The 72089-nt window shown below is 33.3% G+C and overlaps 2 protein-coding genes across 2 annotated transcripts; one reads left to right on the top strand and one right to left on the bottom strand.

Moving 5' to 3' along the window:
- Positions 1-28399: 28399 nt before the first annotated feature.
- LOC140446609 (uncharacterized) lies at positions 28400-31446 on the bottom strand. The gene is made up of 2 exons (XM_072539184.1): positions 31353-31446; positions 28400-29748 (listed from the first exon to the last, which is right to left on the bottom strand). The coding sequence occupies exons 1-2, from the start codon at positions 31444-31446 to the stop codon at positions 28400-28402; spliced, it is 1443 nt and encodes a 480-aa protein (XP_072395285.1).
- A 6579-nt stretch (positions 31447-38025) lies between these two features.
- LOC140446941 (uncharacterized) lies at positions 38026-45583 on the top strand. Its single transcript, XM_072539538.1, has 3 exons — positions 38026-38155; positions 39492-39693; positions 45291-45583. Exons 1-3 carry the CDS (start codon positions 38104-38106, stop codon positions 45526-45528), a joined length of 492 nt encoding a protein of 163 aa, XP_072395639.1. The 5' UTR covers positions 38026-38103; the 3' UTR covers positions 45529-45583.
- Positions 45584-72089: the final 26506 nt, after the last annotated feature.

Below are 72089 nucleotides of genomic sequence, written 5' to 3'. Positions count from 1 at the left end.
GTTTGGATTTTCTTAGAACAGATAAAAAAGATTTGATGAGATCAATTGTAATATAAGGTTATCAAACGGTAAAATATTGTAATAAATAAAAATATAGCGAACATAATAAATTCAACTAATACATCCTAAAGTAAATTTTAGGATGAGGTAATAAATTAGTTAGAAAGGATTTCCCAGTGAGTGCAAAGAACCTATGAACGATATATATATATATATATATATATATATATATATATATATATATATATATATATATATATATATATATATATATATATATATATATATATATAAATAATATATAATAATATATATATAAATAAATATATATATATATATATATATATATATATATATATATATATATATATATATATCTGGTCCTTCTGTTAATGTTGATACAAGTGTAAATGCAGCTTGTACGGCTCACAGCCTGAACGCAGCCAAAAGTTATGTTGACATTACTCACTTTTGTCATGTATACCATACCATGTACCAAAACATTTTAGTCTATAGTTCATCTAATTTACTTACCGTTGCACGTCATCCGCATCGTAGCACGTGAGGTCACATGATACCAATACGAAATATTTAGGCGGTAGGTGTGTTCTTTTTTAGAATCACTTTGCCGAGTACACCGGCATTACAGCCACTAGATATATTTTGTTATATACGCGTAGAAATAATATTTACAGATTTTAATAATATTAATGTTAACTTAAAGAAATACATAATAATATGTTTCATTTAATTTGCATAAATACATTATAAAGCGTTTTTATGAAGAACATTTGTTCGGAACAGACTGTAACTGTAATCGAACGAAGGTGATATTTTGGCATAAGTTGGTAACACTTATTTGACAGTTGCGGTGTTGACTAATGTTAATCAGTAGACTTCGGCAAATATGCATATTGCATATTTTGCATATTGTGCATATTTTATGCAAATATTTTATATTTTGGCATATTTGTATAAAAGTTTGCATAAAGTGCATAAAAGTTCAGATTTTTATACTGTATTTGAAAATTTTTAAACATACCAATTTATTTCAATTCTTGTATAAAATTTTGTAGTCATTTTAATCAAGAAATGATCTAAGTACGTAATCTCTACAGGTACAAAACATTTACAATTTCAAAGAAGATCAATTTAAGTAGCCCTCAACATTCTTAGAAAGTCTCGGTCACTGAGGCATTCAGTTATTGGATAATCGCTAAGGGTTCGCTCATTTGCATTTTATGATCTAATCCCCAAATCTATCTACAATTTATTGTATCTTAACAGCAGGTAAACGGCTAATAGTTTTGTTCCTAATTTAGGGATTTTCCAAAATCTCCCAGTTTATTGAATTAGGTACCTAAACATTTCTAATTTGATGCTCAGATTTGTAAATCATTTTTGTTTTGATATTCAAAGCGTAAACACTCGTTGTGCGTAACAAAAAGGAAGATTGTGATTTTATAATGCCTAAAACAACCAGTGCTTCAACTTGGATTAAACCTTATAAAGAGCTGTCTATGGATATGGGAAAAATCTACTGTTCAGTCTGTGGCAAAATTGTAAGTATCTAATATTTTCTATTAAATATCTAATATTTCATACATACAGGGTGTTTCCAAATGACACTTACAACGTTTGACTGTAGATACTTCTCGAAAAATTGAACAAAACGATATAGTTAATGAGGGGTCAAACTTATTTACTTTTCGAGATACAGGGTGTTAAAATTAAAAAAAATTAAATTCTTTTAGTTAATAACAACAATAACTTTAAAACCAATAAACGTATTTACTTGAAATTTAGTACTCGTAGGTTGTTTTTAAATGAAAAATAGCTTCCTTTAGTGAGAAAAAATTGTCCATGGTACAATACAATGGTGTGTATTTAGAAAAATTTTTCACCTTTACTTTTTTTTATGAAGTCAGCTATTCTAAAACACAATTATTTTTATTGTAATTGAATTAACAAAAAAAAACTTTTGTTGAATTTTAAAATAAGTTATATGATGTACTAATGGTTAGTAACAAAAACTAATTTGTGGATTAATACTGCATTTAAAACACTTAGCGAGTGTTTTTTTTCCAAACCAGTTATTTGATTAACCAAAAACACCTTGTATATTTTTATATTTTAAAGGTTGGGTTAAAATAAAGGTTTTTATTTTTATTTATAGATAGCATGTGAGAAGTAATTTCAGATAGACCAACATGTGAGAACCGCTTCACACATTGCAAAAAAAGGAAAAATAGGAGGAAAACATCAAACTTCAATGGCTAAATGTTTCCAATCTACTTCAAAAAAATTAGATGAGCAAGAAACTTTTAATGAAGACTTGTGTCGCGCATTAGTGTCTGTAAACATACCGCTTTCAAAATTAGCAAATGTAAATTTTAGTTCGTTTCTAAAAAAATATTGCAAACTTAATGTTCCAAGTGATCGGTCTCTAAGAAGAAATAATGTGAACGGGCTATACTCGTCGGTGTTAATTAATATTAAGGAAGAAATTGCAGATAATTATTTTTACATATCTGTAGACGGAACCACTGATTCCTCAGGAAAGTATATTGCTCATTTATTGATTGGTGTTCTTAAAGAAGATACCTTACCAAAATCTCATCTTATTTCATGCCAGCAACTTGAGAAAACAAATGCTTTAACAATTTCGCGTTTAATACAAGAAACATTAGCAACTTTTTTTCTTCCGACAACTATTCCTTCTAATAAATTACTGCTTATTTTATCGGATGCTGCTCCTTATATGGTGAAAGCAGGACAAAATTTAAAAATATTTTTCCCAGATTTAATACATGTTACTTGTGTAGCGCATGGATTAAACAGAGTTGCAGAGGAAATACGAAAAAAGTTTCCTCTTGTAAATACCATGATATCCAGTGTCAAAAAAGTATTTCTTAAATCTCCTATAAGAATTCAACTTTATAAAGAAATGCTACCTAACATTCCTCTTCCACCACAACCTATTTTAACGTGATGGGAACATGGTTAGAAGCAGCTAATTTTTATGCAGATCATTTTGTTAAAATAAAGAACATAATTGATACGTTAACAGATGAAAGTTCCCAATCTCCTTTGGATTCTAAACAAACTTTTCAGAGTAACTTGCTTCAACAAGAACTTTCATTTATAAAATCAAATTTTAGTTTTGTTCAAAAAACAATTACTCAGTTAGAATCACCAAAACTGTCATTGTTCGAAAGTACAGCATTAATAAAAGAATTTGCGTCATGTTGTCGGAACGTTAGAGGTAATATTGGAAAAGATATTTTAAAAAAATTTGAAGCTACTATGGAAAAAAATAAAGGTTATCATATTCTTTCTGAAGTAGTCAGTGTTCTATCTGGAAATATTTCGGAAACAATTAATTTAGAACCAAATGTTTTGGTTAGTTTGAAAAATGCTCCCGTTACATCAGTTGATGTTGAACGAAGTTTTTCCATATATAAATATATGTACTCAGACAGAAGCCACAAGTTTTTGTTAGAAAATTTTGAACACCACTTGGTCATTTATTGTTACCATAATTCTAAATAAGTTTATTCATACTTAAAAATGATGTAGTTACTTAAAATAAATGTAAATCTTAATGAATAGTAGGAAATATTTAGTTATGTACACTTTTTTTTTAAATAAAATTGTTACTATTTTACGATTTTTTTATTTATTTGTATGCATATTTTGTAAAATATTTGCATATTTTCGGGTAAACACGTGCATATTTATGCGCATATTTTCTACATTTTTATTTGCATATTTGCCGAAGTCTATTAATCAGTAATGAAAAAAGTGTTGTTTTTGTTTAAGTATTCCATTTTACATCTTTATACGACGCATACAAGCGGCTCAAATTGTTTTTAGCAAGATTATTATTTAACTCTTGTTTTGTTTCTATTTGTTTACATTAAATATTAATTTATTTTGTTGTATAATACACTTTTGCAATAATTATGTGACCTATTTGGTGTGACCTATAATTATGTGACATACTACTTTATTATAGATAAGAGAAATAGAAACTTCAATAATAGAGCTATCTAGGAGCCGTTTTAGTAAATTTAGTGGATGATATATGTTTATGTTTAATGTAGGACGTATTGAAATTACCTGGTTAATTAATTAAAATATTAAATGCTGGAATAGAATATGTGTAATTGTAAAATACGTAAAACACTTGGCATGACTCATAAAATGTAATCAACTCAACAAGAAAAAACTTATTTACTTTTTGAATACAGTATATGACAGAAAGATGAAAGGCCATGTCGAAACTGTCCATGCTACGTCGCGATGCTGTCTAAGGGGATGGTGGCGTTCAACGAAAAAAGCAGCTTATTAGACGCTAGAATGTAGGGCTACTCATCTCGAGGGCTATTCTTCGTTCACAAATTGTTGAGAGCACGAAGTGTGCCTCAAACTCATAAAACGGTCCTAAATCATAGGCGTTCCTAAGGTGTTTATTCATTAAATAATAATATAATGTTTTAATACTGTTATATATAATATTAATAATATTTTAATACTAATATATTTAGCAAAAAACCAATTAAAACTTTCACGGCTAATGTTGGTTATTATATTATATCAACAAAAATAAGAATTTAACCATTAACAATTTGTAAATAAGAATACCTTATCTCTTTGGATATTTCAATACTAATCTTCGCGTTTCACTAATCACTTTACTAGAAAACCTGGAATTCATATCCGAAGGTACTATTCGTTGCAAGATAATTAGGATGGAATTTCCCTGATTTTTAATAATATAATCATATTCGAAACTTAACTTGAAAGGGTGAAGTTATTACGAACGAAAACAATTTTTTTGTTTAGTACGTTTTTGATCGCAAGTAATTTACGGCTCGTCGGTGTTTCCGCGTCTACGGCAGTAATGTGCGTCTCGAATATTTCTTTTGAGAATTATATGCAGTGCGTAAGTGATTTTTTATTCTATATACCTACGAACATATACGTACCTTTCGCTTGTGCTCGTTTTGTTGAATTGTTCGTGATGGTTCATCATCAAGTTTTACACCGGTACTGTTTCGTACAGTCAGTAAGTCTGTCTATTCACCAAGAGAGAAGACTATTGTCCTGAATGTTCACGATGCCCTGGTTTCTCAGAATCCCACAAACACTGTTCGCAACATAGTTGAAAGTTGTGCCAACATGACTGGCGTAGGAGAGTCAACTATATATAGGTTCCTATCAGAAAGAAAAAAACACGGTATAGCTAACCCAAACACAAACGAACACTTAAAGAGAGGGAAAAAGCCTATTGAAATTGATGAATTTGCCAAAAATGGTATTCGAAGGAAAATTCATGGATTTTTTTTTTCAAAAAAGAAATACCAAACCTAAACAAAATTTTATAAGAAGTTAGAGACGACCCGGATTTGCCTCATATCGGACGAACTAAATTGTATCAAGTTTAAAAAGAATAAAGTTTCCGGTGGGAGAAATCAGACCGAAAATCACTTTTGATTGATCGGGAGGAGATAATATGTTGGAGAAGAAATTATCTAAGATCCATACGAAAATTCCGGGCTGAAGGAAGGCCCATCTTCTACCAGGATGTAACGTAGTTAAACTCAGGTCATACTCTAAAAAAAATTTGGTCAGATAAAAATATATTAAGCTCCAAGCAAGCCTTTATGGAAGGTTGGTCTACTGGTATCTCCGCACCTTCTGGTAAAGGCAGTAGATTAATAATTTCTCACATTGGCAGTGAAAAAGGATTTGTTAAGCATGGTTTGTTGGAATTTCAGTCCAAAAGCACAAAAGACTATCACGAGGAGATGACAGCTGATGTTTTCGAAGAGTATTTTGAGCAGATGATTGAACACATACCACCAAATTCAATTATAGTATTAGATAATGCAGTGAAAAAGGAATTAATGTCAATGGAGAAATGCTTAGTCATTTGAGGTTTGCTGACGATATTGGCCTTTTTGCTGACAGAATCGATGATGCAGTTTCGCAACTGGAGAAACTATACCTAGCCTCCCTACAAGTAGGATTATAAATCAACCACACAAAAACACAAATCATGACAAATCTGATATGCATAGGAAGAGATAATCAAACGTGCGAACTAAGCCGCCACATAGGACTCACTTGGGTGGCATTCGGCAAGCTAAGCTATGTTCTTAAATCAGAACTGCCTGTGTCTTAAAAGAAAAGTCTTTAATCAGTGCGTGTTGCCAGTACTTACATATGGTGCAGAGACATTAACACTAACCAAGAAAGTAAGAAATAAAATTTGTGTTACCCAAAGGTTGTGTTAGGTATTTCTCGTAGGGATCGGATCACGAACAAGGAAATAAGACGGAGAACAGGAGTGACAGATGCCATAGAAAGAATTATGACCCTTAAGTGGAAGTGGGCGGGGCACATAGCTAGAATGTCGGATAACAGATGGACACAGCCAATAATACAGTGGAGACCGAGACAAGAAGCACATCGAAGTAGAGGTCGTCCACCAACAAGATGGTCTGATGACATAAAATGGATCGACAAAAATTGGATGCAAACAGCACAAAACAGAAATACATGGAAAAGTCTATATCCAGCAGTGGATAGATCCGGGTTAAATGATGATGATGATGATGATTAGATAATGCACCTTATCATTCACGACTAGTAGAAAGACTTCCAACGAATGCGTGGAAGAAACAGGATATTCTTGATTGGCTACGGAATAAGTATCTGCCTTACGAAGATGGAATGGTAAAAGCCGAGCTTTTAAAAATCGCCTGGCAACACAAATCTAAGTTCAAGAAATACGTAGTTGACAAAATGGCGGAAAGGTGAAACATTACAGTCCTTATACTTCCACCCTACCACTGTGACATAAATCCAATTGAACTCATTTGGGCACAAATGAAAAGTTATGTGGCTAGAAAAAATACGTCATATAAAATACAAGCTGTACGTGAATTGTTATACGAGTCTTTACAACATATTACAAAACAAAACTGGAAAGATGCAGTAAGACATGTAATAGATGAAGAACAAACAATGTGGGATCTTGATAACATAATTGATGCGACCGTAGAGACACAACTGCTAATTATTAACCCTCAAGACGGCTCGGATTCCGAAGTTGATCCTATTTATTTTGAATTTGAATAGTTTTCTAATCGTAATTATATAAGGTAAGTAATAGTAGTTGTAATCGTAAGGTATTAAAGGGGAAAGGGGAAAGGGAACATGCGAAAAAACAAAATACTACTACAATAGAATATAAAACCGTTTGTATATGTAAATATTATAAAACTTGACCTTATTTTACGTGTTGTACAAACCTGCTATTTAGGGTGGTAGTGAATAAGAATAAGATAAAATAGCTATGATAGTAACTAATGTTTTAAACGGACATAGTACCTGAAGAATAAGAAACTTCTATTAAAAATTATAGATTAAAACCAACGACGTGTCCGAAACTTTTACAAAACAATAGACTTTTTATGCATTTTTAACGAAGTTATTATTAATTATTTAAAAAACCATTTTTTCTAATTTGTTAAGCAACAAATTAAGTAAATTACTTTAATGGCTCTAAAATTGAAGGTTTTTGTATACTTATTAATAATAAATAATAATAAATATTGCATTCTATTTAATGATAATATTAAATAAAATTTATGGGCTCTAATCTACAGTGTTTAATTCTAATCGGTCCTAATTTATTTATATATTATTAACAAGTAAAAAATGTCAGAAAATATGGTGCATATTTACTTATTCATTTAATTTACTAAGACAATAAACAGAGATATACATCCATCGAAAATAATAGACGTAAGATGCCTCAACTCAGCAGATATAGGTAGCGAGCATGGCCTAGTATTATGTAAAATATAAATCATTCTGAAATACTTCCCACCCAAGAGAGCGGTGCCAACACAAATAAAAATCAAAGTCGAAGGACTAAATACGGAATCCAAGGAATACGTATACAGGAAAAGAATATCAGAGAAGATCGCTGGGAATGAAATATTAGAAAACGATAACATTGATGAAAGCTGGAAAAAACTTAAAAATAACATAATTAACGCAGCAACAGAATCACTTGGAGAGAGGAAAGTATCGAACACTAACTTATCAAAAAAGAAAACACCATGGTTTAGAGAGGAAGTGAAGACAAAATGTGAAGAAAAGAAGAAAGCCTTTTTACAATACAGAACACAACAAACACAACAGGCATACAACCACTATAAACGAATCAGAAATGAAACGAATATTTTAGTTAGACAAATAAAAAGGAACACTGGCAGAGTTTCTCAAAACAGATGGAACACGATTTCTACGGAACATAAAAAGAAATATGGAGAATGATTAGAGGACAAAGAAAAAAGATGAACGAACTAATAAAAACGAACACATTCAGAAGGAAACATGAGTAGACTACTTTCGATCCCTATTTGCTAAAGCTGACGATAATGAACCGCCAACACCAGAGGTGACGACAAACGAAGAAATAAGTATTGAGGATGAAGAGATAAAGGAAGCATTAACGAAATTAAAAAATAGAAAATCACCAGGAGAGGACAGAATACCGAACGAACTCCTAAAGTACGGAGGACTAGATCTGACCAAACAACTATTAAAACAAATCCAAAAAATAATAGAACAAAACAGAATTCATCAAGAATGAAGATCAAGCATCCTAATACCTCTCTTCAAAAAGGGAGACAAATCGGACCGGGAAAATTACAGAAGAATTAATTTATTAAACACAACACTAAAATTATCAACCAAAGTGATAACAAATAAATTGAATAAAATTATAACACTAAGCACAAGAACAACAAGGTTTTAGGTCGGGAAGATCATTCACCGACGCCATATTTATAATGAGGCAAGTGCAAGAGAAATCACTAGAATACAACAAACCAGCATATCTATGTTTCGTGGACCTTACAAAGGCATTTGACCGAGTCAAATTAAAACACGTTATCCACTTACTGTACGCAAGAGAGATGAATAATCAAGAAGATCTAAAATATCTACCAAAACAACACAATAAAAGTAAAAGTAAAAGAAGAACTAACCGACCCTATTGAAGCTGGCAATGGGATAAGACAGGGAGATTCCCTGAGTCCTCTATTGTTTAACCTGATTAAGGACGAAATAATAAAAAAAGTAAGAATTAAAAAAGGATACCAAATGGGAGAAAAACAACTTAAAATAATCTACATGACGCAATACTACTCCCTCAAAGTGAAGATGATTTACAACGTATGCTGCACCAATTTAATATAACCGCCAGAAAATTTAACATGTTAATTTCCCCAAAAAATACAAAATGCATGGTTACAACAGTAAATTTACTAAGATGTAAATTGGAGCTGGAAGGTCAGATCATAGAACAAGTGATAAATTCTAAATATCTAGGCATTACATTATCTAGCTACGGAAAGCTCGAAACCGAACTGGAAGATCAAGTGAATAGAGCAAACAGAGCCGCAGGCTGCCTAAATGAAACAATAAGGAGAAATAAAAATATCGGGAAAGAATCGAAAGACAGAATTTACAAAACAGTCATCAGACTAATAATGACATACGCGGCAGAAACAAGACCTGACAGAGAGAGGACAAAAAGGATGTTAGAAACAGCAGAGATGAAAACACTTGATGTTAAGACACTATGGGACACAGTTAGAAGTACAGATATACGACGTAGATGCAAGGTAGAGAACATCAAGAACTGGTTAAGAAATAGAAGAGTAGAATGGAACGATCATATAAGCAGAACGACAACAAATAGAGTAGTAAAGAGGGCAAGAGACCCAATAGGAAGACGATCAGTAGGAAGACCACGAAAACGATGGAACGACAGCACATTGAAAAACAGACAGAGTTATGTCTATATAAAAAAAGAGAGACAAGAAGACTTAATTTACTAAGAATACCCTTAAAAATAATCTTAAATAGCTGGTTAATGTGTCTTGAAAAGGGTATTTTTTAACTAATTATCCTGGTATATTACGACTTTATTTTTGACATGGTCGATTCATCATTTTTCAACATGTGACAAAACATCCACATTCAAAGCTCTCTAAAGCTAATGATTGTTATGGTAATAACGAGATGACAATAATTCATTCATACCGTACATACAACTATCTACGTAACCTTTTACCATACGCTATCGTAAACTTATATCAATATTTTAGGAAGTAAGATATTGTTTCATATTTAAGACGGTGTTTCTAGTCTTTTCTACCATCTACAAAATATCCTAATACAGTCACTGGTATAAAAATAAGTACCCCTTGAATTGCTATGGATACAATGAGGTCATGACGAGACTGATCTCTTCGTACTTGAGCAACCGAAGCTTCAGGGTTCGGATAGGACAAGTACTATCCGAACACGGAGCTCTGGAGGCTGAAGTTCCACACGGAGCAGTCCTGTCAGCCCTACTGTAGACAATATACACAGCAGATGTTTCCAAGAATGCCAGGCACACTACTTAGTCTTTATGCAGATGACACAGCGATTGCGGCCAAACCCAGAAACTTAGACGTAGCGGTCAACAATCTACAGACAGTATTTAAAAACATTGAAGAATGGTGTATCCAATGAAAAATAGAAATTAATTTAGAGAAGACACAAGCAATCATGTTCAAAAAGAAAAGAGAAACCCCAGAGGAACAACGGTTACTGCAAGATAATCCCATCGAATAGAAAAGAGAAGGGAAATACCTAGGAGTCATTATGGATCACGGCAATTTACGCAACTCGTGGACACAACCATGCAGAAAACAGCAACCGCCAGGGCAGTAATAAAAGGAATTGCAGATGGAAAAAGCAAACTGCGCATAAAGATGAAAATGAAACTGACAAAGAGCATCATACTTCCAGTAATCATATGTACATCTCTCGCATGGGTACACATAAGCAATTCAAATGAAAAAAAAAATACAAGCCGCCTACAATAAAGTCCTCAGAGAAGCGGCAAATGTAGCCAGATACGTCGCTGATTACTTTCTGTTTAAAAAAATGCAACAAGTAAGGGCGATAGATAAAATGGCAGAAAAAGCCAAAATTTTCTTTGCAGAATTAGAGAATCACCCTTCGTGCGCGAGACTCCCGATCCTGAGAGAGATAATAAGATATGATACGTTCCACCTAATCTAGATAATTCGTAGCTCTACAATCAGAAAAAGCCCCAGAACGCAGCACTGTAAATTTTAATAATTGATGTTTATTTTCAGGACAACCTTAAAAAAAATAATAAATAAATAAAGGTTTCTGCCACCAAAAAAAATTTAAAAATAATAACAAAAAGGTATACGTTAAAAAAAATTAACAAAACCACAAAATCTGGGCATGAAGGACCCAAACCCTCGGGCGCCGAGTGGCCGAACTGGGCACAGCCCACAGCGGAGAATCGAGGCCCGAGCAAGCAATTTCAGTTCAATGATTCCTCACTAGAGAAAGCAAGAACACAGCACTTCACGCTAGCCTTCATTGATCGGGTTAAGATATCGTGTTGGAGTTCTTGTGCCCAGGACTTCCACACGAAAAGCATTTGGCTGAAATGAGCCCCTGAGATGAATTGTAACACGCAAAAGTCATATTAAGGGGTGTGCAAGTCTCTTAGACTGGATTTAATTAAATTGCTTGCTTGCTTGCCCCTTGAATTTTTGACAAAATTATCAATACACATTTTATTTTTTATGGTACCTTTTTTCGACAATTGGTATGGTCTGGTACATGGTTTTAAGGTATTTTGGTTTTATACATAAAATGCATACGAAAAACTTCAATTTAAAAAAAAAACTGTACAAATTTACCAATAAATGCAAAAAAAATTAAATAAAACAAGTTAGTACCTATTTAATTATCGTCAAAAACAAAACAAAAAAACAAGGAAACGTATACAAATTACTTCTCGATTAAATTAATAGTTGATGTTACTTTTACGTGCCTGTAGAACGGCATTCATTCTTTTGAGCATACGGTGAATTAAGTTTAAAACTTCATTCTGTGGAACTTCTTCCCATTTATTAAAAATAGCCACTTTGAGATGATCTATGCTAAGAGAAGCAGGTACACGGCTTCGAATGCTTCTATCATATATATCTCAAACATGCTCGATAGCATGTTTGGGATAGTGCAGCGTTTATAGCAGAAAAACGTGAAGTATGTATCATAATTAAAAATAAGCGGAAAAAAGTACATTGTTACTTTAGCAGTTTATTGGAAGTGTTTTATAAGACTAGCCAGAGATGATAACATATTTCCTTGCCCCATAACCTATGAACTTGGTTCGTAATTACAACCGCAGGCCGATTTCGAGCAACTGCAAAGTCAATATTACCATGATGACCACCAACGTGCGGAACATATATAGGTACTACAAAAAGAAGAGCATCTAAAAGTGCAGCAATACTAGAGAAAATATAAAAAAAACACTTTGAACACATTAGCGATCAATTAGATTATCTGGATTAACGTGATAACCAACATCCATTGCGGACAGGCTCTAAAAATCTTTCATTATTTAAAGAAAATTTTTCCACTTAGTTTTATAGACTATATTTTTATAGTAAAATTCTACTAAAATATATTTACCACTCTCCAAAGAAGAAAGTTCATACCATCAAAAACCAATATTTTATCTTCAGATATGATCATAATCATTACCCACCGATATAATAACGACATTGAAATATTATGCTAATGAATATCAGTATGGGTGTTTCTTAGGTCATTAAATAGATTATAAACCTTCTTCTAATAGTGTTTGTTATGTACCAGTTAAATATAATATACCAGAGAGATACGATATGTTTATTGATATTAAACGATATTAAGATGAATATTACTAAATTCATTTAGGGACAATTTACAACGTTATAGTCAAATAATACATTCTTTCTTATTAATTAATATAAAATATGAATGCAGTATGTATCGTGTGTAGAAAACATAGTTTAAAAATAAATAAACAAAATATCAACAAATGCTTATTGATTAAAATTGAAATAACCAACTAAAACTGAGAAACCGATAAATATAACAGAACCCACCAAAACTCTGGGATACATGGATATTACAGAAACACTATGCTTTTCCTGGGCAATAATTTTTTTCATTCTCCTTAAGTTCTCGCTCTAGAGTCCTGACCCCCCGGAGGGAGTTTATTGATCATTGTGATGTCGTGCATTGTACGTCTCCAAAGATCTCTGTCTCTGGTCATTTCTTTTAACTCATGCATAGGTCTTTTGCATATTCCTGTAAATTGGTCGATTCATCTTGTTGGGGAACTTCCTCGTGATCTTTCACCTTCGATCATTTCTTAAATATTAAGTCTTTCCATATTTTCTGTATCTGCTTTCATAACATTTCCAAAATATGTTAATTGTTGGGGATGCTTTGCTGTAAAGCCGTTTGCTGAACTTAAGCTCATTTAAAATTGAAATATTTGTCCTGTGGTTAATCTCCGGATCTCGTAACTTTTTTCTTTCTTCTTCTGGCGTGTATCTTTCTTCTTTCTGCTTGTCGTAAGGTCCAAGATTCACATCCGTATGTCAGTATTAGGAATATTAAGCCTCATGATTAACCTTATTTTTAGAGCTCGTGAAATTTGTAATACAGTATCTGATTTCAGATATTGAAAGAATCTAGTATCGATGACAAAGATTTACGCCTAATTAAAAACTTTTACTTACAGCAAAGGGCAACTGCACGAGTAGACAACGAAACCTTACAAGAATTCACGATAAAACGGGGAGTACGTCAGGGCTGCATTTTATTACCGACGTTGTTCAATACTTACTCGATACGGTACTCGATACAAGGTATGGGGACGATACGGTTTTGGTTGCTTATAATGCGGAGGATCTGCAAACATTAATAGACCGTGTAGTGGAAACCTTTGACAGATACGGCATGAAATTAAACTGTAAGAAGACCAAAATTCTTGTAGTAAGTAAAAACGACGTAATACAGCACCAATTCACAGCTAATAATGAACCCTTGAAAATAATCGACAAAATTACATACCTTGGATGCAGCTTAAATAAGGAATGGGACCACTCACAGGAAATAAGATGTCGTATAGAAAAGGTGAGAGCTGTCTTCAATCGTCTCAGGAAGATTTTATCTAATATGCACCTGAACATTGATATAAGAACACAAGTCTTGAAATGCTATCTATTTTCTACCCTTTTATATGGAGTCGAAGCCTGGACCTTGACGGAGCAACATCCAAACGATTAGAAGCCTTCGAAATGTGGTGCTACCGCCGCATGATCAGAATTTCCTATATCCATCATGTTACAAACAACACCGTGATCCAACGTATGTATAAAGATCTAGAAATTATGCGTATCGTGAAAATCAGAAAGATGGCATACTTAGGGCATGTGATGCGTAATGAAAAGTATCAACTAATTTAACTAATTTTACAAGGCAAGATAGAAGGCAAGATAAAAGATCTCAAGGAAGCAGAAGGACTACCATACATCCACTTAGAACACCTGCCAACAATGTTGTATGGACCAACGTGATTGCCAACATCCACAGAGGATAGGCACCAAAAGAAGAAGAAGAAATTTGTGAGTCCTTTCTTATTTTGGCCATATTTTCTATAGCAATTTTTGGTCGATCATCTACGTTTTATTTCTTCCTGTAGTGACTTTGTATTTATTATCAATGATCCGAAATATAAGTATGAGCTAACAACCTCAAATCGGTAAATCATGGTTAGGTGTGGATGATTGTTATGTTATGTAGTATAACCACTATCATGATCTTAACTGCTGAACAAATATTTGATATTCGTTTTCAACCAGTCGTAAACCAGCCCTTCTTAAGATACAGAAACTTTTGAACTTAGAAAAATCTAGCAGTACGCTAGATTTAACCACCGCAAATGGGTTAAAACGCAGAATGGACTTTGGGTCTACTACGGTATACCAAATACACAAAAACCTCAATATAAGTGGAATTAAAAAAAATCCGCTATAACGTCACCATCCTCCTCGCAGAAAAGAACGTCGTCTGAGAATTAGGTCACAAATAAATAGAGATAAAAGTAAAATAGAAAAGTAAATATAATAAAAGAAAATACCACGTGTCATTTCCTTTTATCATATTTATTTCTCCATACTGATGTTTGAAAACGAGATACATTTTTGCGGTGAATTCAGTTTTAACACCAAAAACGAAATAGATTATATGTTGTAAAATATGAAAGTTATTTCAAGAGGAAGTATTAAAAATCTACAAAAATCAGATATACAGGACTTAAAAAATTAAACTTCTTACACCTATAACTGAAAATCCGTAAAGTTAAAAACAAGAAATAAACAATAATGAATGAAGATTGATTAAATGAAAAGAAGGCATAACTGTAGAAATTTATGAAAGTAAAATAATAACTTAGCTGGTATATCTTTTAAAGGAAAAACTTTTTAACCAGGAAAAACAACCAAAAAATTGAAACAAAGCAATATTGCTGTTATTATTCTAAAGCTATTTTCTTGTGGCATTTTTAATATTTTGCCTTACACAGGTTATTGAAAAGAAAGTTGCCGTTAACTATGAAGAACATTTATTGTATGTAGACTTGAGAAAGGTATATAGTATCCCACATAATAAACTACGGAAAGCATTAAAGAAAACAAATATAAACATAAGTTTAATAGCAACTCAAGATATAGAGAAGAAACAATTAAGGTGGTATGGGCATGTTCAACGGATGCCAGCATCAAGACTCCCCAAAAAAGTAATAGAATGGCAACCGATAGGTCGACGGAACAGAGGAAGACCCAGATTAGAATGGCAACACGGCGTAAACAAGTCCATGAGCGAAAGAAATTTAACAACAAACGACTGCGAAGATAGGAAGAGATGGTGTTTAGGTATCGGACAACGTCGAAAGACGTTCTAAACCGATGTATATATATATATATATATATATATATATATATATGTATATATATATATATATATATATTAATACGAGCAATGGAACAAATGTATGCTAATTCTAAGGCAAGGGTAAAAATTAGAAACAACCTATCCAAGAGATTCTAAACCATCAAGGATCTTAAACAAGGCTGGTTTTTTATTTAGCTTAAGTGCCTCGACAACTAAGGCCTTTGGCACGGTATACTTAATCTTTTCGTGAAAATTACACAACGGGTATTAAATTTTATTAAAAAGATTAAGTGTCTTTGAGGAACTGTAGTCTTTGGTGTATTCAATTTGATAGCTTAAAATATCTGTAAGCGACATCTTTAAGTTATTTTTCCGGTCATGGATGGTGTACTTTTGGCAGTCCATTAGTATATGGTTTACGGTAATTGCACAATTGCACGGTTGACATGTTGGACGTTCATCGCTTAGACGATTCGTAGTCTTCTTATTATCCGTAACTCGTTACGAGTGAGGTTAATAAGTCTTGGCTGGATAATTTTAGGTTAAATTCGGACTATATCACAGTTATACCAGCGTGTCGGCCAAGATTCTAAGATTTACTTTTTAAACTTAGCTTTAAGGTCTTTGCTTAATTGGATCGTTGTTTGGCTAGTTGATGAAGTAACCGATTTTTAGCATGGCGTTCTACAGGTTCATTATCGATATGGCCAATGTGAGACAGAATCCAGATAAGTGAGACTTTTGTTTCTCGAGCATAAAGAGATTGGTATATGTCGTGTATACTCTGTGCTAGTAAACCATAAGTAAATTTTGGTGATTGTTTCTTGTAATTTGTTAATATATGTATTTTGATTTTTTTTGCCACTCAAAGAAAAGATAAAGTGTTTCCCTTTTTGGCAAACTATTTATAATTTTTCTGTGTATTGTTTTTTCCATATTTGTGGTTTAGCTATCCTCCTCCTAAGTGTCTTCTCTGTTGAGGTTGCGATCAATATGGCCAATTTCTCTCTGTTCTGGGCATGATAAATTAATTCATTTTCTTTTGTGTGGGTCCAATCTCTGATGTTTCGTAGCCAAGATTTTTTCTTTCGTCCTATGCCCCTTTTACCTTCAGTCTTGCCTTCTTATATTACCTGGAGCTGCTCAAATTCCCTATAGCGCATTATGTGTCCTAGATATGACATCTTTCTATTTTTGATAGTATTGACCAGAGGAGGGCGCGTGTTCATTGCTCTCAGTACTTCTTCATTCGTAGTTCTGCTGGTCCAGATTTTTAATACCAGGGGTTTGGCTATAGTAGATATTATCTTTTAATTTTTCTCCTCTTTAATTTTTTTATATGCTAGTAGGAATCATCCAAAGAACAACGCCCACATCTCTGCCGATTCTGAGCAGCGCGGTCTCGTTCATTTTGTGTACCGTAAACACTGTCGATTGATTGTTGTGTTACAAGGTGACAGATAAACTAATTAAAGCTGACTTTACGCAATGGATTAAGAGAATGTCGGAAAGAATTTGGAGAGAGATATATCCAGAAATAGAATACTAAATAATAATGATACTCATTCTCGGAATTTACACAAATAAACTAAATCATTACCTGTATATTAGATCCCTTATTCAAGGAGAATATTTTAAAAAGAGGGGTTTTAGGAGAAAATATTTTGGAAATAATAGATATTTTAAAATGAATAATTTGTAGAGTACATAATAATAAATTATAAACTAAAAATTTTGATAAACCCGCTACATATGTACAAGTTATCTGCCTCTTGTAACGCTGTGTATATCGAAATTTATTATCGTTATGATAAATATCTACTACATCTGAAGAGCCGTCCATCGGCTTATGTCACGTAACTAAGATGGTTTTGTGAGTCTAAATCACCGTCTTCCTGCTACTTTTCTAATTATTCGTACTAGTTGGCGTTTACCTACTCTAATGCGTCCAAAATATTCTTTTTTTTTTTTTATTGTGTATAGCGATTTCACTCTCTGTATTTATTATGCTAAGCATTCTTTAGTGGATAATATACAGCGTGCGGCAGATAAACGGCCAATTATAAGTATCTCGACAACTAAAGCAAACTGAATCATGAAAATTGGAATGAAATGATTTTGAAGAGTGGCCTATTTAATAAAAGTATTGTCATCTATTTACTACTTCCGGTTATACCGGAAGTTCTTTATAACTTCGTTTTTTTAATGGGACACCCTGTATCTTTTTAAATTTTAAAAATATTTACGTTGGTCTGAACATTTTTTGTTATTACTTCCTCATACCTATTGTAAACCGTTTTGGAGTTATAATGGTTTTTATATGCAAACTGCAGTTTTCTACCATGGATATAAAGTACAGTATCCTCTAATGTAATTTGAATAAAAGTTTAAATTTCTTATGAATTTATTAACCAGATACAGCATTATCGTTTACAGTATAAAGTTGACTTTTTAATGATACAGGGTTTTGTCAAAATTGGCATAAAACCAGCATCCCAAATTTTCCCCTAATTCCTTTTTTTCAAATAGGACATCCTGTATGTGATTCAATATTTTAGAAAAATATGTCTACTTTCTATGGATCTGTAATAGTATTCCCTATATGTATCTCTTGCAATTTAAAATAAATTAACTTTATACATTTTTGTCACAAAAAAAATTTTTTCGTAGACTATGTTGTGTTAATTTAAAACTTTCATATAGCAAGTTAAATATTAAACAATTAAAAGATAATATTAAAGAAAATAGGCGCTAGCTTATTACTGCCATAAACATTCAAAATGTTACCCATAAACATCCAATCGTTCATGATCAGATCAGATCTCTTTTAATCAGATTTTCATTAGTAGCTCTTGATATTGATTTTTTTATCTATTTCGTTAAGAACTTAAAAGACTTTTTATTATAGCTTCCTCAGTACTGACAGGTTCAGCGAATACCTTATTTTTTAACATATCCCCAAATATAGTAATCTAACGGTGACAACGGGATATTGGTGACCAGAGAAACGGATCTTTATTAGCAATCCGTCTATCGCTAAATATTTCAGCAAACAATATGCCGACTCCTCGAATATTGTGAGCCGGTGCTCCATCTTGTTGAAACCAAGCATCGTCAGCCTTATTATTATGTAAACCGTGCAGTGCTGGTACAATTACTTGCCGTAAAATGTGCACGTGAGCTGAGGATTTTCATTACTCCAGAAGTGACTATTATGGCGGTTAAACATACCATTTTTTGTAAACTTCGATTCATTACACCAAATAATTTTTTTTTGACAAATCTTAATCTTGGCATTTTATGAAAACCCATTCACAAAATTTCACACGTCTTACATAATATCCAGGATGTAAATGTTGAGCTAATGTATACGAATAAAGGGTCCAATAATGTGTTTTAAAAATCTGTGAATTGTTCGAGTCGATATCTGTAAGAATTGCTAACATTACAGTAAGGATGAATTTCGATTAGATGCAAAATATCCCAGAATATCGGTGGATCAGAAGACTATTCTGATCCACTCACCGTAAATTATAATTAAATTTAAAAAATCGTCATTTGTATATCCGAAATATGTCAATACAGTTCTGTTAGGCAAATTATTATTATAACTGTCAGCCAATGGCATACAACAAGGTTAATATTAAACATTAACACTAACAGATATTTTTGTCAGGATATTCCATAGGCTACTTGATAAATAAATTTATATAAATATATATATATATATATAAATAAATATATATATATATATATATATATATATATATATATATATATATATATATATATATATATATATATAACGAGTTTATTACAGCTGCCGCCGTTTCTCGCAACCTAGCTTCCAACGCTTGCGATCGTTCCAGTTATCTACTTGTAGACCCCTATCTTCCATTGCACCTTTTACTTCTTGTCTCCACGATCTTCTTGGTCTTCCCTTTTTCCTGCGGTTGGTGGGGATCCACTGTAACATTCTCTTTGGCCATCGTTGATCATTCATCCTTTCTACATGGCCATACCATTTCAGCCTTTTGATACGCTCTCTGATTTCAGTATTCCTTACTCTATCTCTTCTAGTGAGTTGGCAACATCTTCTCCAATAATTCATTTCCATTGCTTTTATTTTGGATGCTTCATTTTTATTTATTACCCAAAGCTCTGAACCATATGTAGCAATGCTTTCTATGATAGTTTTGTATATCCTAATTTTTGTGTTTCGGGTGATGTGGTTATTCCAAAGTATACTATTCAGTTGACGTATTGCTGAATTTCCTTGACCAATCCTAGTAGCTATTTCTTTTGTATTCCGACCATTGTTTGTAATGTTTACGCCGAGATATTTATAGCTATCAGTATTTTGAATTTGTTTGCTTCCTAGTTCTAAGTGCTTTCTAAGTGCAGTAAGTGAAAAACATATGTTTCAAAAATATTGTATCACATAGAGGGTGTTCCATTTGAAAAAAAAAAAAAGGAATTAGACGAAAATTTAGGATGCCGGTTTTATGCCAGTTTTAACAGCACTCTGTCTAATGAAAAAGGTAAATTTCTACTGTAAACGATAATTCTACATCTGGATGAAAAGTTCCTAAGGAATTTAAACTTTTATTTAAATTAAATTAGAGGATATTGAACTTTATATATTATGTAAATGGAAGAAACATGTAACTTTCATATAAAAAACGGTTTACAATAGGTATAGAGAAGAATAAACAAAAAATTTTCAGAATAACTTGGGTATTTTTAAAATTAAAAAATATACAGAGTGTCTCATTAAAAGAACGAAGGTGTAAGCAACTTCTAGTATAACAGGAAGTAGCAAATAGATGAAAATATTTTTATTAAATACGTCATTCTTCAAAACTCCTTCATTCCAATTTTTATAATTCAGTTACCTTTAGTTATCGAGATATTTCTAATTGGCCTACATTAGATATATTAAGCTAACCTACAGTTTATAAATAACAATTAAAATAATTCATTTCAAAAATATATTTGTGAATATATTTAATGAGTTTACTAACATAGTAATTCCCCTCGTATATTTGAAGTACTTTTAATAACGTTATTTTGATATACGAGTTGCCAAAAAAATATTTAACTGTATTGATCTACCTACGAATATTATTTTAACGTAGTGTAGTACCATATGGACAGAAAACGTGTATTAATATTGTCTGGTGAAATTAAATAAAAAATTTAGAACGGTTTCCTTTTTATAAAGAGACGTGTAGGAGGGTTTTGCATTCGTTATTTTATTATATGTGTCTAAGTCAGTCGCTTTTATCTTACGTTAGTCAAATATGAACACATATTTTTAAATTTGTAAATGGAAAGAATGTAAAACGGGTGAATTGTTTAAAAATGTGATAGAGACCATAATCAGGTCTCTTTCTATTCAGTCTTGACCTCCTGGAGGGAGTGTACTGGTGATCGTGATGTCGAGTATTGTCCGCCTCCAAAGATCATCAGGTACAAACGTTTAAAAGTTATAAAACAAAACTTAAAACCTAAGAAAAGAATAGACATAATACTGCAATGATTGTTTTGTTGCAGAAAGTGTAAATTATACCAATATTAAACCTATAAAAAAAATTCAACATGATATACTCGTAAGTGTATTTCAAGTATACTTACATAACGGCATAAGGATTTCCAATTAATCCAATTACTAGCTTGACAAAAATTGTTTTTATTTCGCCCCAAACAAAGTCGATATAAGTAATGCCCCACTTACTGACAAATGGCTTCGGACAGTTGAGTTAGTAACTGCAATGTATGAAGTCACTTGCGTGGATCGAGGGTCTGCCCCAAGTTCAGATACCTGGTCCACGAAACCAGACGTTGCTCCGGAAATGGGACCTAAAGAGGCGCGTATCCTCTTCTCGAATCGCAACAAATTGCGCTTCTGAGCTAAGGGTTCTTGAGACCAATGTGGACAGGACGAGACTGTCACACGATCTCGCCCTGGCTTCCGCCTCTGAGGGGAAATATGATTTTTTCGTGGCGACGGAACCGAGCCCTATCTTAGTAAGAAATCGGGGCTGTTTTGTGGATGACTCTGGTGTCGACGGTGTGTTTATCTACAATCGCAAATTAAGTGTATGTGATTGATGCTCATATGGGTGAGAATGGAGAGACTAAGTCTGGTCTGCTGCTATATTTCACCGAATATAGTGTCAGATGAGTACGAAAATGGGTTAAATGCAATTATGGAAGAGGTGAGACGACTGGGTAACGAGTGCATGGTGTTCAGCGACTTTAAGGCAAAATCTGCGTAATGGGGCTCGCCGATCACTGACAATCGGGGTCAAATGTTAATGAAATAGATCGGGGCACTAGATCTGGTGGTTTTAAACACAGGTTTGGAGCCAACATTTGTGAGAGGCGATTCCAGATCGTATATCGACGTCACCCTTGCTACGAAGGGGGCAACCCGATGTATAAAGAACTGGATAGTACTGGTGGAAGTATACCGGCTCGGAACATCAATTCATCAGCTTCTCCATTGGCAAGACGGGGGGTGTTGACGTTGGAGGTAGACCCAAATCTTGCCCGTCGAGGTACCGAAGATATTAAGTAGACTGGGGTGTATATGATAAGAGTATTAGATAAGAGGTAGATTGGGCTCGACGTCTTACACCTTCGGTGAAGGGCCTCGAGCAGGTTATGGAAGCCGTGGTGCATATAAGTAGAATTTGAACTAAGCGCGTCGGTTGAATGACATACTGGTGGTGTGTCGAGATAGAACAGCTAAGGACGAAGTGCGGGGCACTTCGTCGGTACTTAACAAAGGCCAGAATAAGTCACAGTGTAAAGACGTGGAACGTGTAGTCTTAACGGGCGAGAAAGAAGAAGTTGAATAGGCGGATTCGAGCCGAGAAGAAGAGGCATTGGAGGGAACTGTGTGACAAGCTGGGCGAGGACATCTGGGGTGAAGGGTATAAGATCGTAATGTAGCATTTAGACTGTGCTCCATATGACATGCCATTGGAACAGAAGCGGGAGACAGTCACCAAACTGTTTCCATAAGGACGATGGCATTGTATAATGACGAGAGATTGTGGGAGAGGGAGAGAGAGAGAGAGGGAGAGAGAGAGAGAGAGAGAGAGAGAGAGGGAGAGAGAGGGAGTGGGATTCCCTTTACGGTGGATGAGCTACTGACTGTGACGGTAGGTTCCCTCAAATCTGACAGGCCTATCGGTCTAGATGGCATCCCGCCTGAGACGGTTATACATCTGGGTCGTTTGGATCCCACATGGCTGCTGGATAACAAGAATTCTCTTCTTGCCGGGCAGTCATTTCCAGATTTCTGGAAAATTTCGAGCCTTGCACTCCTGCTTAAATATAAGACAGGAAAATATCATCCTATTTGCATTCTTCCTTGCATCGCAAAGTTGTATGATAGAATGCTACATGCACGTACCAAGGAAATGATTGTGATGTTTGGAGGCCTATCTCCGAGAAAATATACCAGGGCAAAGTACAGTGGATGCGGTGACCGATGTGCTTTAGGCGGCACGAGGATTTGGGGCTACTTACCGATGGGTCTTCTTTATTCTCTTTGTCATCCAAAACGCTTTCAATACATTGCAGTTGGGTCACGTATTGAGCTATTTGGAAGCAAGGAACTGTCCGGGGTATCTGAGAAACGTGGTCGTTGATTATCTTTTCGACAGGAAGATTGTGGATGTTACGGCTGGGGGCCCGCAAGACTCTGTTCCGGGTCCGACGCTGTGGAACCTGGCGTATGACGGGGTCTTAAACTGCAAAAATTTGAAGGGTGTTATCACCTTTATATTATTATTATGTTACTGAGTCAATCATATTTTGTCCTTAAAACCATACGTTTCATTAATAATACTGTTAATAATAATTAATATTACGATTAATTTTTTCGCAAAATTGTCAAAAATGGTCAAAGTTCTGAATCGACATTATTTTTTAAAAAATAATGTCGTTTCGCAAAAATAAATTTTACATTTGGAATATTATTACTTTATATCCTAACATATGAAAATATCTTGTGAATGATAAAGCTATAATAGCTAAATATTTTAAAGTATTTTTTTAGAATGTACCTCGCTTCTAATAATTTCTATAGTTATTTTGCTACTTTTAACAATATTTCGAATTATATTTTTTGACGTAGAAAGTTTTTTTTCTGAATTTTTAAATCTTTTTTAAGACAATACTATTTGCAATTTAAAAAAAAATCTGCTGTATGAGTGTAACAAATTGCATTCAATATGTAGCGTTAACCCAACTATGAGCGTAAATGGGTTTTTAAATAAATTTGATATCCCCATTCTTGCGATGATGTTTAAAAAAAAAGCATATCACAATAAAAACGGGGTTTCTTTGTTTACATACCTACATATTTTTTTCTTTTATTTATATCTCATGCTTTTATCATCACAAATTAGAATGTCTGCTCTGTGAGAAATATTACTGAAAGGAGTCAATAAGAATATAAAATTAATAAAGGATCTTTATCGACCGAAAGGTTTGGTGTGTGATCCGCCACATAAATAATTTTATTGTCGGCTTAAATCAGACGATCGCCACTCGCCGCAGGGTTTCATGTCTTCTAAACTTTTGGCGATTTAATATTTGAGATCTGTCTCGTCTCGTATTCTGCTAGAACATTTTTTATAACGAGTGTGAATCATAGTCTAACCAAAAATTATAAAAGTTGACCTCTAAAAGGTATATGGCAAGCAAAAGGCAGGTTAAAAACACCTTTATGGGAAATGTTTTTGAAACATGATATGTAGTTTGGGTGGTAAATGTTCAGCAGATTTTTTACAAAGTAGGTGTCCAAGACGATACAATTTAACAGAACGTGTTAGTTAAAACAATAATGATAAACCGTTTAATTCAATAAAAATACTAAAAATTTTAACGCGATTTATATTACAATATGCGAAATAAAAAAATATTTTGATTGTAATAATAAATATATTTTACATTTGCTTTAACGTAAATATACAGGGTTTCCAGAAACTCTGCTGACAATAATTGAAGACCCGTAATTTCTCAGATGATTTTAAAGCAATTTAACCCAATTCACCTAGTCCGAAAATGCTTCCTAAGGGAGCTAGAGCTCTTTGAAGATGGCTGCTTGTAATTAGTTTTTTTTAAATACTTCCAGAACGGTTCTATTTAGAAAAACAAAAACTGGTACTGGATTATTTATTCTCCAAAGTTGAATCGATTCCATTAATTAACAATTTCTAATACCGGTCACAGGCGTCAGTTTTGGGTAGGTCAACGGTTATTTTAACGTTTTTAACTTTAATGCATTTGTGATACTAGATTATTATACCAGATGTTCAGGTATTCTAGTACTCGGTTCGCTAATCCCAGTCCGCACTGTCTAGTGAATTTAGTAAGTTAGTTACTTTTTGACAGACTAGAAGTGGTTGGAAATTACTATACAACCAGGCACACGTGCTCATAGCTTATTTCATTAGAGTGTTTCGTCGACCTTTTCTGCAAACTTATAATAATATTCTATTATTCCTATCAGAAACCGTCGGTTTTGGCCGACCCGGGATTTTACCTTTTTTTATCTAACGTACTTTATTATGTGGATTATATAACACAATATTGAGTACGTTTTGTAATTATCATCATTCAATCTTCGCTTATCCACTGCTGGACATGGATCTCCCTCATAATTTTCCATCTATTTCGATCTTGTGCCTCTTGCATCCAATTCCAATGACAACGTTTTAGATCGTCAGTCCAACGTATTGATGGACGACCTCTGCTTCGGTAGGCATCATCTCTTGGTCTCCATTCCAGTATCCGCTTTGTCCATCTATTATCTGTCATTCGAGCCACGTGACCTGCCCAGTTCCATTTCAATGTTGCTACTCTCTCTACTGCATCAGCCACTCCTGTTCTTTGTCGTAGCTGGCGATTTGGGATTTTGTCTCGTAGTGAAAGGCCCAACATAGCACGCTCCATCGCCCTTTGACACACACGGATCTTTTGAACTGTTCTCCTTGTCATGGTCAACGTTTCCGCACCGTAAGTTAACACTGGCAAAACGCACTGAATCAACGTTTTTCTTTTAAGGCATATTGGTATATCGGACGATTTGAAAATATGGTTCAGCTCGCCGAAGGCTGCCCAAGTCAGTCTTATACGACGGAGAATCTCAACGGTTTGGTTTTCTTTTCCTATGCGAATCTCATGACCTAGGTATTTATAGGCCATTACCTGGTCTATGGATCTTGTTTCTAAGCATATATCTTCGCTGACTACAAGATTTGTCATCATCTGGGTTTTGGATATATTTATTTTCAATCCCCCTTCTAGCTAGGAAAGGTAGAGCTGATTTAAAAGTTCTTTGGCCTCATCTATCCTATCAGCTATTAGTACAATATCATCTGCAAACCTTAGATGACTAAGCTTTTCTCCGTGTATGTTTATGAACTTGTCGGTCAGTTTTGTGATTATACATCATTTAAAATATTGCTTAATCAGCGTTATTATCACCACTTTAAAAAAAATAATAAATTAGCTGGAAAATATTAAAATTTATTCGTTTATTGCAACTATTCTCAAGAAACTCAAGCTATTTATAAATGCTACCAAAAATTTTAATTTGGTTACCTATATTTGGCGCAACTTATAGATATAAACTAAATTAGCCTAACTTTTTTATAAAATATATTTTTTTATATATAATAGAAACTTACTTTCTTCATACATGCAATAAATTTCTAAGCGAATTTAATTTTTGACTCTGTTATCCTTTAAGTCAGTCGTTGATTTGCTTTTACGACTTTTCTTCTTTAAAGTGAGGGTTTTATTAGGCCCAACTTTATATTTACGCACACTTTTTTCTGAGACTTTCAGACATTTGAATGTAACTGAAATGTTTTTGTTATTAAGAACATCTGTAACATTTGCATAATTCGATGAATACATTTTAATGATTAACTTACCTCAACAAAGTTTTCATTCGGCAAAAAATAAAAAAAAATGGGCATTTTGAATAAACCATTGTGCAGTTTCATTACCTTGTAATTTAACAGCATCCTTACTTATCTAAAAATAATTACTACTTAAATGGGAATAAGCCAGATTTAAAGGTTAAAGTACGGTTATTGACGTTTCAATTTCCACTTCGGAAATCGTTCTCAAAATACAAACATTAGTAAATTAAACAAATTTTGTTTCTTTTACTTGGTGAAAAGTTCTTCTAACAATTTAATTTTATCTAACCTATTTATATTGACAATTTAGACATACAATATACATTTTAAAGTAGATGACTTTAAAATGATATTGCCAATATTGTTAAGTTGCGTTCCTGGGACGACTTTACTTGTAAGATAGTTCATTCGATTACATGAAATCAACTTTAACTTGAGAATATCCGTCAGAAAAAAATCATAGCTTGTAATTCGTCTTTAAAAAGACAAACACATGCCATGATGACACTAAAATTCTCCTGTTAGTGATTCCATAGTAAATTATGAGGGAAAAACCAGGAAAAAACCTCATAATACTATCCTGACATGGTAAGTATTTAAGCAAAGGAATTTGCGACACAATTGGTCGCATTTAGCATAATTAGAGCCGCTTATTTGATTTTTATCTTTTTACTATCCGTTTCTATTAGGACTCTATTTGAATCATTCCATTGAATCCTATATTTATTATCCCATGCGTGTTTACATATTTGAGATCTATCAAATTTTCTATTTTTAATATGAGATTGATGTTCACTTATTCTAACATTTAATGGCCTTGATGTTTCACCTTAATAAAACTGATCGAATTCATAAGGTACTTTATAAATACAATTATTTGTCCTTTCTTGTTCATTGTTAGGTTTGGCAATGTTGAATTTATTTCCTATCCTTTTTTTTCTGATAATCTTTTTATGTATGGTATTGTATTTGTATGGTATATGTATTTTCCTCGTATTATTCCTTATGTATGCTGTAGGATCTCGTTCTAAGTTGTTCTGTTCTATTCGATGGATTGTTGAAAATTACTTATTTATAAACGATAACGGATAATCATTTTTTAATAAAACAGATGTTAACAAACATTTTTCCTCCAAGAACGAATTTTCTTTAGGACAAGCAATTTTGACTCTATCGTATAAGGATTTAATGATTCCCTTTTTATTATTAATATTGTGATTTGATTTGAAATTTAAATATCTGGGTCCTTGGTACGTGTTCGTTTTCTATACACCTGAGTCTCATATACAGTATCGTTCTTAGAGATTAAAACATCCAGGAAAGATAGTGTGTTATTATATTCCTTTTCCATGGTAAATGTTATTGTCTCTTCTTTATCGTTTATATCATTCAGGAATGTGTCCAACAACTCTGATCCATGAGGTCATATTGAGAATACATCATTTACATATCTCTACTGTATTATGGGATGACTATGAAATTTTGTTTAGAAATAATATTTGTTTCAAAATCTTCCATAAATATATCGGCTAATAACTAGAGTCTGAATACTGTAATAGAGGGTCATAACTATTAAATACATTCAAGATTTCTGTGGACCCATTGCTAGGAATAGCTAGGATTAAGTCATCCACATACTTTTTTACAAAGGGAATATGAAAGGACAATTCTGGAATCACCATATCTAGTAAATGATCCATCACATAACAGGCCCAAATGGGAGAGATGGTACCTCCCATAGGGGTTCCTTGTGTTTGTCTGAACACAGTATTGTTGAATGTGAAATAGGTGTTGTTGAATAAAAAAGAGATAAGTTTTTTGAAGTATACTAAGCTGATATTGCAATGAGAACTAACAAAATTCCAATTTTTTTCAATACCTATTAAAGCTGCTAAATCTAGATGTACATTAGTGAATAATGAAACTACATCCAGACTGACAATCACATAGTTTTCAGGTAACTGATAGTTATTAAAGTTGTTAAAAACATCAAAAGAATTTTTTATGTAATATTCATTAGAAACATAAGCATTGGTTAAGATCTCTGTTAAAAAAGATGCTAGTAAATTAGTGGGAGCACCAATACATGCAACAATGGGACGAACCGCAAGCTGTGGTTTATGGATCTTAGGTAAAGCGTAAAATTTGGGTATAACACCCTTATAGCTAGTTAGTTTTTTCTTTGTAGCTTCATGTATTTGTTTTGCGCCACATAATTCCTTAATGAGATTGTTACATTTGGTTTGAACAGTGTTAGTTGGATCTCTGTTCAATCTCTCATATACGTTATCAGAATTAGGTAATTCAAGACATAGATCTAAATATCTCTGTTTTTCCAGAACTACAGTTACATTACATTTGTCTGAAGGCATGACAATGATGTTAGTGTTTTCACTAAGAAACTTACGAGTTTTTTGTAACATAGCTCTGAAAAAATTAAAGCTATTTTTTCTGTTGTTTTTATGTAAATAATCAGTAATTATGTATGTAGATCTAGCTATAAGTACGTCCCTCTGATGCACATCAGTGACAGAATGCATAATTGTTTCAACGTCAGCCAACATATCCTTGATAGGGATATCTTTCCCTAAAATAGGTTCTATGCTGAACTTAGGACCCAAAGGCAAAAATCTAGAGATATCATCTGGTAAAGTTACACTGGAAAGGTTCTTAATCCAGCCCGGCTTTGTCTTTAGTTTTAAGTTCAGCTCAAGATTGAATAGCCTATATTTGTTAGTGTTCCTTAATTTGGTTTTGTGAAAAGTTCTATTATATACAACTTGTTGTTTACTAGAAAAGTTATTAAAAATGAATTCAGAAGTTAATTCAATGATGTTTCTTTTGAATTTTGATAAGTTAGACTCTAAACTGTGAATGACTTTAATGCAATTTGATATATATATATATATATATATATATATATATATATATATATATATATATATATATATATATATATATATATATATATATACATAATATTGACCTATTGTAAATACTAACCTTGTAAGCGCTGCTATTATAGTAATATGTATTAAAATCTACACATACGCAATAAGTCTTATTTATAGATTTTATCAGGACAACGATCTTTAATGTTAAAAAAGGCAGACGTCCTTAATGATGTAAAAAAAGCTTTATTTAAAAAATTTTGCATCATAAGCAACTTCGAAAGTCTGTCGCTAATCTCTACATTGAACGTAATAACGGAAGATCCTGCTGAAAAAAGTCAAAACAAATCTTTACTTTCCATGTGGTTTGTATTGACGCCCATTTCTGGCGACTTGTAAACAGATCTTCCGCTACAATAAACATATTTTAGAAAAACTTAAAAGTATGTTCTATAACGTCATATTTGGTAAAAGTGTGACGCAAACGATATAGGTTGGTTTTAAAAATATCTAATGTTTGTTTTGTCGCTCATAATTGCGGATGTAGGTTTAAGTAAAGTGATTTTAATAAAGGGGTTTTACTTAGAGATAAAACTGCAAGTTTTATTAAGTATAAGATCATATTATTTATGTAGACACTTTTATTGTAGTGTATTAAATAGAATTAACTAAAAGTAAACGAACATAAGGTAGTAAAATCCCTTATTGTTTAAAAACCACTCTTGGTTTAGGATCGTGAGTAGGTTAACTTTGGTTGAAGTATCCCCCCTTCTCCACCGTAAAGAAAATCATGAGGATCACTATCCCGGCTAACTCTTATAAGAGGTAGTTCGGCTAATCATTAAGACAAATAATGGTAGCAAGAACGATCACAAGGGAGATCAAAGCCAAACACATAAATTTCAATAAGGATTTTATTTAATAAAGAAATAGACTTGCCTCTGTGTTACAGCAAGTCCTGTACAAAGTAAAAAAAAATGACTGAACAAAGATAAAAAAGTGGCTGACAGCCTGAATATTTAAGAAAAATGTCTTAATAAAACATTTAATTTTCCATACTGTTTTCTATGCAGTGTTTGTTTTCTTTTGTGTAGATTTTTGATCTCTACTACACTTTAAAAATATTTGTATTTTTACCACTGTTTATATTTATTTACAGTTGAGTCTATGGTTCTTTGCCCATACGTCATTAATACCTGGCGAGATAAAACATATAATTTTTATCTGGCATCATTGTCTTCCACGGATGAAACTAAAGACAAACCAGCTATTGCCTGCTATTTTTTTACTTTTTTATTTAGCGTATGACATTTTGACACATCTACAATATTACAGTAAATATTATAATAAACGTTAAAATTGACTCGATATAAAAATACTTAAATCATGCCCAGTTTATAGGCAAACGTCGAGGTTGTTTATATAGTTAATCGACTCGATCGTTGCAAACAGGAAGTCTTGTGAACTGCCCTCGTAGGCTCGCTGGTGGCACTCGTTCGTTATGTTCTTGATAGATTGGACCTTGCCGCAGCTGCAAGACGGTGATGGCCATGTTGAGTTCTGATGCGATTAAGTGTCCACAAGGTCTTACGTGGTAGGTCAAATCCCGGAGGTGTCTGTGTGATGCAAGGTATAGCTGTATTTGGTTGAGCTGCCGAACATTCATGGATCCATTTAGTGATCATGTTGAACCCTGTGGCTGCGGCTGATTCTTCTTCTACGGCACTACAGCCCAAAATGAGCCTTGGCCTCCTTTATTTTTTGCCTCCACCCTTGTCTGTCTGTGGCTGCTCTTCTCCATACACGGACTCCTAAAAGTGCTTGTGCGTCGCTGCTTACTGTGTCTTCCCAGCGCTTTCTTGGCTTTTCAACTGGTCTCTTTCCCTGCATTCTGGCGTTCAGTGCTCGTTTTGGTAGCCTATCCTCTCCCATTCGTATCACATGTCCGGCCCATTGCAATCTTTGTATTCTAATGAAGTCTGACAGGGGTGTTTTCTTATACAGTTGATAGAGCTCGTTGTTATATCGAATTCTGAAGATTCCGTTTTCCCTCACAGGTCCTAGTATTCTCCTCAGTACTTTTCTTTCGAATGTGTCGAGTTTGTTTTTGGATGTTTCTTTCAGGACCCATGCTTCGCTGCCATAACATGCTATTGGCCGAATTAAAGTTTTATAGATTCTCATCTTTGTATTTCGGTGGACACTTTTAGACCAAAATATATGGGAGAGGGCAAAATAAGCTTTGTTTGCCTGCGTTATCCTTTTTCGTATTTCTCCACTGCGGCTGATTCCGCTGTTTGTATTGGAGCATTTTCTTGGGCGCAGTCGACTTTTAGTTGCATCTTCTATATATTTATGAATCGTCAGCGCCGTGTTGCTAAGGATCTTGTTATATTCTTTGGTAAACATGAGTCAGATAGTGTTGCAGTACTCAAAATTAATGCTAAACCAGTTAACGTGAACATTATTAAAGCACATATTCCAACTTCGGAAAGCTCAGAGCAAGAAATAGAAATATTCTATTAACAATTGAAAGAATCCCTAAAACATTCCAAAAAACAAGAAGTGAATATCCTGCTAGGAGATTTCAACGCCAAAGTAAGCAAAGACGGTGTTGGCAATACTGTGGGACACTTTCGACTATGAACGTGAAATGATAGACGAGATCGCCCCGTTCAGTTCTGCCAGGAAACGGATAGTGCAATAATGAACACCTTCTTCAAATTACCACCTCAAAGACTAGAAATCTCCAGCTGACTGTCCAAAAAAAAATTATTAGAAACCATATTGACTACATCATTATTAACAAACGATTTTAGAATTTCGTAAAATCCGCAAAAACATATCCGGGAGCAGATGTTCCATCAGACCATAATTTTTTTCTAGGAAGTTTCAAACTCCACATGAAAAAAGTCCATAAAAGAAAAGCACAAAAACAGCTCAATAAACAACAACAAAATAAACAGCATGGTAATCTCAGATATTAATCAAGAAAACATAAGTGTGGATGATATGTGGAATAGAATCAAAAATATCTGTAATTCAGTGGTAGATAGTAGAGGTAAAAATGCAATATTTGGATCATGTATTGAGAGGCGAAAGATATAAATTACTTCAAGTTATACTGGAAGAAAAAGTACAGGGCAAAAGATCAGTAGAAAGACGCCAGAACTCGTGGCTAAAAAACCTGAGGAGATGGTTCGACCGCTCATCCTCAGAAATCATTTGCGCAGTAGCTTCCAAAACTACAATTGCCATTTGGATCGCCAACCTTCGAAAGGAGACAGCACCATGAGAAGAAGTAGTAGAAAATAAACTAAAACCAGAAAATAATATAAAGAAACAGCCCTGGATGAGACAAGAAATATTAGAGCTAATGGAAGAACGAAGAAAACACAGAAATAAGAATGAAGAAAGGTACAAAGAAATAAACAAAATCATTAAGAAAATAATTAAAGAAGCAAAAGAATCATGGCTACAAGATCAATGCATAGAAATAGAATCCCTAAAACAGAAGCATGACACTTTTAACCTACATAAAAAGATCAAACACGGGAGGAAACGGATCACGAAGTCACAACTTAATACTAGACAAGCACAACAATCTGCTCTACGAAAATAAGAGAATATTTGAGAGATGGAGGCAATACATGGAAGAATTATTCAAGGAAGAGCAAGAGACAGAAGTCAGTGTTTCTGGATGTTCAGGACCAGAAATAACGCTCAGTGAAGTAACATATGCAATAAAAAGACTAAAAACCAACAAAGCACCTGGAGCTAATAACAGACAAGCTGAAATATTGAAACTATTTGAAAACAACTAACTCAAACTCCTAACGAGTCTACTGAAGAAAATCTATGAAACTGCAGAGTTTCCTGTAGGAAATTGAGATTACAAGAAGCAATATATTCCATACAAGTACCTATTGATACAAAGAGCTCAAGACGTAAATTGCGAAGTCTCCGCATACTTCATAGACTTTGAAAAAGCATTTGACAAGGTGCAACATTAAAAATTATTTCAGATACTGAAAGAATCTAGTATTAATGATAAAGATTTATGCCGAATTAAAAATTTATACTTACAGCAAAGGGCAACTGTACGAGTAGACAACAAAACATCACAAGAATTCACGATAAAACGGGCAGTACGTCAGGGCTGCATTTTATCACCGACGTTGTTCAATACTTACTCTGAAATGCTGTTCAGGGAAGCCATTAATGGTTTAAGAGAAGGTTTAAAATTCAATGGTGAAATCATAAACAATTTAAGATATGCAGACGATACGGTTTTGATTGCTGATAATACGGAGGATCTGCAAAAATGAATAGACCGTGTAGTTGAAGCCTGTGACAGATACGGCATGAAATTAAACTGTAAGAAGATTAAAATTCTTGTAGTAAGTAAAAACGACGTAATACATTACCAATTCACAGCTAATAATAAACCCTTGACAAAATTACATACCTTGGATGCAGCCTAAATAAGGAATGGGACCACTCACAGGAAATAATATGTCGTTGATTGGATCGCTAGTAAACGTAACAAACACGACAAGCGACGAAATAAAAACATGCATAGCAATAACAAAGAGAACTGTTCACGGTCAGTAAAGCTTAATATATATATATATATATATATATATATATATATATATATATATATATATATATATATATATATATATATATAATAAGACCGGTTTTGATATATGGGGCTGAAACGTGGACTTTATCTCAATATGATGAAAAACTTCTTGGTACTTTTAAGAGAAAAATTCTTAGAAATATTTTTGGGACCGTAAATGAAAATTTTCATGGGCTATGGAGTCGAAGATACAACTATGAACTATATCAGTTATACATCGATCCAGATATTGTGAAATTCGTAAAAGTGCAGAGACTTAGATGGGCTGGACACATTTCTAGAATTTCATATTACGAATACACGTAGAGATTAACATTTTCAAAATTAGAGGGCACAAGAAGTAGAGGAGAACCACGAAGGAGATGAATTGATGACGTGGAAGAAGAACTACAGATTCTAAGGGTCAGAAAATGGAGGGAAATTGCCAGTAATCGACAGAAGTGGCGACTTCTTTGTGAGCAGGCCAAAATCCACAGCAGATGGTCGAGTCACTTAGAACGAGGGTTTCGCATCCATAATCCACTTCTTCTTCTTTTTTATTCCTTAATATTTCAGCTTCTCTTTCATCTGGTATTCTCTATTTTTAAGACAATTTTTATTTTTTTGGGTTCTGTTGAGTGAATAGTTTATTTTTGTTAATCCGTATACCTTGCTAGCAGATGATGATGTAACAATCTTTTCTCGGATAATTTCCGAATTAACTATCAACAAATCTACTAGATTCTGTAGTGCACCTTATAGAACTTTATATTTCTGTAGTTCGCTAAATTTTTTTTTAAATGGTAATGCTAATGATTTTAGATTGTGACACTTTCACCGAAGACGGTAGTAAGAGAAAATAAAATATAGAGAATCTTAAAAAAAATTAAGAGATGAAGAGTTAAAAGTTTTGTTGGATCTGTTGTACATACCTATCGTGAGCTATCAGAATGCTGAAGATTTATTTATTGGAGATTTATTACGCCTTAACAGTTCATTTTAACACATTTGATTCGAAGATAAAAGAACAAAAATACAAAAGCAAGAATTTGACAATTTTGCCACAATGTCTGATATTTATAGAGGCTACAATAGAATCGAAGCATGCGAAATATGGATTGAAAGAAGACTACTTAAAATGTTGATCGGTCAGGAGTAGGCCGAGAATTGTTGAGTGTGGAAAAGCAGTGCAAGATTTTTTATGGGACACATCTTAAGTGGATCAAGGTACTCCTTCTTAAGACTCATACTCACGGGCAGTATTGAGGGTAGAAGAGGTTTAGGATGAAAATTACTTTATACATAAATTACTGGCTTACTAACATACGAAACTGGTGCGATATCGAAGATTCTGGATCCACTATTCTACTTTCTGGATACATTATTCCGAAAAAATCTTAATAGTTAATTAAGATAGCATTTGAAATGCCTGCAAGTTTATGGCATAAGAAAAAGAAGGTAGGTCAAATTTTATAAATCAAAGGCAAGCGTGGACACTAATAAAAAAATATTAAAGTAGTTGGAAGGTCCAGGAAGAGATAAAGTGAATAAACAAAGAAATAAGGGAAGACACATTGAAATGCATAAAAGAAAAGAAAAAAACTACACATAAAATACCTAAACACCAAAAAACAGGAAGACTTAGACCTATATAGAGCGAAAAACAGAGAGGTAAAGAAAAGAGTAACAAATGAAAAGAACGAACGATGGGAACAAGCATGCACACAGATAGAACGACATATCGGAGGAACGAGAAATTCAGAATCATGGCGAATATTAAAAGCACTTCAACGAAATAAGACAGAGAAAACCCAGATCGGCAAAATTAGTGAAAACGAGTGGCAAGAATACTACGTAGAACTACTTACAGAAAACCGTCCCCAATTTCAGGAAGAGAATATAGAACATGCAGGAAATGGGGCATACGACCAGATAGAAATAAGCCTGGCAGAAGTTAAGAGAGCAATCAAGACATTGAAGAACAAAAAAGCCAAAGGACCCGGAGGAATACCAAACGAACTAATTAAAAACGGAACGGAAAAGTTATTCCGCATGCTACATAGAATGTTCGAAAGAGGACTAAATGGAGAAGAAATACCTGCGGAATGAACACAAGCATACATCACATCCATACATAAGAAAGGAAACAGAAAAAAATGTTAAAACTATAGAGGAATTAGTACAATATCGTCGGTAGGTAGACTTTACGGGAAAATTATTAAGGAAAAACTAGAAACTGAAATAATAGGAAAAATTGGAGAAGACCAAGCAGGGTTCACAGTAGGAAAATCATGCCTAGATCATACGTACACATTAGAACAACTGATAGAGAAGAAAATGGCAAAAGGTAGACCGGTCCATCTGGCCTTTGTTGATCTAAAGAAAGCATATGACTCAATACCTAGAGTCAAATTATGGGAAGCAATGAATGATCTCGGAATCCGACAAACAATAATAAAAGCAGTTAAAGCACTATACAAAGAAAACAAAGTAGCTATTAAATGTGGAAATAAAGCCTACAATCCATTTAAGACGACAAAAGGACTTCTACAAGGCTGTGCTATGTCCCCTACTCTGTTTAAAATATTCTTGGAAAAGACACTCAAACCATGGAGGAGAAAGTGCAAAGGAATGGGCATACCAGTAAGAGACGAATACCTATACACCTTAAGTTTTGCCGACGATCAAGTAGTCATCGCACAAGATGAAGAAGATCTCAGCTTTATGCTCAGAAAACTAGAAGAAGAATATAAAAACAACGGAATGGAAATAAACTTAGAGAAAACCGAATACCTAACAACAGAAAACAAGAATATGAGAAACCTAGAGATAGACGAGGGAAGACAAATAAAATGGAACAGATAAATTCAAGTATTTAGGAACCATAATATCGAACCAGGGAACAACAGAAGAAGATATAAACAACAGACTGAGACAAACAAGAAACTGTATAAGACAACTAAACTCAGTGTTGTGGGATAAGAACATTACGATAAAGACAAAAAAGAGAATATATAATACCCTGACAAGAAGTATCCTGACATATGGGTCCGAAAACTGGACAATAAACAAGAGAAATAGAGGTAGAATAAGAGCAGTAGAAATGGAGTTCCTGAGGAGAAGCTGTAGACTTACAAAAAGAGACAGAATTGAAAACGCAGAGATTAAGCGGAGAATGGGAGTGCAATCAGACATAATCGACTATATAGAGGAGAAGAGACTATCCTGGTACGGCCACGTCAGAAGAGCGGACAGAGGACGCTGGATAAACAAAATCACAGAATGGAGCCCGATTGGAAGAAGAAAGAGAGGAAGACCCCGAAGGTCATTCAGAGATGAAATCGACGAGGCTATGGAGAAAAGAACCCTGCGAGATGGAGACTGGAATGACAGGGAAAATTGGAGAAAACGGTTGAGTGAAGGAAGACAGTGAAAACTGTGGAAATCCTTAGTAGTAGTAGTACAAAGAAAGCCGATAAATAGCAAATAAGCGCTAGAACTTGTTAAGAGCAATTACATATTATTTTAGTTATCTAATGATTAAAAAGTCTCCCTTTTTAATTTGCTTATTAGTGACATAAACAACTTTTTAACTGCGTAATCAGTTAATTTTTGACATCTTCATTAAGTTTTTCATAAACACTTAAACAGAACAAACAAACAGGGAGTATTATAAATATAAGCTCCACTTTGTAAGAAAGTTATTCTTTTCATAATGGCTTTCACTGTTTACATCATATTTGTTATTGCATTGGCAGGTCTTATAGGTAAGGATAATTTTCATAATTGTTCAGTGTAGAATGTATTAATTCTATATTATTAGTATATAATATTTATCTATCAAATAATATTGATCTACGTCTTCTCACATTGGTTTTTGTGTTTTTTGTGACATTTCTAACTTTTGTTTTAATCAAATCCATAAAGACGTAAAGAAATTCAGTATCGTTGCGAATTAGTATGTCTTTTATTGTTTAAATGCCATCTTTTCAGTCAGTCTCGGCTCTAGAGTATAAGGTGCCCGTTTTTCAAAATTGACATAATGCGCCTTTAATTTTCTTTTAATTTAATGATACACTGACCGGCAAAAAAAGTGGCCAGCCTTTAAATTTCCGAAAATAAAAAGTCTTTGAAAGTTTTATGCACTGTTTCATATTGTATACTCAACATATTTTATTTGTAAAACAAAAATGGCCATTAGTGCTTGATTCCTTAGCATAATTTATTTAATGGGACGGCTACAAAAGAAAATGGTGTAATATTGAAACGAATTCTTCTTCTTCTTATGCCGTCCCTATTAACGGAGGTTGGCGACCACATTTTTAAAAGCTTCTCTGTCTTTTGCAACGTGGAATAATTCGTCTACAGTCATGTTTGTCCAGTCTCGAATATTTCGCAGCCATGACTTCCTCTTTCTACCTATTCCCTTTTTGCCATCGACTCTACCCTGCATGATGACCTACAGAAGACTACTGCGAAACGAATTACAAACAATAAAAATTACAATTGGACTTAAACAAAATTGTCTAATATCAAGTATTATGCCCTAAAACGTCAACATAATCGTTTGCATACGATTTGGAAGGAAAATGAACAAATTTTGAATAAAAACGTTGGGAATAAGTTCGTATTCTTCACGAAGCATATTTTGAAATTCTGCAAGACTTTCTGGCTGGCCTGGTGGACTTCTAACCCTACGATGAAGTTCATCCCAAATATTTTCGATAATACTCAGATCAGGGCTGCAGGCTGGTCATTCTAGAGTATTAATGCTTACTTCCCCCAAGTAATTTGTTACGATTCTTGCAGTATGCGACCGTGCATTATTGTCCAGAAAGGCGAAATTGTCCCCAATAAATGAACCAAATAAAACTACTGCTTCTACCAAATATCCTCTATATACAGGTGAAAATTCAGGCTATTGATGACAATAAGTTCAGTTCGAGCTTTAAATGAGATTCCAGCCCAAACCATAACACCACCACCGCCAAACTTTCTTCTCTGGGACATAAAAGCTTGGGCATATCTTTCATTTCTTTGTCTCTAAGCCACGATTTTTATATATATAAAGATGTATTATCGTGATGGTTCATTTATTTTCAGATCCCAGTTATGGACAAAAAGTTCAAATTATATCCAAGAAGACGGGAAATCTGGTCGGTGCTGATAGCCTTAACCTTAAACTATACGGTTCCACGAAATTATACGCAAAGAAAAGTATAGCTATTAATACATGGATATTGACTGAATCAGGTTACTTACGCAGCCAAAAAATATATATAGCCGAAACGACTAGTAATTCAAAGTAAGTAATATAATTATATACTCATGGACAAAAATGTCGAATATTTTGGAATTTTCCAATTTTTTTTGTAGTCACTATTATTTCAAAATAATTTTAGATTATTGATGGTACTTATATAGTAGGCTGATGTACTCAACTGGTTTAAAATATTTTGATGTTTATTTTGACGTTTATTCAGTGGTTAGTGTCATTCGTACATTTTATCATAAAAATTCTTCACGCAAAGCAAAAATCATACTAATTCGGTTATTTTTAGTTTAATTTAAGTTTAATTACATATTGTTTTAATTAAACCAAGTTTAAAACAAGTATGCCATCAATTCGACACTGCGATAAGGTCCAAGTAGCATATATTGTAATTTTGTACGAGGAAGGATATGAAGGATAGTTTTGAATACTCTAAAAAGGTACCGCGAAACAGGAAATTTTGTACGAAGACCTGGTCAAGGACGCCCAAGGTGCACAACCGCAATTGATCACCGTTTTTTGGTTCTTAATTCTACACGAAATCGTTCATTGACATCGATGCACCTCAGAAATGAGCTAATAAATGTTAGACAAGTTAATGAGAGTTTACAAACAATTAGACGAAGATCAAAATAAGCAAACTTAAAGCCCAGACGCCTCGCCTAATTTCCACGTCTTCTCCAAAATCATAAAGCCCGTCGTTTGGAATTTGCAAGAACACATATTTAGTGGAATATCGACAACTGGAAAAACGTTCTTTTCACTGATGAGACTAGAATCCTATTATGGAAGCCAGATGGTCAGAACTACGTCTACAGAAGAGTTGGAAAACGATTCGCCAGCTGCAGTCTCGCCCAGACCGTTAGTTTTGGGGTTAATGGCATATTTCTTTGGGAAGGTATTAGTTGGGAGGTACGTACCGCACTTGTGGAAGTGATTGGACGGATGACTAGTAATTCTTATCTTTAAAACGTCCTGGAAGATTATGTTTTGTCATATGTTGGTTACATTGGATATGAAAGATTCACATTAATGCACGATAATGCTTGACCAGATGCGACTGCCATAGTGAGTAATTATCTTGATGAGGTCCAAATTCGAAGATTGGATTGGCCACCGTCTAGCCCGGATTTAAATCCAATACACGGTATCACTTAAAAAGCAGCATACGACAAAGAAATCTCGTTCCAAATACGATAGATCTGTTTCGGCACAATGCACAGGATCAATGGAATGCAGTTTCGAAAAGATAGGTCCAAAATTTACTTGCATGTATGCTGAGAAAGATGCAAGCAGTAATAAGAGCTAGAGGGGGGAATACTCGTTACTAATCATGCACTTCTTTCAGTTAAAACGACTTGTTTAAGCAATTTAAATTATCATTTAAGTTTAGAGTAAAATAACCTTATTTACCTAATATCAAACATTTATTTTTTTTACAATTTTCTGCTCATAAAAATTAAAAATTGTTTATTAAACTTTATTAAATATTACTAATAAATAATTATATTTTACAATAAATGACTTGATTGATCAGAACTTATTTTGAAAAAACAAAAATTTAAAAATTCCAAATTATTCGATATTTTTGTCCATAAGTGTATAAACGCAATATTTATTTTTCTTCCATCCCAAGGTTTATTACAATATTAGCGAATTGTTCTCTTTCTTTTGTCATTCATAATAGGTCATATGTGTCCCTTTCGAAACAAGGAAATTATTACAAAAGCAGCAAAAACTTACAACATAAAGGAAACCGTGAAAAATGGAAGATATTGTTAAAAAAACTAATGTGAAGAAAAGTGCATTTATTTTATTTTCAAAATAAGATACTTATTTTGAACAAATTTTTAATAGAAATTAATAGTAATTAGACTGTCAAATATGACAAAAGACACATTTTCGTGTATTTAGTACTAATTAGATTTCATTTTTGTGTTAATGGAAAACACAACATTTAAGAGAAGTTTGAAACCTGAGAAGAAGCTACAGATTACAAATTACAAAGTAGGTCGGTTCTCGATATAACACACTGTGATCTTTACGCTTCCCTTTTAGCTCATCATCTAGCCTAATCCTTTCAAAGAGCTTTCACAACCTTTAACGGGGTCGTTTTATATAGACTAATGCTCTCCGAGCTCTGGGAACAGCAACCATAGTCTGGTGAGGCAATGACACTGACAAAAGAGAGATCGGTGTCCTCTTCTTCTAGACAGAACCGAAAAGTATTATCTTCCGTCAAGCCCGTACGACTTAAAATGCTTACTAAACCTACAGTATTTGATCAGCAACCCCACTATCACCCTGAAAGTCATTCGATTTTGGGTTAGTAAAATAGCTTTAAAATGGGTAAATGTACCTTAATCAATTCTTTACCCTATCGTTGACCTGATGCAATTTCCACCATTACAAAGACATCTTCTACTCACTCATCAATAGTTGATATTTTGTGTGTGTTCGCAACACAAAAGCTTGGCTCTGGGTAAATTAACGACACACAAACATCTTTTCAGATCCCTTGGTGTTCTAGGTTAATTGCAGGCAGTTAAGCAATAAAACCGCAAAATACTTTCAACAGATAAACCGACATATTGGCTTACTGATCACAATACAATTTCAGACCTGATTGATTTCTTTATAACTAGAAATATTTCTAATAATTCTTCCATTCTTCTACCAGTGAGTAATACTGCTATTGAATTACTGCTAATCTAATGAATCTAAACTAACTACCTGATTGACAGATTGGCGGAGTTTTCAGCTTTACTTAGAAAATCAATCAATTTGAAAGTCTCATTAAAAACTAAACATAAATTTAATGAAGAAACGAAATCGTTTGTTGAACAAATTAAGCAAGATGCGTGGAATAACTCACCTGAACTAATCCATAGAGTAAAAGGTAATAATTACCCTTTAGAATATGGAAAACTTATTGTGAAAAAACAACTCAGAAGGATCTGGCTGTGCCCTAGAGCTCCTTCTAATAAAATTAAACTAAATAATGCTACTCAAAAGTTTAAAAGAAAAATTAGAAAATATAAAAATAAATCAATTAGTAACTATTGAAGAGAAGTAACAAATAATAGCACAACTAAATATTCTCACTTGAGAGCCACTAAGAAATTAAAACGACCGATCTTGCAAAATGCTCTATTAAAAAATATAGATCAAAGCAGGACAAAAAGAAATTTGGAGAAGGCTAATAAATTTGCTAAATATCTCGAGGAAGCATGTATGCCAAATGAAAGTGATAACACACTTTAGTGGGATGACTTCACACTGGAACCAGGTGAAATTAAATCGGTCACCTTAGAAGAAGTGTCCAATGAAATTAAACCAAACATCCTTTTTAGGAAAGCTTCTGGGTTTGATCTAATTACTCGGGAAATTTTTAAAACAACTCCGTATAGAAGCCTTAGTATAGCTGACATATCTGTAAGTTCAGACTAAGATATATTCTGAAGATTTGAAAACTAGCAGAGCTCATAATGACCCTTACATCTGGAAAGCAACCAAATACAGTTTATTCGTACAGGCCGATTTCCTTACTACCTGTAATTTCTAAGCTATACGGGAAACTATCGCCTAAAAGGCTGAAACCTCTCACATATACTAAGACTCCAATTCAATCACATCAATTTGGGCTTCAAGAAAGTCATTCAACTAATTAAGTTCATAGAACAACGGATATAGAGAGGTAACTAGAAGATAAGCAAGTTTGATCCGCTGTCTTTCTCGACGCGGCGCAAGGAAAGAGCATCAATAAGAAAAGGAAGGTCTTTGATCAATGTGTACTCCCAGTTCTAATCTAACGTATGGAGCAGAAACATTGACCCTTACCAGAAAAGTAATCAATATAATACACCATACAAGTGGCACAGAGAGCGATGGAGAGGTCAATGATGAATATATCCCTCAGAGACAGAGTATCAAATACAATAATTAGGAGAAAAACTGGTGTTACTGACGCAGTTTAAAGGATTACAACATTAAAATGGAACTGAGCGGGGCATGTTGTTAGATTAAAAGATGGAAGGTGGACGAAGAAAATTCTGGAATGGAGACCTAGACACGATGCTTATTGTAATCGAGGACTTCCTCCAACCAGGTGGTCAGATGACTTCAAGAGCATTCAGTACAACTGGATTCAGGGTGCTCAAGATAGAATGAATTGGAATTATTTACGTGAGGTTTATATCCAGCAATGGACTCAAAACGGCTGATGATGATGATAATGATGACCATATGCCGATATGGCAAAATATTTGGGTATTACATTGGACGCTAGACTACGCTGTACTGTCCAAAAAAAGAACAGCTTAGGTACAAAAAATGTATTGGTTATTGGGAAGACAATTCACCCTGTCAATCTACAACAAAATACTTTCGTCTAAACTAGTTTCTTAAACCTATATAGACAATGGCATCCATCTAACGGGGGGTTGTGTGGTTGTGCTAGTAAGAGTAATTTAGACATCATCCAGCGTTTTTAAAATAAAATGCTAAGGAGCATTGTCAACGCTTCTTGGTACTATAGGAACAGTGACATTCATACGGACGTAGAAGTGGATACTGTTTACAAGTCCATTGAAAATTTTGCTAATTGTCACGAAGAATTACTTCTTTAACACGTCAATGGTAAGGCTATCCAGCTAATTGTCAATACGGATCTGGCTAGAAGACTCAAAAGGGACGAAACACTTTACGTTAGTTAATTAAAAAGCAGTGGGTATTGCAAGTAATTATATAAGATATTATTTAAATGATACTACTAAGATTGGCCTTAGTCTTACGTTTTTAGTAATAATTAAATTATAGAAAAAGTTGCTTATTGATCATATTGCTTAATCATATTTTAATGTTCTTAGACATCTTACTAGTGATTATTAAATAAAAAAAAAAACAAGCGCCTTTTAGGACCAGTTAATCAGCATTTTTAAAACCTACATAGCCTTTCTGTCCTAGAACCTGGGATAGTGTCCATTTATTTCAACTTTAAATTTAAAAGACGATATTCAAATGGTCGCACATAAGTTTTGAATCTACCTACATATAACTGTGGTCTTTTAGAACTACTTGACTATCAGAGTAGGTCACGATTGACCTATTCTCCATTGGCGGACCTTTGTATAGAGGCGACTTTTGCCTAAAATACCAACGATTGGATACTTCAGCGCACCTATGTACAAGGAGAATTGCTAATCTATTTAAAGAGAGCAAAATATAATACTTGGACCATGTGTTGAAAGTTAGAAGATATTAATTGTTCCGAATACCGAATACCGAGTATCAGTAGGAAGACTCCAGAAATGTTGAAAGCACTAACTTCAAAAGAAAGAGTAAGCGCAATAAGAAGAATAGCAACAAGCAATAGGCTTTTTTAGAAGCCTAGATCTGTTAAACTAAATATGTATCTAGCGTATGCATAAAAGATGTTACAGGTCGCAGTGTGAAAAGGTTCAAGAGACGAATCGACTCCGTTAAAATCTACAGTCTATCCTTATTTACGTTGGTGTCCTTTATATGCTTCTCGTTTCTATTAAATTTTATTTAATGAGTTACTTTACTTTCCGATTAATAACTGTATTTTTATTTTGTACACATATTTTATATTTATAAACTTTTTTTAGATTAATTTTGAGTCATTCACGTAAATGTGATGACGGCACAGATGTAGTACTATATGAAAGACAACCAAATTTATCCAAAAATAATTATTTTTTCATCAATATGACAAGCGGTTATATCTTTTCCGCATTTTGTGATAATCACTGTCTTTACGTTGACGAAGAAACAATGGGAATCAAATCCACCAATAATTGTAACGCTCATAAAGATAATAAATTTGTAATAAAAAATGTACAATAAGGCCTTAGACTTATTGATTTCTGAAATGTGGTAATAAATAAAAATTATAAAGGAATATAGTGTGTAATATTATTATTTACCTTTTGTTGTAAATAGCGTTAAATGTATAATTACTTTATTCGTTGTCTTGAATATTGGCTCTAATATCATTTTATATACATCTGCTAAAGATTTTGCATCAATTTGAAGTTATTAAAACCAATTCTTTAAAAACCGGCAAGGGATCTTTCCGAGCCAGCTAAATAGCTTGAGGATCAAGTACTTTAATGGGGTAGTCAACAATTCAAAAAACGATCATTGAGCTTATATTTTTAGAATGTTGGCGATATGTGCACTAAACTTCAGAATTTCAGACATGCTGTGAGTCTCTCTAGTTATAATGTTATTATTATTATTGAAACATGGCTTACACCTAGAATCTTAGATGCTGAATTAGGATTGAGTGACTTTAATGTGTATAGACATGACAGGGACCCTCAAACTAGTTCAAAGACTCGTGGTGGTGGTGTTCTTATTGCTGTCCATAAGCGCCTTAATTCAGTGTTGGTTAGGCCTATTGATTCCTCTGTGGAACACTTTTTCACACAGGTAATGTGTAGCACAAAAAAGTTAGTCATTGGTGCAGTGTACTTTCCTCCAGATTATGCAATCAACCAAGCGAAAAGTGGTAAGGCCCCCGGTCCTGATGAAATTCCCGTAGAACTGCTCAAACTTATGGACGATGAATCTAATAAAATACTCCTAGATCTATTTAACACAATATATAGAACTGGAATAATACCTAGGGAATGGCTCCGTTCGACCTTTATACTACTGCCAAAAAAGGCAAATACAAGGGAATGCAGCGAATATCGTACGATAGCTTTGATGAGTCATGCTCTAAAACTGTTCCTGAAAATAATCCATAATAGGATCTATAGGAAATTAGACGTAGACATCAGTAACACTCAGATGGGATTCAGAAAAGGGCTGGGTACAAGGGAGGCTCTCTTTGCAATGAACGTTCTCTCACAGAGATGCTTAGACATGAACCAAGAAATTTACACCTGCTTTATTGATTTCGAAAAGGCCTTTGACAAAGTACAACATGAACCACTAAGACAAATTCTAATAAAGAAAAATATAGACAGCCGAGATATTCGAATTATATGCAACCTATATTGGAATCAAACAGCAAATGTGAAGGTTGAGGGTAGGCTAAAAGAAGAAATTCAAATCCGTCGAGGAGTCCGGCAGGGATGCATCTTGTCGCCACTTTTATTTAATCTGTATAGTGAAGCTATTTGTGAACAAGCACTCGAGGAAGAAGATCTTGGTCTGATAATAAATGGTGAGACGATCAACAATATAAGGTATGCTGACGATACGGTTCTCCTAACGGGAACGCTAGTAGAACTACAACATCTCGTTCAAAGTCTCAATATATACTGTAACAGTTACGGCTTGAAAATTAATTTGAAAAAAACTAAATTTATGGTAATCACGAAATCAAAGAACATCAGAGCTAATCTTGTAATAGACAATACAACGATTGAGCGTGTGTCCTGTTATAAATATCTAGGTGCTTGGATCACAGACGATACTGATCCAACAAAAGAGATTAGATGTAGAATAGAAATCGCTAGATCAGTCTTTAATAGAATGCGCAAACTCTTTTGCAATCGTGATATCAATATAAAGTTACGAATACGAATGCTGCGGTGTTATGTCTTTTCTACCCTGTTGTATGGAGTAGAGGCTTGGACACTAAAACAGTTGAACACAAAAAACATCGAAGCTTTCGAGATGTGGTGCTATAGGCGCATTCTCAGAATATCATGAATGGACCGCGTCACTAACACGCAAGTACTCCAAACTTTAGACAAAAGATGCGAAATTCTAAATGAGATAAAAACTAGAAAGATGGAATACTTGGGGCACATTGTGAGAGGTGAAAAGTACGAACTTTTAAGAAATATCATGCAGGGCAAAATTAAGGGCAAAAGAAGTGTGGGAAGAAGAAAAATATCGTGGCTTCGTAATCTACGTGAATGGTTCGGGTGTAGTTCGATTGAACTTTTTAGGCGCGCTGCTAACAAAGTCGCAGTGGCCATGATGATTTCCAATCTCCGCTAGGAGTGGCACGAGAAGAAGAAGACTTTCCTCCACGGCCATCTGGGTCAGTGTATGAGGAGCATTCCACCTGTATATTGGACTTAGCGGATAGATGCAGTAATTGTGAATTTTGTATTTTTGGTGACTACAACCTACCTGAAGCATCCTGGGATAATCTTATTAATGGTGTTACAGTTGAGTGTCCGCATCACTCTCCAGCAAACATTATTTGTACTTGCTACAATTTTCAAAATGTCACAAGTCAATGCTTTGCCTAACCTTAATAATAAATTTTTAGATCTAGTTTTCTGTACTCAGAGGGATGCAGTTGTGTCGATTTCAACTGATATTCTATTGAATACTTCGCAACATCATTCAGCTTGTACTATATTGTTACATGCAGCCAATTTAAATTTGTTTCTTAAATATGATGTCTTCTATCATGATTTAAAAAAATGTAATTATCAAGTTTCAAATAAATATTTAGCCTCAATTCCTTGGAACAAGGTATTAGATGAATCAGACATAAATTGCTGCTTAGAAAATTTTTACCATATTTTATATGATGCCATCAATATGTTTGTTCCTATCAAACGGTTTAAATCATTAAACTTTCCAGTTTGGTTTTCGCGAGAATTAATTGAGCTTATCACGCAAAAAAAATAGCTCACAGTAATTTTAAAGCGTCAGGCAACTCATATGAGGAATTTTCGGTGTTAAGGGAAAGATGTAAATCATTACAAGCAGTATGTTATATTAACTATTTAGAGAATATTCAAGCAAATCTTTCAAGCAATCCCCACTCTGTTTGGAGGTATGTTAGTACTACACGTGGGTCTAGTACTTATCCTAATGTAATGTCTAATAAAGAAGGGGATGTAATAGCTCAGAATGGTAATGAAATAGTCAATCTTTTTGCCAGTTATTTTTAAGGTACATATAATGATAGCGAGTATAATGTACCTAATTTTAAATTGGACTATAGTGTGGATTTTCAGATTCTGAAATTTGGTCTGACTGATGTTTTCGAGGGGATTATGAGTTTAAAAACTAGATATTCTTCAGGGCCTGATGGTATACCTGCAGCACTTATTAAGAACTGTATTTTTTCCCTTTGTAAACCTTTATAACAAATTTTCAATTTATCATTGTCATCATCTCTATTTCCACAATATTGGAAAAATAGTTTTCTTACACCTATCTATAAATCTGGTAATCGAGAGTGTGTTAACAATTATAGAGTTATAACTATTCAATCAGCAATCCCGAAACTTCTTGATAAATTGGTATCGATAAATCTCACCTGGGCTTGCAGAAACATAATTATTAGATCTTAAGTTGTTTCGTTGTATACATAATAAATCGGATAGAGATCTCCTGCAATATGATGTAAATAATATATGTTTATGATCAAAACAAAATGGTTTAAATTTAAATCCAACTAAATATTCTTGTATTTCATTTGGTCGTATAAATAATCTAATAGCTAATAGATATGTTCTTAATGATGTACTCTTGGATTCAGTTACTGAGATAAGAGATTTGGGTGTACTATTGGATTGTGCATTGACATTAAGATGCCATTTTCTTGAAATTAAGGAAACAGGATTTCGTAATCTTGGTTTTATTTATCGTAATAGTCATGATCTTTCACCTATTATATTCAAATTTTTGTATTGCTCTCTGGTACGCTCAGGTCTTGAAAACTGCTCTGTTGTTTGGTCCCCATTTCATCAAGTGTACATTGATGGATTGGAGAGCGTTCAGAGGAAGTTTCTAAGATCTTTAGCTTTTAAACCACATATTAATATAAAAAATACTGAAAATTATTTCATAGATTATTCTATAATAATGTCTAAATTTAACATTGCTACATTGAAGAACCGCAGGTTGAGAGCTGATATGTTATTTTTGTTTAAAATTCTAAACAACATAATTAATTGTCCCTCGTTATTAGCCAATGTACACTTAAACACAATACATAAAACTCGACACACTGCACTCTTTTTATAGGACTGATTATGCTCGTCATTTTCCCTTGTCGAGAATGCTCAGCTCTTGCAATAACCTCCTATTGGATCCTTTCTGCCAAAACATTAATGCTTTCAAAAGGCAACTTAAGAATCTAATTATTAATCTATATAATGTGATACTTGTTTTTAATTATTATTTTTTTAACTTTAGTGATTTGATATATTGTTTTAATGTACAAATTTTAACAGTTTACTTGTTTCTTTGTTATTGTTTTGATCTTTATTGTATATGATCTTTACTTTTTACTATTTGTTGTATTTTATTGTAAATAGTTCTACCGTTAGAATAAATAAATAAATAAATAAAATAGAAAGTTATTAGGAAGTTACAAGCGGAAATTAGGAAGCCACCACTTGAATGTAAAACAATTTGTTTAAGTCTCATATATATGCTATAGCAGCTAATTCCAATTTAAATAATCCAACTTAAAATGAGGGTTAGAGTTGTATTGTGGAGATAGCCAATTTTATCATTACGGCCCCATCGAGCGTCATAAGTGAGAGATGGTTTTTGGTAACTGGTTCTCAAAAGACACCCAATTCTCACGTATGGCTTTACTTGTCACAGCCTGGGCAACTGCATTGGTCTGCAGGCTAAACTGAATAAAGGTAGCCCCTTATTATTGGTCTGATGACTGTTTTTTAAATTCTGCCTTTGATTTCTATTTAGATATTTTTATTTCCTCATATTGTTTCATTCAGGCAACCTGCGGCTCTGTTTGTTGTATTCACTTGATCTTCCACTTCAGTTTAGAGCTTTTCGTAGCTAGATAATGTGATGCCTAGATATTTAAACTCCACCATTTGTTCTATTGTCTGCCCTTTCAGCTCCAATTTACATCTTAGTAAATTTGATGTTATAACCATGCATTTTGGGGAAAAGAACGTGTTAAATGTTCTGGCGGTTATATTAAATTGGTGCCGCATACTTTGTAAATTGTCTTCACTTTTGTAGCGTGCAAATCCGCTACTTTTTAGAATCAATTTTCAAATACCCACATTGCATTAGAGGTCCTCTCATTTAGCCGTGTTTATTTTCATTTTAGAAAATATTTGTTAGTTGGTCCATCTACATTTTGTGTCCGCCCGGTATAATACATTTTCAATTTTATAATGCACATAGTGAGACCCGATTCGAATTTCAAAAGGTATTTCCATTATCCCGAATAGTATTTATTGAGAAAATACTATTGCCATTTTCATTTTGAATCCCTACATTATTTCCCGTAAAATAGTCATTCTTATACGATATTTTATTCCGAAGCAAAATTATTTATCAAGTCGTTAATTTTTTGTAATTTTAAAACATTCAAAGAGTGGCAGTCTCAATAGAAATTTCTGCTTCCTTATCAGCTAATACTGACCTTCAGGTAATTTCTTTTGCTGTTATAAATACCACGCTGGTCCCATTGAGTGTGATTTTCTATCGATTCCAGTCGCCAAGTAGGTGTTACGAAAATGCGTTCCTAGTTGGCACCCAGGAGAAGGGCGTGGCCCTGATATTAAGATGTTTCGTTCCCAGAAATAATACATAGTAGCGGTTGCCCAAAAATAAAGGAAATATGTAATAGGTACCAGTTCCCAGAAATAAAGGAAATATAATATAATATGTAATAGCAGTTCTCCAGATGGATCCATCCTTTTAAAAAAAACCAGCAGTTTCACAAACAACAGTTCCAGAGACAACAAATGAAAACTACCAACTGAAGCCTCACGAAGAAGATCTTGAGCTGGAAATAACCAAGGACAGCACCGGAAGAAGCCCGCAGACCACAAGCTAAGTTTTTTTTTATTAGAATTTTGTACTTGCCTGTCAACAAGGACAGATTATTTTGTATACAGTAACTTCAATGAATACTAAAATGTAGATCCTTATTGTTACTAATAAAATGAGAGAATAAAGCATTTATACCGAAGTTCATTTCTTTTACTGATAGTGTACCGTATGCATAGGGAATGCAGAGGAGTGGAATAAAAGGACCCACAAAAGTCTCATGCTCGCCGCGTTGATGTTGGCGATGTTATCTTGAATTTGTTTCTTGGTCAGTGTTGGCATTATGAAATAAGTTCAATATTTCATCATCAACATGAACACGACAAAATTGGCGCCCAACGTGGGGTAAGAGGGTATTGCGTTGGCATAGCAGAATATTTTAAGTTGTTTTTCTCCCAGTTGGTATCCTTTTTATTTCTTACTTTTTTATTACTTCATCCATAATCAGGTTGAACAATAAAGGATTCAGTAAATCCCCTTGTCTTATCCCTTTCTTCTCCTTCATGTGCCATCTCGCTAAGAAGGTTGGCAACCATCATGGCAAATCGCACTTTCGATACCGCTGCTCTAAAGAGGTCAGCAGAAGTGCAGTTAAACCAAGCTCTCAAATTGTTTAGCCAGGAGATGCGTCTTCTTCCGCGACTCCTTCTACCCTCTATTCTTCCTTGTATTATTAATGGCGACAAATTAGAACGCTCGCCCCTCATGACATGTCCCAGATATTGCAGTTTTCTGATTTTAATTGTATTTAAAACCTCTTTATCTTTTCCCATTCTTCTCAACACCTCTTATCCCTTTACCAGCTTCAATAGGGTCAGTTAGTTCTTCTTCTTTTACTTTTATTGTGTTGTTTTAGTAGAATATTTACAATCGTCTTAAATATTCCTAAAGATATCTCTCTTGCGTACAATAAGTGGGTAACGTCCTTTAATTTGACCCGGTCAAATGCCTTCTTAAGTGTCTATAGTGTCGGTGCATGATCTTCCCGACCTAAAACTTTGTTGTTCTTCTGCCAGTATTATAATTTTATTTAGTTTATTTGTTATCACTTTGGTTGTTAATTTTAGTGTTGAGTTTAATAAATTAATTTTTCTGTAATTTTCCTGGTCCGATTTGTCTCCCTTTTTGAAGAAAGGTATTAGAATGCTTGATCTCCATTCTTGAGGAATTCTGTTTTGTTCTATTATTTTTTGGATTGTTCAATTCTCAGTGAAACATCTAATTATCGAGTGTTCAGTACACAAGAACGAAAGAATCACGTGTGCTCTGAATGTCAATTTAAAAAATGTGCTGACTTGAAATTTAACATACCAAATTGTAAATTAGTTGTATATAATAACATGTATCTTACTGTCTGTGCATATTCCACCCCCTAATAACCCTTAGTGGTTAATGCGAGTATATTTTTGTAAATAAAAAAAATATAAACCTGGAAGGTGCTTGTTTATATTCAGTTTTAAAATATACTTACAGTTGTTGTGTATATTATATTATGTACCAAATATATTCCCAATAATAAATCTTAATAAAAATGTTGAATATATTAAAATATTTCTACCTCTTATATACCCAACAATTAAATACACATCACAATTCAGATAACGTCCAAATCATTTCCATTTAATGAAGATAAATCTGTTTCTAAATATCCCACACACGTTACTGGTCCATTTATTAAAAAGAAAAATGAATAATTCCTAAATATCAGTAAGTATTATGCAATAGAAGAAAAAGGAAGTAGTGGCACCACAAGTTCGGATGTCTCATACTTTCTTTAAGTTCATTGATTAATTATTAAAATCTTGAAGGTTATTGTTGGTTGCATGACATTATTTGACTGATTTTTGTAGTGTTATTTTATATGAAAAAAATTTGTACTAAATTATTCTCGGTTTAGTAATAAAACCGTATTACAAACAGTTATCAAATTGTAGAGTTAACTACCTATTATTTTATAGAGTTAAAATTATTCATTGGCGGATTGTGGCTTTAGAGACAAGGTCGGCAAGGTTTTTTATCTCCGTCTTCCAATTTGTCTTTGTCTCCCAAAACCGTCTAATAAAAAGGCTTCAATCATCATAGGAGATTTTTTTTGATATTTTTTTAGTTTTTTTTTTGTTTTTTTCTTATACATTTAGAACCTAAACATGTTTATAAATTAATTCTAGTCTACGTTCGTTGTTTGGAAATTGCAAAATGGGTTATAATGTCACCGTAAAATTTATTAGAGTTTTTGAGACAATTTAATAGTAGGGGAGAGGGGAGCAAGTTGTTACATAATTGATTATATTATTTATTTGGGCAATAGTAGATCTTTTATATGAAAACTAAAATCGGATTAAGGTAGTTGATACATTTACACAAATAATGTTAATTTTAATTTATTTAAAAAATCATATTTAACATTTTGTTATTATCAATTTAACTTAACTTGTAAATTGTAACAACATACCCCACTATGAGGCAAATTGTTACAGTCCATGGGGTAAGATGTTACAATAGAAAAAAAAATTCTAAAAACTTCCCACAACATTATTTAGTGGTCACAGAGAGAACCCTTGCTTAGCTACAAAAAATATTATAAACATAACACAAAATGAAATAAAATAAAAAATGAAAATCTGAACAAATCTGTTTACAAGAATGTTAAACTAGTCACTATCGGACGAGCAGTGAATACAAATATAAAAATCATCGTCTTTTCCACAAGCAATATGTGCCCACTTTTGACACACAATGCACCGAATCCATTCTTCCATTCGAAAATGGAGCTAAACATACCAGACACGTCGATTCCTCATCCTCTTCCGAGCTTTCAGAATCTGATTTTTTGAAGGTGTTTTTGGTAATGACGGTCCGTTTCTTACATTTTTTAACAGTAGTTTTTACCTTGTTTCTTGATTCACCTGATATGTTTCTTTTGGTTGCCCCCACATTTTTTTTTCTTTGTCTTGCCTTTTCTTCCTCCTCCAAAGCTGATTTAATGGGAGTATCAGTCAAAACAGCGGAAGTTCTTTTCTTCCGACCCCCTTTGGATTTCCTTGGCATTGCTTTTGGATAAGGCTTCAACTCCTGGGGCGTTATATGAGTAGGTGAATCGACAGGTTCATTTATCGCCAAGTTAAAATCTGTGCTTGTAGAAGGTTGCTGTTGGGAAGGAGTTCTATGTGTTTCGGTGCCAATAGGTGCCGGATCTATGACTACTGTTGCGTTTATATTTTCTGTTATTGGCCTATTTGTTACCTCTGCAGGCAAGAATTCATCATCTTGAAAAATTTCTCTGTTGTATGGCCAAATTCCTGTCACACTAAATCCTTTTTGTATATTGAGAGGTGTAACAGCAAGAGGAAATGAATCTTTAAGAACGATAGGTATATCGTAAATGTTCATTACTTTACCGGGATTAGATCTTAACCATGCATCTGCAGCACTATTAAAATATCTTTTAAGTGGGCCAAATACCGTCCTATCAAGCGGCTGCAACTTGTGTGATGTATGTGGCGGGAAACTTAAAAGAACCACTCCATTTTCTTTGCAAAAATTCAACACCGGAATAGACAAATGAGACTCGTGATTATCTAATACCATCAAAACGGGTTTCTCTTTGCTACATCGTACAAACTGGACGAAATGTTTCATAAACAACAAAAAGTTATCACATGTCATCCATCCAGAGGAATGAGACGCACCTACACAACCAGGAGGTCCATTGGCTACCATAACATCTTTGAATTTCTTTCTCGGAAATATTAAAAATGGAGGTACAAAATTTCCAGTTGCGTTGACAGCTAATGCCAAGGTAACAAGTTGACCTCTTTCTCCAGATGTGATAGCACCTACCTGCTTAGTTCCCCTTTTTGCAATGATTTTTGTAGGCCTTTGGACAGTTGTAAGTCCAGTTTCGTCCATATTGTACACTTCTTGGAGCTCAAATTTATATTTATCATAAACTTCGCCGAGATTGTTAAAAAACTGTGACACATTATGACGATTAAACGCGGTAGCTCGACCCATACTAGTAGCTTCAGGTGTCCGGACTGATAAAGTTCGATGCCTCTTCAAAAATCCATATAGCCAGTCTCTGGAAGCTATTTCATTAACCTTCCAATTTTCCGGAACAAATATTTGGTTGGCTGTTGCATATTGAAATGCAAATTTTCGCAAATCAGAAGTTGTAAGACCGTAATAAATTTTAGCAGAATGCTCAGTATATTCGGCAAGTTCCTCTTCTTCAGCATTGTTAAATATTTTTCTGGCCGTAGCGTAGCCGACTAAGTTCTTGTTACTGTTTTCAGCATCTAAGTTTGATTTTCTTTTCATATAGCGGTGCAATGTCATAAAATTAACTCCATAGCGAGTAGCAGCATCCCTAATTGACAAGTGTTCTTGTAAAACCGATTGCGCCGCCCTTTCAAATTGTTCGGTTGGAATAATACCCCTTGTGGTTTTCTTAGTATACGTTCGCACCATGTTAAGCTATCTGAAAACAACCAAAACAATTTCATGATAGAAAAATTTAATAAAACCTAATCTGTGTTTCTAACATGCTTTGCGAAAATAAATGTAGGTAGGTATGCTATTCATTACAAACAAATTACTATCTACAAAATATGTCTGATCATAATATTGAATTTTTAGTGAAATCATATTATGGTAACCATATTGTAACCATTGTAGGTATTTCGATATATTCTTACATTAACGTGTTCGGGGCAAGTTGTTACAGTAACAACCTGGCCCCAGATTATTGTAACAACTGGCCCCAGATTATTGTAACAACTGGCCCCACGTGTACGAAATGAGGTTAAGTCAACGTTTTTTGGTAAATATTGAGAATCAATTACTAACAATAGCATGCCAATAACGAGAAATATATACGCTTCAAAACTATATAATACACATATTTATACTACTTACCAATTTCTCACAAATAAAAACAAAAGCCACCTGACAACGGTACAGTTTTAGACCCAAAACCACATTCTAAGCAATAACACTATGATGGATGTCTGACTTGAGTATCAATATCCGTTCACAGATGACGGGTCGGTTGACCCAACTTTCCATAAAATATCGGCAACTCATGATACTTGCTGCGTTTTAAAATAATTGTGTAACAACTTGCCCGTGTAACAACTTGCCCCCGTCTCCCCTATATTACATAACGAGAGTTGTAAGAAGCTTATTACATGTGAGTAAAAAAGATGCGTAGCGGCGAGCGCAGTAATTTTACAAGCATGTAATAAGCTTACAACTCAAGTTGTGTACTATACTTTTTCTACAATTATTCTCATTTATAAAAATAAAAAGTATAAAGGTAACTTTTATTTATTTAACAAAATTCGGGAACAATTTAAATTAAACATTTATTTATAATAATTAATTGTAAAACTTTGGCAATTATTTATAACTATACCCTTATCCGAGTTTGGCGGATGTTCAATAATACGTGGTGAATGGCGAGATGACGTAAACTGTACGCTGTGTTGTTCAGTGTATGTAAAGGTCTGTAAATTACTTTCAATTGAATTAATAATTCTATTGGCTATTGACGTCTTATTATTTATTGACTTATCGACATATCCTTCGGCCGTTGTTGAAGATTTCCATCCGCCATGTTGAGACAAAATGTTCTGCTAAAGGAATACCGTTAGTTACAGTAGATTTACCTAGATACGGTGTTACATTTATTTCGTATTTCGTAGCCACATCGCAAACCATAAGAATTTTTATGCCGTATTTTCTATGTTTGTTTAAAATGAACACTTGTCACGAAATCCGAGGAGTTGTTTGTGGATGGCCACATAATATGAGCTAGCTTTATAATTTTTAATAGAGTTTTTAATTCAATGTTCCAACAAGTTCCAAATTTTAGATATTGGAGCAAAACTACCTTCTTTTTTACGATGTTCTCTTGTAAAGAAGTTAAGCAAATCGTAAAGAATTGATCGAAAAGTTAAATCTTTTTTTACTTATAGTTGCTTTATATCTATAGCTACTATTCTTCTTCTTCTTCTTGTGCCACTCCTATCGGAGATTGGAAACCATCAAGGCTATCCTGACCTTGTTTACACCTGACCTAAAGAGTTCATTAGTGGTACAGCCAAACCACTCTCTCAAATTATGCAGCCATGACATTCTTCTACGCCCTGGATTCCGTTTTCCTTCTATTTTTCCTTGCATTATATTTTGAAGTAATGCGTATTTATGTCCTCTCATCACGTGACCCAAATATTCAAGTTTTCTTCGTTTGATAGTTGACAAAATTTCTGGGTCTTTTCCTATCCTTCTTCTTCTTCTTTGGGTGCCGTGTCCGTATTCAGACGTTGGCCGTCATCATGTTTACAATTTCTTGAAACCTTTCTCTGTCGGCTGCTGCGCGAAATAATTCTTCTACTGTGGAACCACACCATTGTCTAATATTACGCAGCCATGAAAGTTTCTTTCGACCAATCCATCTCTCTCCTTTCACTTTTCCTTGTATTATAAGCCGAAGTAGATGGTATTTAGGTCCTCTAATTATATGTCCGAAGTATTCTGTTTTTCTCCTCTTTATGGTGTTTATGAGCAGACGCTCTGAATTGATCATTTGAAGAACATCTTCATTGGAAGAGTGCGAAACCCACGATATCTTTAGGATTCGTCTATAGCACCACAATTCGAATGCTTCTAACTTGTTTAGCATTGTGGTTTTTAACGTCCGTGTCTCACAACCATACAATAGGATGGACCACACATAACATTTCAGGATCTTCTTACGAATATTTATTGACAGGTTTCTGTTGCATAAAACTGGTTTCCAGCTCATAAAAGCCTTACGTGATATTTCGATCCTGGTTATTATCTCTTCATCAGAGTCACAATTTACATTTAACCAGCTGCCAAGGTATTTGAAATGATTTACCCTTTCGATCTCCTCTCCATTAAGAGAAATCGGACCTTGATCTATATTGATATTTCCAACTGCTATCCACTTTGTCTTTGAAATTTTGATTTTAAGGCTTTTCCGATAACTTGCTTCAGTGACTAGATTTAGTAATGTTTGGAGATCTTGTAAATTTTTTGCAAGAATGGTTGTATCATCAGCGTATCTAATATTGTTGATTACTTCTCCACCTAGTCTTGCTCTGTCTTGTCTGCCATCCAAAGCCTCCCTAAAGATTTCTTCAGAGTACAGATTGGAAAGAGTGGGTGACAAAACACAACCCTGCCGTACTCCACGTTTGATGGATATTTTTTCAGTCGGACTGTCTTCAATTTGGATAGAGGCTACTTGATTGTAATATAAGTATTTCAGCAGTCTTATATTATAGTGGTCAAGTCCTGCTGCCCGTAAGCAATCGAAAAGTGTATCGTGTTGTACCCTGTCGAACGCCTTCTCAAAGTCGATGAAACAAACATAAACATTCTTTCGGAATTCACAACTTTTTTGTAATAGAACGCGCATACAGAATAGTGCCCCTCTAGTTCCTATACCGTTTTTAAATCCAAATTGCTTATTACCCATCCTACTTTCGCATAGAAGGAATGCTCGGTTTTGTATAATTCGTAAGAGTATCTTCAGTGTGTGACTCATCAAACTGATTAGTCTAAAATCGCTGCATTTGGTGGGCCTGCTTTTCTTTGGTAATGTTATAAACAGTGACTCTAACCAATCATCTGGTATTTTTCCTTCGTTGTAAATTTTGTTGAAGAAAGTGGTTAAGCAGGCAATGCTTTCCTCATCCAAAAGTTTTAGTAGCTCAGCAGGGATTTGATCTGGTCCAGGTGCTTTATTGTTTTTTGCTTGCAGTATTACCTTTTTGACTTCCGAATTCAGTATACTGGGACCTATGTCTAACTGGTTGTCACAGGCAGTATTTGGAGCATTTTCTATAGAAGCATCGTCAAAAAGGTCAGTGATGAATCTCTTGCATTCTTTGCACTGTTGTTCGTGATCACAAGTCCGTCCGCGCTTTTAAGTATGTGAGCATTTTTCTGTTTTTAAATTCCGGCAGTATATTTAAGTTTCTTGTGGAGGTTGAAACTGTCATGCTTTTTTTGGAGGTCTTCTATTTCTTTACATAAACTCTCAAGCCAGGATTCTTTGGCTTGCTTAATTTTTCTTTTTATGCTTTTATTCATTTCACGGTATTCGATAATATTTCTATTTTTGTGTGGCCGTCGAACTTCCATTAGGTCTAGAATTTCTTGTATCATACACTCATTTTTTGCCAACATGGTAGGTGTTTTCAAAGACTCTTGTACGTTCTCTAAAATCGAGTTTTGAATATCAAACCAGCATTCGTTAATGGTTCTGTTTTCATTTGGTATATTTGATATTCTGTGTATTTTACTATTTATCTGCTGTGATGTTCGCGCATTTGAGGGTTTTTCAGGGGGTCGAGGTATATCTTACAAGGCTTAGGTGGCTTTGTTAATTTTTTTAATTTAATTTGTATTTTGGAGCAAAGTAAATTGTGATTTGAGTTTATGTCAGCGTTGGGGTAAGTTTTCACATCTTTAATATTGTTTCGAAATCGGTGGTTTATTAGGATGTAGTCTATTTGGTTCCGTACTATTCTGCCTTGATTTCCATCTTGAGGGGATTTCCACGTGTAAAGAAACGCTTTCTGAAAGTTGAAACTAGGTATTTATAATGGCGAAGTCATTTTCTTGGCAGAATTCTATTAGACGTTCACCTCTATGATTTCTCTCTCCCAAGCCAAACTTTCCGGTGATGCCGTGCGTCATCTTCTGTCCAACTTTAGCATTAAAGTCACCCATAATTATTATTGCTTCGTGTTTGTTTGTTATTTTTAGCACTTCTTCTATTTGATGGTAGAATTCTACAATATTCTGTTTATCTGCGTCAGCAGTGGGAGCATAAACTTGGATGATATTTATATTTACAGGTTTAGCATTCAGCTGTATTAAAATTACTCTGTCTGATATTGGGATGAAGTTAGTGACATACTTATTAATTTGTTGTTTGATAATTATTGCTACTCCATTTCTATGCCTATCCTTCGCATTACGTCAAAATGTGTAACTCTTTCAACCCAACTTATCTTCAGCATTCGACGGTAGCACCACATCTCGAAACTTTGAATATTTTTTATATTGTTTTGCTTGAGCGTCCAGGAATGTATACCGCATAATAGCATATTAAATACGTAGCCCCTTAGCATTCTTAATCGAAGAGGGTTGCTTATATCTTTGTTGCAGAAGAATTTCCTCATCTTTATGAATGTGGCCCTGGCAATTTCGATACTTCTTTTTGTTTAATTGTTTTGGTCTCCAGTTTCGTTTATTGAAGTACCCAAGTATTTGTAACTTGATACTTTTTCAATTTTAATGCCGTTTATACTAATATGTGTTGGTTGTGTCATGTTCTTACTGAAGACCATATACTTGGTTTTTTTGATATTGATATTTATGCCATAATTGTTGCAGGCAATATTTATATTTGTAAGTAATCGTTGTAATTCTACTGTTCTTGCAACTAGTAGCTAGTATAATAGCTACTATAAGTGCATTTAAACCAAACATCAGCTAAGAGGTGATTATTTTTTAAAGTCGCAGATAAAAATAACAAACCTAACAGTGCTTTTAGTTCAGGCAACGCGGTTTCTAAACAATAGCTTTTTTTGTCTGGTACTTCCCTGCAATTTTTTGATTTGTACGTAGCAAAACGTCATCCAAAATCTAATCGGTGAAAAATAAATTAAAACCATCTATAGGTTCTATAGCATATTTGGCTAATTTGGTTGGATTTGAACGGATATAAACAATATTTCTGGATGCGACTTTACGACCTCCATCATTTATTGGCAAATTACTTCAATTATATCCATTTTATCTACTAAATATCCATATTATATAACAGACAATTTTGGTTCAATACGATTATCAGTATATGTTGATTCTAATGACGGCGGCTGCGTAATTTTAATTCTTTTACGGGAGCACGTATTTCCGGTTTTTTGCAAGTTTCTGCTGGTGTATCTGCCCAGGTGTTAGCTAGCTTTGTGAAAACATTTTCCTCGTGCTGTGCAGAATACTAGTCTATATTTTATCTTTGGTGCTATCGTTGATGTCAAATTGATTCCTTAACTTCTGGAGATCATCTTCTGTATCACATAAATCACTGAAGTCACTTTTATTTATAATTTCCTCCAATTCTTTTTCAGTAAGATAACGCTTTAGGTTAACATTTGATTCTGGATTTAAAACCTCTTTACAATTTAAACATAGTTGGAACTGTACGGCAAAATAAAAGAGAAAAACCTCTCCGATATGTAAAATCCCACAAATCGTGAAATTGGTCATTCCTTATTTTACTTCGATGTTGAAAAAACAATGGTATCCTATAAGGCAACAGTCCGTACTTCTTTTGTCGACAATCCACAATGATCCAGTAGAATGCGAAATGTGTGGAAACATGAACATCTCAGAAAAACAAGAAGATGGTCTCTATGCCCTGTTCTATGGTATGTTAAATATAGTTTGCACAAACTGTTCGATCATTTTTATTCATAACCAATAACGACAGCAGAAAAACGCCATCAGCAGAAAAAGAATTATGGCCGTTTTGTCTGAACAACTGACCAAACTTTGGCTACAACATCATGTAAATTGGCCAACTTTGAACCACTCGGTAAAGTAGCTTATTGAAAATATTTTTAATCTGGAGCCGCAACAAGAACCAATATGCCCTACTTTGTCAAAAATTGCTATGTGTCAACTTTGTCCATCTAAAAAAAACCTTGAATGACATCCCATCATTGCGAGCACTGTCGAAGTCCATTTTTAGGTTTTACAAACATCTTCGTGTTCAAAATAATTTGTAAAATTAAGTTAGATAAAATACTTTTTCAGCGACCACATTTTTTTTCTTTACATAGTAAATTTTGCGATGGTTAAAATGAAGGTAAAAGTAAAATTAGTATTCAAGCGTTAAATACGGTTTTCCGTGTAGTTTGATGGCATTATAACCCATAATATTTACAATTAACCTGGCAACTATGTTGTGGGGTGAATAGTGGTAACATCAACATATTCTTCAGGCGCCACGAGTACCTTCCCCAGAATTTTGACCCCACCACACAGTAAAGTTCAGTATTATTTAGTTTTTTGGTAATTTTCACCCCACAACATCGGTTCATTTTAACAGGTAAGTTCTTACTTACCAGTTAATAGTTAATACTGCCACAAATTATTTTGATTTTTTTACCAGAAACATAATTGAATTGGTAGTAATATTGAAAAATTAATTAGATATTAATAATTTCTGGCATATAGAAATATGTGTAGTTGGGAGAAAAAACAAGAAGCCCCATTGAACCTTTGGCAGGATTAATTAACTAAATCAGAGTTAGGATTAGAAGGGAATCTGAAAATGAAAATTAGCAGGTTAGCCTTTGTCCCAGTGAAGATGTTTTAGAAAACCAACTTCAATCAGTAGAAAATTTTCAACCTGGAACTTTTAATCAGGAAAGTCAATCATCGTCGGAAGAATCTTCTCAAGATAACAATACGTTTGAAGATGATAGGGTACGATCATTTAAGTTCTTTATCGGACAAGATAAGAAAACAAAATGGGCAAAGAACTGTCCTAATAAATCGGTGAGAACACGACAAGAAAATTGAATTACTCTACTTTCCGGTGTTGGAAATAATGCAAAACATTACAAGTTGCCCATTTCTTGCTGGAATTGTTCATGGATAATATTACTATTATTATTAATAATATATATATATATATATATATATATATATATATATATATATATATATATATATATAAGATATTGTCCAATGCACTAATAAAAAAATCAGTTTAGTTTCTTAGAATTATAATGACCAACATAAATGCAGAAGAAATTTGTGCAGTTTTATATCTACCAGGTGTTTATATAGCAAATAGGTTAAATCTGGTGGGCTACAGATGGAACACGAATTGACATCTGTGGGCTAGCAGTGTCCCTGCAAAGATTTATATTATTTTTAAAGTGCACACGAATCGATAATATCGAAAATAGAAAAGAACGAAAAAGCGTAGATAAACTGGCAGTTATACCGACTTTGTTCCTTTCGGCAATATATCCCCAATGAGCCGTCCAAATATAGCATTAAATATTTGCCTTAGTGGATGCCAAAACATTTTACATTTTAAATTTAGAGGTATATGTTGTGTCACAGCCTGAAGGACCTTTTCAATTCAGTAATCGAACCTTACATTCGGCAACTGGTTAACCCTAATGGAACATTTGCCTAGTGAATATCGGTTAACATCTGTTGGAACTATTCGTAAAAACAAGAGGAAAATACGACAATCTTTTCGAATTCCAAAAACAGAGCTGAAAACCACGCAATTTTTGGGTTTTAAAAAAGATATTTCTTCGGTGTCCTTTGTCCCAAAGAGAAATAAAATGGAGTAGCTTCTTTACTGCATCATAATACAGAGTTTGACCACAAATCAAACAAACTTGAGATTATAGGCTTTTATAATCACATAAAAGGTGGCGTGGATATAGTTGACGAAATGTCATAAGGTCAAATCTAAAAAGAAATGACAGCGGAGAGGACACTCAAGGACCTCCCAACAAGAAATAACGAACAGCATCCAGATGTAGAGTGTGTCCCCATGGAAAGGACAGAAAGTGTCAAAAGAAACTTGAGATTATAGGCTTTTATAATCACATAAAAGGTGGCGTTGATATAGTTGACGAAATGTCTGCGTTATATAATGGGTCTCGTAATACCAAGCGATGGCCTCTAACAATTTTTTTTTCACTGGTTAATATTGCAGGAATAAATAGTTATGTTATTTATTAATTATCAACATAACATGCCAACCAAAACGGAGATTTTTTTCTAAAAGAAGTTGGTTTGGCACTAATTAAATCATATTTAAAAAAACGAAGTAACAATCAAAGAATACCATTAGACAAAAGGGCAAAACTAAAAAGAAATGTAAAAATGAAAGAAATGTGTGAAATGTGACATTTTTCTTTGTCTTGGACATTGTGAATATATTTTTTTCTAAATGTGCATCAAGTTGTTTATTATGCTATCTAAATAAAAGTTCTTGGATACTTTTTATAAATTTTGTATTTTTTTATTCTGTATCTCTAACAAAAATTTTGGTTAATAAACTAAATTTTACTATATTTTTTGAATCAACGAATTTTTTAACGGAAACTTTAAATATTTATTTTATAAATTTTATAGAAAATAAAAAATGGGGTGATAATTACCCCAAGACACAGCTATTGCCAGCAAATGTCACCACACAGTCGGTGGGTTAATAATTTTATACGACGAATTGGCAGGTGAGATGTTAAAATAAAATACACGTGCATCGAATTCAACAAAAATTATAAAAAGCCAATTAATTAATTATATTCGAACATTCGAAAACCGTTAGTGGTGATTCAGTTATTTTATCCTGGAGTTTATTAAAATGCTAACATATCAATAATACTAATAAATGTTCACATCTTTACTGTATATTAAGTTAAACACTACTATGGTGTTAATGACAAATGCAGTAAGATATTATTAATCAAAGAAATGAATATTACTGTTTTAATTAATAATATTTTTATGGTCTAGACATTTACATATTATGTAACGAATACAATTATTAATAGCACGTTTTTAAGAACTGTTATTATGCGTTAGAAAAACGAAGAGACGTGATGCAAACGGAAAGTATGAGTCCAGTAATTAATAGAATTAGCTAATTAAAATTCAATACAGCTTATAATAAGTCACTTTTCGGAACCGAATAGTCGTCAAATTCTTCGAGTATAACGCTTTGCGATGGGAAATTCTAACGCACCTACATTTTCTTAAAAAAATATATATATAAAATAATTTCATATACATGTAAATGTTTATATACATATATATATATATATATATATATATATATATATATATATATATATATATATATATATATATATAGAATAGAATAGAATATTCTTTAATAATCCAATGAGATCACAATGTGATATAGGACAAGTCATATAGTTACATAAAGCATAATCAACAAGTTATATAGGACAATTACATAAAATATAATCAACAAAATATAGATAAATATAAAAAAAGATAAATGCAATAGCGGCTCTGAACCCCGTCGGTCCTCATTCCCTGTAGTCTTTTATTAAGTCAAAATAATCATTTAGGTTGTAAACGCATAATTGGATCAAGAATGAATTTAATTTATTTTTGAATTTCTGAATATTATTTTCATTTCTCATATTAAGTGGCAAACGATTGTAAAATTTAGATCCTGCAAAATCAGGACTAGTTTCAAAAAGAGTTGTGGAGTGTTTACACACGCTTATCAACCTCCCGTCTCTTGTCGAATTATGAAAGTCAGAGTTGAGGGAAAAATTTTGAAATTTAGTTTTGATGTGAAAAAGACACTTATAAATATATAAAGCATGGAAAGTCAACAGTCTGTGTTCAATAAAATATTTACGACACGATTGTCTAATATCAATCTAAGAATTCTCTTTTGAGTTATAAAAACTCTAGAACAGTTCCTAGAGTTTCCCCACAAGACAACATTATAGGCCGTATATGAATAAACCAATGCATAGTACACACTTATCAATTTATTGGTATTAAATAGAGTTTTCAGCAAGCGGAAGCTAATAAAAAAAGAATTATTTTAAATAGTAAAAGAGCCTCATGGAAAAATGTATGTAATAGTTTAAATAAAAATACACCTTATAGTAAAATATGGAGTGAGATTAGAAAATTAAAAAATGCCTATAAGACACCTAATAATCCAATAGTAGAAAATGATTGGACCGAACTATTCTTTAACAAAATTGCGAGACCTTGGGTCATCGAGAAGGAAATTACATATACAACGAACAATGCAACGAATGCAATCACCGAAGACAGTACATTTCTAATAGAAATATTTAATTTGGAAGAACTTAAAAATTGTTTAAAAAATAACGACAACTCAGCTCCAGAAAAGGACAGTATTCACTATAGTATGCTTTATAATTTACCTATTCAAAAAAAAATACAATTTCTGAATATAATAAATCATATATGGGTAAGCATGGAATTTCCAAACTCTTGGAAAGAATATATTATAGTCCCAATTCTCAAACAACATAAACCCGCAGATTGTCCAGATTCATACAGAGGCATTTTGCTATCGTCATGTATCTTAAAAACGTTAGAAAGAATGATTAAACAAAGATTAGAATTTTGGTTGGAGAAAAATTCCCTACTCTCTACAACGCAATTTGGATTCAGGAAATCATGCTCAACAATGGAAAACTTATCACACTTGATACTGGATGTCTATAACTCATTTTCTAAGAATAAATTAGTCGTGGCTACATTTGTAGACGTAGAAAATGCCTATGATAATGTTAATTTATTAATACTATATCAACAAATGAAGAAAATAGGAATCCCAGATATACTGTGCTGGAAAATTTATAAACTGTACAGTAATAGAGTTTTGTATATTCAAATTGAGAACAAACTAGTGGGCCCCAGGATAACAAACACTGGGATACCCTAAGGAAGTATCCTAAGCCCAATATTATATGCTATTTATACTTCGGATATTGGTAAAAGCATAGTAAATAGTAACCAAGGTAAAGTACTACAGTTTGCAAATGGCATATGTATTTACGTAGACCAAGAGGAGGTAGAAAGTGGTTGCAACATGATAAATGAAGTATACAATTATTTACTTGATGACTTGGATCAGTTAAATTTAAAGATATCTGTAAAGAAAACACAAGTTTGCATATTTTCCAGAAAACAAAAACTTCCAAAGTTAGTAAAAATGGAAAACTTACAGTTTAAAGTTCAACCTAAAGTTAAGTATTTGGGGATGATACTAGATAGAAAAATGAGCTGGAAAGATCATATTGAATATGTTGTGACAAGAGCTGAAAAAGGTTATAATGCATTACGAGCAGTAAGTCACATAACTTGGGGGCAGATGCTAATATTTTATTAATAATGTACAGATCATATATAAGATCAATTTTAGACTACGGATGCATATTTTACAACCAAGCAGCCAAAACTCACCTAAAAAAAGTAGAAGTGTTATCAAATAAATGCCTTCGATTATGTATCGGAGCTTTAATAAACACTCCGGCATCTAATTTAAGTATAGAGTGCAATGAACCACCACTGCATTTAAGAAGAAAAAGTCTATGTGAAAAGTTTATAATTAAAACCATTGCTAAAGAGAGTTTAATAGTGGATAAGTGTCAAAAACTTTTTGTACATAATCTAACGAGTGAATACTGGCAGAAAAAATCTACTTTACTACTTGTTAAAACCTACAACAACTTGCGCCAATTTAAAAATAAATTATACACATCAAGAATATCACCCATATTTCAAATATATCTAAATAGTATTCCTAATATACAGCCAATTTATTTGAGAGATTACTCGAGTTTCCCGGTGAATCTAAGGAACTCTATGTTTAATACGGATATAGAAATAGTATGCCCAAAATATTACCAAATTTATACAGATGCCTCAAAAATTAACTCTAAGGTTGCTGCTGCTATATGGGACCCTAAAATACAATACAGAGAAGGAATAGGTCTAGATGCTGATACCACGGTATTTACAGGAGAACTAATAGCAATATTAAAAGCAATGCAGTACATAGCAACGATCAACAATAATGATAGATTCGTGATACTTTCAGATAGCAAAAGTGCTCTAACTAAATTGGAGAAGTGGACCGAACATTACAATCATTTCATTATAGAAATAATAAAAAACTTTATTGGACTTAAATCTAAAGGTAAAGAAATATCATTCTGTTGGATAAAAGCCCATTGCAATTTGAAAAATAATGAAATTGTAGACAAACTAGCAAAGGGTGCTACAGAATTAGATACTAACTATGAATATAAGTTAACACTAAATGACGCCTATGCTTATATTAATATTAATAAAATCAACAACTGGAAAGAATGGTATATTAATTCCAAAAAGGGACTGTATTATAAAACTATCCAAACAGAGATCCCATCTAAAAGCTGATTTAGTGACTATCAAGGCAACAGGGTCTTAATATCATATATATGTAAACTTAGGTTTGGCCACTCCTTAGTTCCACAACATAAACATAAAATAGGACTGTCAGACACAAACTGTTGTGAATGTGGAGAATTAGGATCCGCAGAACATATGATATTAGATTGTAAATTAAAAAAAAAGAAATAGATTATTTTATAGATCAAATTTATATTACACAATATATAATAAAACCTTTTAATCTACAAGCTTTGATTGCTACTAAAGATAAAAGTATCTATGAGATCCTAATTAAACACATTATTAATATAAAACTAAAATTGTGACATTTTATTGTGAAAATTAAAATATGAAAAGAAAAAAAAATAGGTACATAAAAAAAATAAAGAAAAAAAGAATAAATAAAAAAAAATTAAAGAAGAAATAACAAAATAAAAAAAAAATTAAAAAAAGAATAAAAAAAAAAAAAACCACACAAAGAGGGCCTAAACCTCCGAGGTGTTGAACCGGGTTTATGCCCTAGCGCTGTGTAAAAAAGAATAAAAAAAAAATATGTATATCTAATTTAATAGTTATTAGTAGTATTAGTATTTAGTATAGCATAAAAAACAAACAAAAACGCTCACCAAAATATATATGTAAGTACCTGTATAATATATGTGTGAATTACTATTGTAAATCATTATTATCAAATAGGTTATAAATATAATGAGTATAAGAGATATAATTATAAGAGTAATTTTAGTTCGGCTAATGGATTAAGTCCACAGTCAAAAGAAACCAACAGCACACACAAATAGAGTTTTCAACTGAAGGATCGCATAGTAACCCTTATTCACTGTTTTGCAGACTTTAGTAACATTTTCATCCCATGTCATATTACTTTCTAGAATGCTACCAAAAAATAATGTTGTATTACTAAAAGGTATTTCCTCAAAACTAACTGTCATCTTATCTGCATACAAATATTTTTCTTTGCATTTACCATTAAAGAGTTCCTTTTACACTAGGTTGTAAATTCCTGTGCTACCAAGTTCATTTTTGATGAGTTCGACTTCAGTTCACTCGTCAACTACAATTGTTGAATCATCTGCATAGAGAACTGTATGATCTGCAGTTAAAAAATTTATCAAATCATTGACATATAAAAGAAATATTAAGAGTCCCAATACGGAGCCTTGTGGTATATCTTAATCAAGATTAAAAACAGATGACTTCTTATTATCGACTTTTACTAGGAATTTACGATGTTGTAAGTATGACCTTAACCAGTTCAAGAAGTGACCTCAAAAACCAAGGGCTTCTAATTTATGCAGTATAATTTCAATGACAATATAGTCAAAAGCCTTAGTTATGTCAAAAAAGAGAGCTCCCACATACCTTTTTCGATCAAAAGCAGCGTGGATATAATTAAATAATGAAATAGAAGCACTCTATGTAGATTTATTAAGAAGAAACCCATGCTGCATTTATTTAAGATATTATATTTATTCAGAAAATTTAACATTTTTAGTAAACACACTTTTCGACAATATTAGAGAGTACACTTGTTACAGTAATTGGCCTGTAATTATCAACCAAATATGGATCTCCCTTTTTAAAAATTGGACTAACTACTCCCGTTTTAAGGTCACTTGGAGACTTGCCATCCTTGACAGATAGATTGATGATGTGATACAGAACAGGAAATATTTATGAAGAAATGTATTTAATTATTTTAGTGGGGATTTGGTCAATACCTACTGAGCTGGTATAGTTTAAGGAAGATATAACATTCTCAATATCAAATGGTGAGACCTCAGAAAAAAGAATGTGTTATTAATTGTCATAGTTGTGAAATCGTTAAAGGTATAGTTATTCAAATGTTTTAATAATGTGTGTTTGACTGATGTACAAAAATACTTACCAAATTTGTTTGCTATCTGTTCTGGATGTATCAATAATTTATTATTATCAGTAATACTCCACTCACAGGTTTATATCTCTTTCCTTCTTTTATTATTATTTTGATTATGTAAATAACTTTAAAACAAGGCTTTTTTTTGTATCCTTTACCTTACGGATAAAGTTTGCATTTGCTAGCCAAAATAAATCGTTAAGCTTCTTACTAAGCTGAAGAATTTCAGTATTGATCCATTTTCTGTTGGTATTAGTAGTTATGCGTTTTGATATTAAAGGACATGTTGTATCAATATGATAGGAGACAGAGTTCAAAAAAGCTCTATATGCATCATCTACATCATTTGAATGTGTATAAACATTTCCGAAATTCTCAGAATCAAGACTCAAACAAGACAACAAAAGATTAGACAAACAATTCTTTGATACGTTCTTAAGAAGATCTTCTAGACTCTCTGCCATTATTGCGGTGTCATCGGCGTATCTGATGTTGTTAATAATTTCACCATCGATCTTAACACCTTCGCCGCGATTATTTAACGCTATTTCAAAAACTGGTTCAGTGTAGGCATTAACAACATCGGTGACATAACACATCCCTGATTAAGAATACGTAAATAAAAATATTAAAAAAATTATTCTGGAAACTTCTAAAAAAGTTCTGTGGTTAAAACAATTAAATTAAATCTCCTCCCACTTCATAATATACTCCACAGACAATTAAAAATAAAGCAAAACGCTATCTTAAAAATTAAAAAAGCTGTTTTCCGTTAAAACTGGTTTAAGCAGGCAGTTATAGTAACTGATTCAAGTGTATTACTGAGAATTTATTACCCTATATATTGTATATAAATATAAGATAAATAAATGTTGTTATATAAAAATATTTCCAGAGAATTAAAAATATTTCGTTGGAAATCTTTTCCACTCGTATATTATAATGTCACATTATTTACATTTGATATGAAATTTTATAGAATTTAAATTAATTGGTAGCTAAAATATACGAATAAATAAAATATATACAAAATATAGGTTATTTTATAATTAATTAAAAATATGCTTCTTCTTCTTCTTCTTTTCTTCATGCAGATCTGGCTGTCTGTTTTTCAATGTGCTTCTAGTAAGTTGTCTTTCCATCGTTTTCGTGGTCTTCCTACTAATGGTCTTCCTATTTTTGTCCTCTCTGTGCCACATCATGTTTGTGCTACGTCGTGTTTATGCCACGTATGTCATTATTGGTCTGGTGACTTGTAAATTCTGTCTTTCGTTTCATTCCCTGTATTTTTATTTCTCTATATTTTTTATTTAGGCAACCTGCGTCTCTGTTTGCTCTATTCACTTGATCTTCCCCTTCTGTTTTGAGCTTTTTGTAGTTAGATATTATCATGCCTAGATGTTTAAACGTTATCACTAACTTCTTCTTTTATCTAAATTTCCAGCTCCAATTTACATTCTAGTAAATTTGGTCTTATAACCATGCATTTTGTCTTTTTTGGGGAAATTACGTTGATTTGAGTGAGAGAAGTTATTGTAGTCAAGATGAGCTCAGCAATGCAATGCTAGTATAATAATAATTGTTTCAAATATGGGTTTATATGTATGCGTAAAGATAATGTCAAACATCCTCAATGTGGAATTTGCTATGAAGCATTAAGCAATGATGCAATGAGGACAACTCTCTTAAGGACAAACCAAAGGAGTTTTTTGCTACAAAA

Source organism: Diabrotica undecimpunctata, chromosome 7 (assembly GCF_040954645.1).
Source record: "Diabrotica undecimpunctata isolate CICGRU chromosome 7, icDiaUnde3, whole genome shotgun sequence".
NCBI lineage: Eukaryota > Metazoa > Arthropoda > Insecta > Coleoptera > Chrysomelidae > Diabrotica > Diabrotica undecimpunctata.
The sequence above is the reverse complement of the archived record's forward strand: the minus strand, read 5'-3'. Positions and strand labels throughout refer to the sequence as shown.

Bases quoted from the DNA above. Each gene is read 5' to 3' on its own strand.
- LOC140446609 (XM_072539184.1), bottom strand. From the start codon at position 31,446: ATGATCACTAAATGGATCCATGAATGTTCGGCAGCTCAACCAAATACA. The intron at 29,749-31,352 runs GTAAGACCTTGT...ATTGCATTAAAG, and splicing joins TCCGGGATTTGACCTACCAC to TCATTCACAGTTTAGAGTCT.
- LOC140446941 (XM_072539538.1), top strand. From the start codon at position 38,104: ATGGCTTTCACTGTTTACATCATATTTGTTATTGCATTGGCAGGTCTT. The intron at 38,156-39,491 runs GTAAGGATAATT...ATTTATTTTCAG, and splicing joins TGCATTGGCAGGTCTTATAG to ATCCCAGTTATGGACAAAAA. The intron at 39,694-45,290 runs GTAAGTAATATA...AACTTTTTTTAG, and splicing joins GAAACGACTAGTAATTCAAA to ATTAATTTTGAGTCATTCAC.